The sequence below is a fragment of the Oncorhynchus nerka genome, linkage group LG26 (assembly GCF_034236695.1).
Source record: "Oncorhynchus nerka isolate Pitt River linkage group LG26, Oner_Uvic_2.0, whole genome shotgun sequence".
NCBI classification, from domain to species: Eukaryota; Metazoa; Chordata; class Actinopteri; order Salmoniformes; family Salmonidae; genus Oncorhynchus; species Oncorhynchus nerka.
The window spans coordinates 11,832,834-11,902,894 of record NC_088421.1 but is presented as its reverse complement, the minus strand read 5'-3'; the positions used below and the strand labels follow the sequence as shown (position 1 = coordinate 11,902,894).

Here is a 70,061-nt window from a genome sequence, read left to right as displayed (position 1 = left end):
GATTTTACTGAGGAGTGGCTTCCGTCTGGCCACTCTACCATTAAGGCCTGATTGCTGGAGTGCTGCAGAGATGGTTGTCCTTCTGGAAGGTTATTCCATCTCCACAGAGGAACTCCGGAGCTTTGTCAGCGTGACCATCGGGTTCTTGGTTACCTCCCTGACCAAGCCCTTCTCCCCCGATTGCTCAGTTTGGCCGGGCGGCCAGCTCATTTAACATTACATTTAAGTCATTTAGCAGACGCTCTTATCCAGAGCGACTTACAAATTGGTGCTTTCACCTTATGACATCCAGTGGAACAGCCACTTTACAATAGTGCATCTAAGTCTTTTAAGGGGGGGGTGAGAAGGATTACTTTATCCTATCCTAGGTATTCCTTAAAGAGGTGGGGTTTCAGGTGTCTCCGGAAGGTGGTGATTGACTCCGCTGTCCTGGCTCTAGGAAGAGTCTTGGTAGTTCCAAACTTCTTCCATATAAGAATGATGGAGGCCGCTGTGTTTTGGGGGACCTTTAATGCTGCTGAAATGTTTTGGTACCCTTCCCCAGATCTGTGCCTCGACACAAGGGTCTGAATACTTATGTAAATAAGGTATTCATGGTTTTTTTTGTGTTTTTTTTTTACAAATTTGCGAACATTTCTGAAAATCTGCTTCCGCTTTGTCATTATGGGGTATTGTGTATAGATTGATGAGGGAACATTTTTTCCCAATCAATTTTAATAAGGCTGTAATGTAACAAAATGTGGAAAAAGTCAATGGATCTGAATACATTACAAATTTACTGTATGAATGTGTTATTCAATGCGTTTCTATAGTAGTAAAGGCCAAATTCAATATTTTATCAAATCTTTAAAAATATAGATTTTGATACCTAAAGGGGTCCTAAAATTCTAAATCAAATAGCTTAATGATCCATAGCATGACCATCTTAAAACAATTCCATATGTCAGCTTAGAATCCGCCCCCAGGCATAGACTTTTAAGAATGAATATTTCTCACCTTGGCTTGTTCTCGGATCTGATCCACGATGAGACGGTCCACTCTGGAAGGGTTAGGTGGGATTTTGGGGAGGGCATTGGTGGTCACCACAGAAATCCGCTTTCCAGGATAACTCATGGTAAGGACGTCCTCTGTCTAAAACACATCATATTAAAAAAAACACTTAATGCCAACCAATCGAACTACACATTTTAATCCTAGTTCGGGAGACATTCTTACCAAGTATTGTATTGCAGCATAATCAGATAAATAATAAGGATTTCAAGATGATCACAAGAAGCAAAAATATTCCCACTAAATGAACCACTCATTTTTATTGCTCACCTTCTTTCTCTCCTTCTCCAGGACTCTCCACTGCTCATAGCACTCCTCCAGGTGGAAGTGGAGCTGGCTCATGGGTCCTCCACGGTTCCTCATTATCCTCGGGGAGCGGAGGCCTCCCATCATCCCTGGGTAGGGGTTCTCTCCACTGGAGCCCATCATGTCATTGAGGTAAGGGTTGAAAGCTGCAAACTCCCCGTCTGGCAGCAGGTCACACAGGTCCATGGGGGGGATGGAACCGCCGTAGGGGAAGGAGGATCTGGAGTTGATGCTGGCAGAGTTCAAAGACATGTGGCAGGAGTTCTGTCTGGGGTCATTAACAGCCTGATACATGCAAGGCAGAAAGGTTGGGTTCTTCCCTGCGTTGACTGTGCCGTTTCCTCCACCGAATCTCTGAGAGCCATACATGCTGCCGAGTAGGTCGAGGTAAGGGTTCTGCAGGAGCCCCTGCTTCTTGTCCCCGTCTCCTGTCATGTGAGTGCTGGTCTGGGGCCTTGTCTTCCCATCCAAGCACTGAGTGGGCGAGCAGCCATCAGCCACCAGCCCAGCCATGTGCATCCTGCTCTTGTCCAGCTGCATCTCAAAGTCACTGTCGCTGGCTCCCCTCCTCAGCCCGCCCATGCCCATCCTGACCTGGTTCTGTCCTGCCCTGCTGCTGTGGAGGCTGGGCCCGTCCCCCTGACTGTAGTCCTGGATGCACGGTGGTGGTCCTCTCTGCATCTGGTGGGAGTGCTGAGGTACAAACTCAGACACAGAGTGGGACAGCATCTTGGACGGCCGAGAGGAAAAACAGTTTCCCACTGGCTGCTGATGCTGCTGCTGGAGTTTGTTCTGCAACGGGTTCTGCTGGCTATAATGGTACTGGTTCAGACTCAGGCCCGTAGAGAGGGGATTGCTTCCTTTCTGGACAGCCATCTTGTTTTGGTGAGAAATTGTAGGATTGAAAGACGCTGAGAGTGATTTTGTTTTTTGGAAATACTCAAGGTGTTGTGGACCAAATCCAGATAAGTCTTTGGAATCAAAGTCACTCTGTAGCAGCTCTTTGCTCTTCATTCCTCCATCAGTCTCCCTCTGCATGGCTCCATACTCCCCTCCTAGTTCCTTCTTAAACTGCATGGCTTGAGTGCTTTGCCCAGGCATCCTGGTGTTGGAGAAGTTCCTCTGTTCGGCCATGATGTTGTCATACTGCATCTGCACACTCTGCCGTTTCTGGGGCTCCCTACCACATGCGTTGTCCTGCTCACCCACCATCAGAGTCTGGATGTTGCTGGCCAGCTTGTTGACCTCTTGCATGGTGTACTGCTTGGTCCTTCTGGGCTTGGCGCTGATCTGGCCTGGGAACTCTTCATAGTAGTGGTCAAAGCACTGGCTATTAATCTTGCTCTGGGGGCAGAAGGAGGGTGCAAAAGCATCCATGTGGTCAGAAAGAGCGTTCCCAGACCCACAGAACCCTCCAACCTTCTCAGCTGTGTTGTACTCGTGTTTACTCGGCCTCGTGTTTGAACGGTAGGCGTTCCCCACATTGGGCAGTGGTAGCCCCGGCGGCTTCGGCAGCTCTTGGGTCTGTAGAGAGTATCTAGTGTCCATGCCTCCATTGCAGGAAGAGAGGAGCCACTGCTGGTCACTGGTATCAAAGCCATTGAAACGCTGGTAGAACTCTTCGGAACCTCTGTTCATTGGCTGCCCTTGTGTTTTACTGAAAGACTCAGGGTAAACATGGTTCGGCAGAAAGTTGGACTGCACTTTGGACTCTGATTGGAAGTACTGCTGGCAATCGTCGCTCATTGACTTGGGAGACCAGACAGATTTCAGTTGGGATAATGTCCTGAAAGGAGAATTGAAAAGTTAAAGGTTAAATACGTTTTTTTTTAAAAACACAATTGAAAGTCTCAAAGTCATTACTGGCAAACGTTGCGGTTTCCATTTTCAATTCCCATTCATTTGTCTCCCAATACAAAGAAATGAGCTCATATCACTGAAGACAAAAAAATACCCTCCTAATGAATAACTTACTCTTCAGTATAGTAACTGTCCATTTGATCAGCCTCCTCCAAGATATTTGACACCAGCCCATAGAGATCAGCTTCACTTCCACAGTCATTTCCATCGGGGAGATTCCTTGGAGATTTAAAACATAAGCATTTCAAAACACATGAAAAAGAAGACCATTTACATTTCACATGGAGTGGGACATATATGAAAAAGTCTAGTGGTTATTAGAAGTTCAACTTAATTTCAAATGGACAGTGTATTCATGAACACCTTGTGTCTTCAAATCACATATGAAACGTTCTCTATGATTTCAGTACAATAAAATTATAATAAAAATAATAAACGCAACATGCAACAATTTCAAAGATTTTACTGAGCTACAGTTCATATAAGGAAATCAGTCAATTTAAATAAATTCCTTAGACGCTAAACTATGAATATTCACATGACTGGGATTACAGATATGCATCTGTTAGTCACAGATGGGAGTGGATCAGAAAACCAGTCTGTATATGGTGTGACCACCATTTGCCTCATGCAGCTCGACACATCTCCTTCGCATAGAGTTGATCAGGCTGTTGAGTGTGGCCTGTGGAATGTTGTCCAATTACTCTTCAATGGCTGTGCGAAGTTTCTGGATATTGGCAGGAACTGGAAGACACTGTCATACACATTGATCCAGAGCATCCCAAACATGCTCAATGGGTGACATGTCTGGTGAATATGCAGGCCATGGAAGAACTGGGACATTTCCAGCTTCTAGGAATTGAGTACGGATCCTTGCAATATGGGGCTGTGCATTATCATGCTGAAACCGGAGGTGATGGCGGTGAATGAATGGCACAAAAATGGATTTCGTCATGGTATCTCTTTGCATTCAAATTGCCATTGATAAAATATAATTTAGTTTTTTGTCTGTAGCTAATGCCTGCCCATACCATAACCCAGTGGTGTAAAGTCCTTAAGTAAAAATACTTTAAAGTACTACTTAAGTCGTTTTGGGGGGTATCTGTACTTTAAAATTAATATTTTGACTACTTTTACTACTATTTCTAAAGACAATGTTGTACTTTTTACTCCATACATTTTTCCTGACACCCAAAAGTACTTGTTACATTTTGAATGCTTAGCAGGACAGAGCATGGTCCAATTCACACACTTAAGAGAACATTCCTGGTCATCCCTACTACCTCTCATCTGGCAGACTCACTAAACACAAATACTTTGTTTGTAAATGATGTCTGAGTTTTGGAGTGCGCTCCTGGCTATCTGTAAATAAATAAAAAAACACAAAATTTGTGCCTACTGGTTTGCTTAATATAAGTAATTAGAAATTATTCATACTTTTACTTTTGATGCTTAAATACATTTACTTTTGATACTTAAGTATACTTATAACCAAATACTTTTAGACTTTTACTCAAGTAGTATTTTACTGGGTGACTTTCACTTTTACTTGAGTCATTTTCTTTTAAGGTATCTTTACTTTTACTAAAGTATGACAATTGGGTACTTTTTCCACCACTGCCATAACCCCACTGCCACCATGGGGCACTGTGTTCACAACATTGACATCAGCAAACCGCTCGCCCACACAACGCCATACATGTGGTCTGCGGTTGTGAGGCCGGTTGGAGGTACTGCCAAATTCTCTAAAACGACAGTATGGTAGAGAAATTAACATTAAATTATCTGGCAACAGCTCGGATGGACATTCCTGCAGTCATCATGGCTAATTGCACGCTCCCTCAAAACTTGAGACACCTGTGGCATTGTGTTTCTCCTGGCAAAGGAGAAATGCTCACTAACAGGAATGTAAACAAATTTGTGCCCAAAATTTGGAAGGGATAAGCTTTTTGTGCATATGGAAATTTTCTGGGGTCTTTTATTTCAGCTCATGAAACATGGAACCTACACTTTACTTTATATTTTTGTTCAGTATAAATTAGGACTTGGTCTTCCTTTTCCCAATACATTCTTCAGACTGTCAATGTTAAATACTGGTATGACAAAACACAGTATGGACCAGGTCAGTATACAATTCTGAGAGTTGCATTTGAATAGATTGATGAGGGAACATTTTTTCCCAATCAATTTTAATAAGGCTGTAATGTAACAAAATGTGGAAAAAGTCAAAGGAGAAATGCTCACTAACAGGGATGTAAACAAGTAGTTAGTTTAGTTACCTGCTTTGAACATTGTTCTGGGTGCAATTAATGAGTTGGTATGGATCATCCTGTGCAGACCAGGGTGTGTAGGACATGGGAGGTTCTTCTGACAATGAGAATTCGGGTAAGGGGATGTACGGCTGCAAGAGTCTTTCATTGTCCGCAGTTCCACAGGTCTGTGATACAATAAAAAAAGGAAATTCATGAACCCTAGTGAAAACGTCAGCCAGTCACTGGTGAGATATAGCATTCTGATTCTGTTTTGCCTACAATAGACAATTCATACCTAAAACACCAGCTACTTAATATAAACCATTAATAAACATACCACTTGAATTATTTATCACCTATAGCCTACATTGTAATGAACTGCAATCTAGAAAAGTAAAATACTTTTTTTGAATGTCTCACCTGATGCTTATTTGAGGAAAAGAATGAGTCTGAACCTGATGATGCACTCTGGAATCGATCAAACGCCATTCTCACTCCTCTTGAACTTATTCTATTCTTCACTGCATTATTCAACTAAACATTACAAAGATATTCATACAAACATTCAACAGAACAATAGAGTTTCATTGACTAGCTATCTTGATTATTAGATATACAGCTAGCAGGGTAATAACATATTGTATTGCACAATGCTAACTTGGCCCAAGTAAAATTGTAATTAAGTGTACGTTAGCTAGCAACAGTAAGTTTGCGGACGTTAACTAGCTAAGTTAGTTACAAAGATAGAAAGAAAGATGCTCAGCAGAACTAGCTAAGTTAGTTACAAAGATAGAAAGAAAGATGCTCAGCAGGTGTCTAGCTAGCTAAACCCAAAACACTCAAAACAAACAACTTTTATGAGTTCAATCAACAACGTATTCTGAAAAACACAGTTGTAACAGACGGTTTGACTTTTGTCCTAAGTTAGCTTTCGTGTCCCTTGTCTCCCTCAGTCACACGATTTATGTCTAACTAAATTTAGTTAGCCAACTGGGCTAGCTAGCTAGCTACTTACCTCCATAAATTCACTTGTAAACAACGTTTCTGTAGGGAATTTCCCCAGCTGAAATGTTCACGATTTAAAAGTATAACTTTAAAAAAAAAATGAATTAAATCAAACGGACTTTAAACAATGACAGGAGAAATCGCTAGTACATTGCGGCTAGCTACAGAAGTATTGATCTCGAGCTTGCCAGTTGCTCTTCTCGCTTTTGTAAAGTAGCGTCACGAGCAAGACCTTCATAACAACCCCCGCGAATAAAATGCTCTTCTTTTATCACTAACTGTCTCAAAGGTGATGATTGGTCCATAAAGAAGCCTTTTCACCCAATGGTTTCAAATAGGAATTGTACACATAAAGGGCATAGCAACCAATCATTTTCATCAAATTAAAAGATGGTGGAATCCTATTTTACTATCAATGAGGGACTATATCATGATGCTTTTTCATGCAAAGTAAAGGATTTTTGTTGAACATGTATTGCTTTTCTTGAATCATCTTCATCAAACTTTTTTAAATAAGTAAACATATGGTCGGCTACATCCTAATAAAGTATACAATCATGTGTTACAATTAATACTAATAACTAAGTCATAGCAAAAATAGTGCTTAGTCAAGTCCAGGACCTCAATTTATTCAACTAAAGATGAAGAAACTTCCCTTGTACAAGTAGTTGGAGACTGGACATCTTTGGTTACAAGTGTTGCAAATGCATTGTCCTACAATACCCACAAGATGTCGCTCTGTCTATAGTTTTTTTTTTTGCGTGGGCCTACTAGATAGCTTTGATAGATAGATTAATATTGATGTTTCATTGAACTGGGTGAATGGAATATGAATGACAGTTATCCAATATGCTGTAATAGAAATAAGGCCATGTCTATTAAAAAAAACGCCCTTCCTCCTCTAAAACGCCACCAACCGCCACTGCCTTACATAGAGTGGTGAGGATGGCACAGCACATCACTGGGGGTGAGCTCAGAGCCATCCAGGACGTACATGCCAGGGGGTGTCTGAGAAAGACCCAGCCAACCGAGACATGGACTTCTCCATGCTTCCGTAGATTGCAGTCAGAGTGCAGTATAACTGCACTACACTGTAGTATAACTGTAGTTAGAATGCAGAATAACTGCAGTATGCTGCAAATACTGTGTCCAATATAACACAATTGTTTTACTGCAGTAATTTTGCAGTGTAACTACAGTGCAATCACTGCGTCCAAAATATCACAGTTGACTGCAGTTACTGCACTTTTACTGCAATTTCAAAACCACTATCTGTTTTGGTAAGGGCCTAAGCAGCTTCTATCCCCTGGCCATAAGACTGTTACATGGCTAACTATTACTTGTCTCCCTCTCCCACAGACTATCCACACTGACTCTAGGCCCATCCACAGGTCTCTACCCACTCTGACACACACACACCTTCACTGTCACTTTTACTCACACTCACTCACGCACGCACGCACACACACACACACACACACACACACACACACACTCATTACCGATGCCACCCGCTCACTGCTGCTAAATTATTATTAATTTGATGTATTACTACGATTACGCTGCAGTTCATTGTTCATTCATTTTTGACTGCATCCCCAATAATATCGTCCAATTTATCCTGCTACTGGTCACTATTAATCCTGCTTACATGTTGATATTACCATTAGTATATTAACATAGTATTTAAATATTCCTGCTACCAGTTACTTTTCAGCCCAGTTTACACTGCTATATTGTTTATTGTTATTAACATTATTATCCAGCTACCAATCACTTTTTCCTCATCTATGCCTGCCTACATGTACATCTCTACTACTTCAGCTCCCTGCTCACTGTAAATGTGTTACTGACACTGTTTGTCTTCTTCTTCCTTTCTTATCTCTCATTTCTCGTGACGAATACAACTTGAAACTTGACAGATAGATAGATAGATAGATAGATAGATAGATAGATAGATAGATAGATAGATAGATAGATATCTGCACATCTTGGCGTTGTGAGCGAGGCTACACTACAGTATGGTTCATTCAGGGGCGCATGCTGTACTGAAGTTACTCAAACTCTCCCAAGTTGATACTGCTCTGCAATTCCATTGGCCAGCAACACACTGGGAAGGGGGTGGGAATCTGTTTCCAGAGCCCCCTTATCCCCATCCCTCCTCCTCTCGACATTACTTTGAAACTAACCACAGAAAGTTGCAGGGGGAACTTGAAACTGTCTGATTGGGCCATCCATGCAAGTTGCACAAAGGAAAAGTCAAGCAGCCTCTTGCAGGCGAGCAAACAGCAACAGGTTTTTGCTCACCGGGACAACGGCATACATTTTTATTAATTATTCCGTTATTTATAGCCAAAATTCCGATGCTACGGAATATAAAAAGTATCTGTAAATTGTATTACTTTATCAGGCTAGATAGATGAGATTTTTTATTGATCAGCTCACAATGAAAATGGATTTTCAAACGAGTTATGTGACTTTTTTCGCACTGATCATGTCGTCATTGATGGTATCAGCGCAAGGGGATAATGGCATTGCTTTCCCAGACCACGGATTTTGCCAGCCTATTTCAATCCCACTATGCACGGACATCGCCTACAATCAAACTATCATGCCCAATCTGGTGGGGCATTACAATCAAGAGGACGCAGGACTGGAGGTGCACCAGTTTTACCCCTTGGTGAAGGTACAGTGCTCGCCGGAACTTAAATTCTTCCTATGTTCAATGTATGCGCCTGTTTGTACAGTTTTGGAAAAGGCCATTCCACCCTGTCGCTCAATTTGCGAGAGGGCAAAGCACGGCTGCGAGGCGCTCATGAATAAATTTGGGTTCCAGTGGCCAGAACGCCTCCGTTGCGAGAATTTCCCCGTGCTTGGAGACGGGCACATTTGTGTTGGTCAGAATGAATCTACTGCCACTGCCCCGCCCGTACACATGCCAGTCCCTGGAACCCCTGGCGTCCATGTCTACTCCACATCAGACAGGCCTTTCCGCTGTCCATCTGTGCTCAAAGTCCCCACTTACCTGAATTATTCGTTTCTGGGGGAGCTGGATTGTGGAGCACCATGTGAACACTCCAGGAGCAGTGGGGGCTACATGTTCTTCAATGACAAAGAGATTTATTTTGCACGCATATGGATCCTCATCTGGTCGTCTCTGTGCTGTGCCTCCACCCTATTCACTGTCACCACCTACCTAGTGGACATGCAGCGCTTCAAGTACCCGGAGAGGCCCATCATCTTCCTCTCTGGGTGCTACACCATGGTCTCCATAGCCTATATCGCTGGCTACTTCCTGGGGGACAAGGTGGTGTGCAATGACAGCTTCACCCCAGACGGATATAAGACCATAGTCCAGGGGACCAAGAAGGAGGGCTGCACCATCCTCTTCATGATGCTGTATTTCTTCAGCATGGCCAGCTCCATCTGGTGGGTCATCCTCTCCCTCACCTGGTTCCTGGCGGCTGGGATGAAGTGGGGGCACGAGGCTATTGAGGCCAACTCCCAGTACTTCCACCTGGCAGCCTGGGCTGTGCCCGCCGTGAAGACCATCAGCATCCTGGCCATGGGGCAGATCGAGGGGGACGTGCTCAGTGGGGTGTGCTTTGTGGGCCTCAACAGCCTGAACCCCATACGGGGCTTTGTCCTGGCCCCCCTCTTCATCTACCTCTTCATCGGTACCTCCTTCCTCCTGGCCGGCTTCGTGTCCCTGTTCCGCATCCGCACCATCATGAAGCACGACGGCACCAAGACGGAGAAGCTGGAGCGCCTGATGGTGCGCATCGGGGTGTTCAGCGTGCTCTACACCGTCCCCGCCACCATCGTCATTGCCTGCTTCTTCTACGAGCAGGCCTTCCGCCACCACTGGGAGAGAAGCTGGGTCAGCCGTAACTGTAAAGGCTTAGCCATCCCCTGTCCCATGCAGTACACCCCCCGCATGACCCCCGACTTCACCGTCTACATGATCAAGTACCTGATGACCCTCATAGTGGGCATCACCTCCGGGTTCTGGATCTGGTCTGGCAAGACACTCCACTCCTGGCGCAAGTTCTATACCAGACTCTCAAATCGTAGGCATGGAGAGACCACTGTCTAAGGAGGGAGGTCAAAACATGAAACATGGACATTCGTTTGGATGTTTTATAGTGTGTTTTTCTCCCTCCTATTTGTTTACTCACTGTCAGAGACTCAGTGGTACTTTTATACATTGATCATCAGATACTGTCAGTATTTCTATGGAACATTGACATCATTTTTAAGAAGTCAAATATTGCATGCCAAAATCTAGCTTTAAGAGTCGGGGGGTGGGGGACGGGGGTCTTGACCAAAGAACAAACTGTTGCTCACCTGAAGAATGGCCAAACCTCAGAATGAACAAACAACACAGGTGTTCAGTGGATGCCATGTGCTGAAGTGCTCTCTCTCTCTTCCCCCACTCTGTTCCTACTCCCTTTTTAAGTTATCAGCCATAAAAACTCTCCAGTGTGAGTGAGAATCCAGCTGGGAATACAGTGAGTGGGGGAAGGAAGGAGGCCTGAAAGGACAGGCAGCCATTTTAAGACTTTATTTTCACTCTGTGAATGTGTGAGATGTAAATAGGAATTGTAAAGTATAATATTATATATTTGTATTTAAAGAAAGGACATGTTTTGTCATCCGACAGCCGTAGTGCCTGGTTAATTCTAGCACCCCTTCTGAAAGGAGCCATAGATGCACACACTGTCTGTCTCTTAGTGCTGTTTTCACTGGCAGTATGACACATACACATTTGAAGTTTCTCCTGTCAAACCCAGATCTGTAATCATTTTCCTTCTGATGTATCAGATCAGGGAAGCTGGGTTGTCGTAAAGGCAGTCTTTGGCTGTGCATTTTCCCTACTTAGCCCTTCTCCTTCCTCTCGTCTCCCCCCACCAATTAAATCCCTTGGAGCTGAGCTGGGTGGTAGGGGTGAAGACAAGGCTGCAGGGACACTGTGGTCATGCCTCCAGGGTGGGAAAGCTAGCCCTAATTGTCAGTACTACACTCCATTACCAAAAAGTAACACCAAAAAGATCCACTTCTGGAGACTGTGTTGCTCAAACTGTTCAAATAATAAAAAAGTATTTTGAAAAACGGAATCAAAGAAGAATGTGGTATTTTAATGTTGTCACGTGAAAAGTGGTGTGAATCTGGCAACCACTAATCAACAAATGTATCTCACGTGATTTGCTGGGGGGGTGAGGGGATGGGAAGGTGACGACAAAATAAAAGCCACATGATTTGATTTTTTGTTTTGCTTTGCTGTGTGTGTGTCCTGTGTTATCTTGACTAGCAGGATTATTTTCTTGAACTTGTCTATTTCGTTTGTCTTTGAATTGAAAAGTGATTTAGTTACCACTACATTACAGCTCAGAATGTGCTAACAACATAGCTATAGCATGGAAATGTTAACAATACACATGTGGTCACTGTCTGAAAGTAAGGGTTTGTCGATGAGGGTTAGAAAAGGGGGTCCCTGTTACTATATTGTTCTATACTACAGCACAAACTATGCGGTGTCATTTCAAGAGTTACCGGTATTTCTTATAACTGAGTGGTAACATGTTAATGCACAAAGATATAAGTGACGTTACAAAATGGTGGTCTCTGCCCAACTTCACCAGGTTCATCATAAATTCCCAGTTCCCTAATTAAATGACCATAAAAAGGATTTCTACATCATGTTATAAAGTTATGGTTCAACACAAATGTGATAGGGTTGAAACCTGTATGTCTTGTGGCCTGGCTTTGGTTGGAGTGGGCTTAGCTGTAGCTCGGTGTACGTTCCAGGTTCAAACTAACAATGCCCCCTTTGGGAACAATCCAAATGCTGGGCATTATAAACATCACTGTGCCTCTGTTGAAGAGGGGGATCACATTTGGGCTCTAATGTATGTCTTGAGGCCACGCAGTTTTATGGGCTGGACCCAATACAATGGCCTCCTTCACTCCAAAGTCATTCAATTACGAAGATGAGGTGATGTAAGAAGCCCTACTTTAACGTGCCCTTGTGTCTGGCTGTATGTATGAGAGCCTTGTCTGTCGGTAGACTTGCCCGTCTGTCCACATCTCTCTCTCAGCTATCTCTCTCTTGCTCTCTCATGATGTGTGGCTAAAATAGGCCTCTACTCAGAGAAGTCTCCATCACGCTGCCCTCGCCAATGTGTTGACAGTTGAGTCATACCCTCAACATCTGTTAGCTTTCAGACTGTGTGGCGACTGCCACGAGGATGCATTACCCTGACGCGGCTCTCCAAGGTACAGGGGGTGATGTAACACTGGATACCTGGAATGACATACCCTTAGATGGAATATTAGCTACTATGCCAATAAGAACTTGAGTATGCTACGTTGTGTGTGTGTGTGTATGTATTTCTTTGTGAACATGGCATTTGTCTCTACATGCGAATGAAGCAAAGGAAAATAACAGTGCTTGGCTTCACAGAGTACTTTTATCTTTCAATAAACTTTTTAAAGTAAACACAACATTGATCTGGAATCCCCCGAGTGATGCTTGGCTGAAACTGAACCTCCTCTGTGATGATGTAATGAAATAAATGACGTGCTGGCTGGAGAAAGTGGATACTCCCGGATCCCCAACACCTCCAGCACTGAGGATATGAGGAATACTTCCAAAACATACTGTAAGCATACAGTGCCTTCAGAAAGTATTCAGACCCCTTGACTTTTTCCACATTGTATTGTGTTACAGCCGGAATTTTAAAAATGTAATCAAGATTTTGGGTTACACACAATACCCCATATGTCAAAGTGAAATTATGTTTTTAGAAATGTTTAGAAATAAATAAAAAATGTAAAGCTGAAATGTCTTCAGTGAATAAGTATTCAACCCTTTTGTTATGGCCTAAATAAGTTCAGGAGTAAAAATGTGCTTAACAAGTCACATATTAAGTTGCATGGACTCACTCTGTGCAATGATAGTGATTAACGTGAATTTTAAACGACTACCTCGTCTCTGTACCCCACACAAACAATGATCTGTAAGGTCCCTCAGTCGAGCAGTGAATTTCAAGCACGGATTCAACCACAAAGACCAGGGAGGTTTTCCAATGGTTCACAAACAAGGGCAGCTATTGGTAGATGGCAAAAAAAAGAAGCGTACATAGATTATCTCTTTGTGCATGGTGAAGTTATTAATTACACATTGGATGGGGTATCAATACACACAGTCACTAAAAAAATACAGGTTCCCTTCCTAACTCAGGTGCCGGAGAGGAAGGAAACCGCTCAGGGATTTCACCATGAGGCCAATGGTGATTTTAAAACAGTTACAGAGTTTAATGGCTGTGATAGGAGATAACTGAGGATGGATCAACAACATTGTAGAAGTTACTCTACAATACTAACATAAATGACAGAGTGAAAATAAGGAATCCTGTACAGAATAATCTTGTTTGCAATAAGGTACTAAAGCAATACTTTTTTAAAAATGTGGCAAAGAAATGAACTTTTTGTTCTGAAAACAAAGCTTTATGTTTTGGAAAATACAACACATTACTGAGTACCACTCTTAATATTTTCAAGAATGGTGGTGGCTGCATCATATTATGGGTACGCTTGTCATCGAAAAGGACTAGGGAGTTTTTTTTACGATAAAAATAAATGGAATAGAGCTAAGCACAGGCATAATCCTAGAGGGAAACTTGGTTCAGTCTGATTCCCAACAGACACTGGGAGACAAATTCACCTTTCAGCAGGACAATTACCTGAAACACAAGGCCAAATATACACTGGAGTTGCTTACCAAGACGACATTGAATGTTCCTGAGTGGCATTGTTACAGTTTTGACTTAAATCATCTTGAAAATCTATGGCAATACTTGATAATTGCTGTCTAGCAATGATCAACAACCAACTTGACAGAGCTTAAAGAATTTCTTAAAGAATAATGGGCAAATATTGTACAATCCAGGTGTGCAAAGCCCTTAGAGACTTACCCAGAAAGACTCACAGCTGTAATCGCTGCCAAAGGTGATTCTAACATGTATTGACTGAGAGGGTTAGATACTTATCTAAATCAATACATAGTGTTTTATTTTCCATTGATTAATTCATACATTTTATCATTTTTATTCCACTTTGACATTATAGAGTATTTTGTTAAGATAGTTGACAAAAAAAAGACAACTAAATCCATTTGAATCCCACTTTGTAACAACAAAATGTGGAAAAAGTCACATGGTGTGAATACTTTCTGAACAGCATGTAAGAATGGGATTACCAATTTCTCACCTAATCTACAACAAGAAATCTATAGAGGTAGACTTGACGATATGCAGGGCTTGAACAGTTTGTACTCGCTGAAGACCACTGGATATTTCCCCTTGTCAGATAAGATCTATCGTTTGTCTGTCTTGTACAGAAAGAGGGGGCAGTGTATGGCATGGCACAGTATAAGTACCAGGATGGTAACAACTGACAGGTACAGTATGTGTGATTTAGGACAGCAAAAGAGACCATGCCTTGTTGGGGGAAAAATACATAAATCTACCTGTCCCACTTATGTTCTGCTCCTCCACACCTCTTTGTGCCTCAGCCCTAGCTCCCCCTTTCTTTCTCCTCCCTGCTCCCCTCTTCTCTTCACTCAGATGAATGGGGGGAATGCAGTGAGTCAGTGGAGCAGCGCCGAGGCCTTGGCCCAGTGACAGTCTCCTGTGAGTTGCCTCACCTCACTCGCTGAAACCCGACTAGCTCCGTGTAAACAGGGCTGCCTGGCCTGAAGGCCCGCTTCCTGCGCTTAACTCAACTTAATGGCTGGCTTGTTTGGCTTTTCACTGAAGCAGAGAGAGATGAATGAGGAGAGAGAGAAAAGAGGAGGGGGGGGGGGGTGGAGTGGTGGCAGGTAGAGTCTAAGATTGTTACAAGGGGTGGGCGGGGGAGGGGGTTTGGAAGGTATTTTGGAAAATTCACTTTAATAGGGGCGCTTTTTTCTTCCTCTCAATGTAAGAAAGAAGGGAACAAAAGGAGTATCAGGATAGGGAAAGATGTTGCTGCCATAACCTGAAAACTAAACAGAAACAGATGCCCAGATTCACTTTTCAGAATGTTTGAGTTTCGCCAGCAAAGCCCTGTTCACTTGATATTCTCAGTTAGGAAACCTGAAGTCTGATAGCATGACTCAGCAGGGAGACTGCAGACATTTACATGGTTTATACCTGATAGCTATTGCACATTTGTCCTTTTGTCCTATATGTAGAGGTATGATGACTATCACCCTGTACACAGGTCTCACATTTATTGCATCGAGACACATCAATCAAGCTAAATGTATTACCAGGAAGGAAAGTTGCTGTCTATGTAGACCAGATATTGTCTGCTTTGTGCGTGTTATTGACCAAGTCCCTTCTAGGTGGTCTCAGCTAAGCTTGTCTATGCTGTGGATTAGCTCTCTCTCTTTGTTGGTCTGAGATCTGCCATGCTGCCATATTCTCTCCTCGAGGGCAAGAAGGGACAAGCAGAAGATTGGGCAGAAAGAGAGAAGGAATGCTCTTCCAAAGAATGTTAATAATGTGATCTCATATCCCCCTGATTGAAAGAAGCCCTCAAGAGGCTGTTAACAAAGATGGATCATGTTGTTGGTCTGAAAAAAAGAGACAAATATGGGGAGTGAAAAAAGTTGCTCTCTGTGAAAGTTCGCATGAAAACAGATGAAGGTAAAAATAAATAAAAAAGACCCAGACTTCGGTCTGTTACTAATCAAGTCTTGCTCTGATCTCAGAGAGGAGTATCATGCTCTGAGCGCTTATGCTCAGTTAGTTATAGTCAGACATTAGCCCTGCTAAATCAGGGCAGTTTAGATTTTCCAGGACTCTCCATATCTTTGGATCTCGTTTTCCCCTTGAAATCAAAACAGGAAGTCCAATATGTTCCCTCTCCTCCTATTCCCTGCATGGATTGCTTCCTGAGGCCACCGTATAGATTTGGGGGAGGGGTAATCAGAGAGTTCGCAGGAGAAGGGAGGTTAAAATGTGCATTTTCAGTTTCTATGTTACAGAGGCCCTCTGCTTCAATATAGTGATATCCTGCTCGGTCATAGTGCTTCTCTTCGGGCAGACCCATTGCAAATGGCCATGAAATGCATTTCAACATGAGTGTTTTTAATGTCCTGTCCTGGTTTTATCAGTATGCTGTGAGAGTATTTGTGGACATAGTTGTAGATTTATTAGGCAGCAGTTGAAAAGTTCACAGATTCCTTAACTGGACACTATCAGGGGAAAAGATACACAGAAAGAGAAGGGAATGGATATTTGGAAAGCCTACTCTCAACTCCTCGACTTTGGATGATCTTACCAACTGGCCACTCAGTCAAGATAGTCCATGGTCTGTTCTGGGGCTCAGAGGAGTTGTAAGTTAACTACAGCAGTAGGGAAGGGAACAGAACAGAAGCAGACAACAACTGTGGTGGCAGAGCCTCTGTTACAGCCAGCCTCACTTGCTCCACCCCCTCCTTGGTTCACTCTCACACCCCACACACACCATTTGTCTGGGGTTTTATGACCCACAGAGTACATACAGGCCATTCAGAGGTGGCTTCAGTGAGATAGACGGGTGGGGCCCAGGCTAGGCAGGCACACGCACACACACACAGTGTGTATACAGAGTAATTTAAAGTGGCTAACTATTCCTCTGTGCATGCTTGGAGTAAACCGCTCAGGTCCCAGGCCCTATCGTAGAAATAGTGTGGTAAAGAGAGCGGGAGTCTGGGTGTGTGTGGTAGAGAGAGAGAGTCTGGGGGTGTGTGGTAAAGAGAGGGAGAGGGAGTCTGGGGGTGTGTGGTAAAGAGAGGGAGAGGGAGTCTGGGGGTGTGTGGAGAGAGAGAGTCTGGGGGTGTGTGCTAGAGAGAGCGGGAGTCTGGGTGTGTGTGGAGAGAGAGAGTCTGGGGGTGTGTGGTAAAGAGAGGGAGTCTGGGGGTGTGTGGTAGAGAGGGAGAGGGAGTCTGGGTGTGTGTGGTAAAGAGAGCGGGAGTCTGGGGGTGTGGTAGAGAGAGCGGGAGTCTGGGTGTGTGTGGTAGAGAGAGCGGGAGTCTGGGTGTGTGTGGTAGAGAGAGCGGGAGTCTGTGTGTGTGTGGTAGAGAGAGGGAGAGGGAGTCTGGGGGTGTGTGGTAGAGCGAGAGAGAGTCTGGGGGTGTGTGGTAGAGAGTGGGAGAGGGAGTCTGGGGATGTGTGGTAGAGTGAGGGAGTCTGGGGGTGTGTGGTAGAGAGGGAGAGGGAGTCTGGGGGGGGTGGTAGAGAGAGAGAGAGGGAGTCTGGGTTTGTGTGATAGAGAGAGGGTCGAGAGAGAGAGATTTCACTTTTGTATATTATCTACCTCACTTGCTTTGGCAATGTTAACAAATGTTTCCCATGCCAATAAAGCCCCTTGAATTTTGAGAGAGAGAGAGAGAGTCTGGGTGTGTGTGGTAGAGAGGGTCGAGAGAGAGGGAGCGCCCATGAGCTGCTCCAGCTGCTGCCCAGAGTGGTGCTGACAGCTGCGTTACGGATATTTTGGGAGCCTGGAGTTCGCCTGGGATAATAACGGGCTTGATTTGGAGGAGAGAGGGGGGTTGATACATAGCCAGACACCACACTGTGTACACAACCATGCCACTCCTCGGGCCATGGCGCGAGTATAGGTTAACAATCTGGTGATGAGAATACAAACAGAGCACTGGGGGGAATTCTTCTAGTCAATGTCATCATCTTCTATTGTGTTAGTGCAACTGACTGTGAGTGATCTCCTATAATAAGAAACTCCAGCAACTGTTGTGCTCCAGGCAGTACATGAAACAGTCGATTACAACTCTAATCCAACCTGTATACGACCCAGCCAGTTCTGTTTGAGTAGGTTTCCAGCTATTGTTGTCCTGACTCCCGTGGCACAGAGCCCTTGCTAAGACAAACACAAACACCAGTGGTCAGTTCGGTTGAAGGATTGGGGTGAAAGCACTTACTGTCCCACCTCAGTGCACAGGAAGCCCCCTGTCTGACGTAGCTGTGTTCACTGGTTAGAGCTCGCTGCCTGGCCTTCTGAATCAGCCCCTGTCTGTATAGTAGCTGTGTTCACTGGTTAGAGCTCGCTGCCTGGCCTTCTGAATCAGCCCCTGTCTGTATAGTAGCTGTGTTCACTGGTTAGAGCTCGCTGCCTGGCCTTCTGAATCAGCCCCTGTCTGTATAGTAGCTGTGTTCACTGGTTAGAGCTCGCTGCCTGGCCTTCTGAATCAGCCCCTGTCTGTATAGTAGCTGTGTTCACTGGTTAGAGCTCGCTGCCTGGCCTTCTGAATCCGCCCCTGTCTGTATAGTAGCTGTGTTCACTGGTTAGAGCTCGCTGCCTGGCCTTCTGAATCCGCCCCTGTCTGTATAGTAGCTGTGTTCACTAGTTAGAGCTCGCTGCCTGTCCTTCTGAATCTGCCCCTGTCTGTATAGTAGTTGTGTGGTACAGCACAGAGAGCTCCGATGGCAACTCAACTGACCTACAGACCTGAAGCTGAGAGAGGGCGGGGTTCACGGGCTAGAATAGACCTCCACGACTGATGTTAAGATTTCGTGGCTAGTTAGAACCCTAAGCCTAAACCTACACTCTACAATATAGGAAACTAGCGGCACTAGCCTTAGGGTTCCAAAACATATGAAATGGAGCAAGACAAGACATATATATATTTTTTTTAATATGTCCAAATAATTAAATTAGAAAACATAGAAATGTGACATTGTAGTTAAATATCACAATTATAACGCTCATGTCATCTAATCACAATGCTTCCTTGGCATCTCAACTTAGTTGACGTAAGTTGTATACATCTGAAATGAACGATACCGTATGTTCTATCCGTTCTATTTCTACAGTTCCTCTCCTCTGTGATTCTGCAGGCTCTGGAACCCTTCAGGCTCCAGGTGATGACTCATTTCTTCGGCTCCTTTCTGGCGAGTGTCGATCCCCGTTTTAATGGGAGCCTTCTTAACTGCTCTTTCAGAGGAATTTACAACCCTGGCCCTCATGCCTCGCACACTCACTCGGCCCACGAGAGGGGAGGGAGGGGAGCACACTGGCGCATTGTCCTGACATAGCCAGGAGTGGAAATGTACCACCAGAAGCAAGGTGGTGGGACTGGCGGCAGGGCATGTGCTCCTGTGCATGTGATTGCGTGCCTGTATGTGTAAGTGAGTGAATGAGTGAATGGATAAAGGAGAAGGGCTGTAGCTCTGTAGGTTCTCTCTGTAATTTATCTCTCCCTCTGCAGCGTAATCACTTCCATCTGAGCCCTGCCCAAAGAGAGAGAGAGAGAGAAATGGTGGAGGGGCCTCGTCAAGGAGGTGAGAGTTAAACACACACACCCATATCATATGCACACACTCATAAATAACCCATATTCTAGCAGACACACAACACCCACTAATATACACATCCAGTCTACATATTCTCATTCCAAAAACATACTAACAGTAGAACAGTCAGTCACATTCTACAAAGCTTTCAGACAAGCAAAATCACCCTAACAGTCATGTCCAGTCTCGCACCACTCATCAAATCCTTCTGGGACATTATTACATTTGCTACTACTAGCCCTCTAAACCAGTCATATCAGAAAAATAAAAAAACATTTCATCTCATTGAAAAAATTAGCCCACTCTATCAATAGAAATTGATTGAGCAACTCTTAGCATTGTGTGGTTATGGTAAGGGCATGAGACCGCATTTTCTAATTTCCTTCCTTCAATCCTGAGGTTTTTTCTTCCTCTTTTTGTTGGGGGTGGTTCCATCTGTCCTGCTGCACATGTTGAGCCGTATGTTGGAAGGCGTTGGGGAGAGACAGACAGGCTCTCCAGACCAGACGTTCATGGTCAACGTGCAGCGCAACTAATAATAATCAAATAAAAAAAACAGGCCCTTCGGCACAGCAAACCCTCTGCCAAGTGGACCGCTCAGATAGATCTCCGCTGTACCGCTGACCACAGGGACAACTAAAGTAGGCCAATCCTAATGCCGAATGAGGTCTTAACAGTTCTATGTCGTCCTTCACCATCCGTCAGACCAGAGGCTAAATGAGAAGATGAAAGTAAAAAGAGAAAAATAAAAGGTGAAAGGAGAGATGTCGTGTGATAGAGAGAGAGAGAAAGAGAGAGAAAGAGAGAGAAAGAGAGAGAGAGAGAGAAAGAGAGAGAGAGAGAGAACATTCCTGAAGCGTCTGCAGGCTACATAGAGACAGTGAATAGAGGCCCCGAAGGCTTGGATTTAGTGGTGTCTGCTGCCTGCCAGTGCTGCTGGTTTGAAAATTGCCTCTGAATCACCAGAAAAAGTATCCTAAATTAAACCATGCCCCCTTGGCACACATTACAGTATTAAACATTCTGAGGAGGAGAGGAGGTGCATGACTTTACATAAGAGTTCTTCTATCTCTAGTGAGCAACATCCTCTGCTGCTCTTCCATCCCTAGTCATGCACACTGGGTTAGCTCACTTCTACATGTCCTGTTATCCTGGGTGACACAGGGCAGCCACTCTGTCATGGTTTTAGCACTGTTTGTGTCTGCTTGTGCTAAATATTTGTTTTCTTCTGCTGGGTCAATATGTTTAATAACTAATAAGGGTCCTGAAATCCTACAAATTGGGGTTGCTGGCCTGGGTGTTGGCTAAATTAGGGATTGACAACACAATCCTCAATAACAGAAGACTTGCTGGGAGCCCATCCAATGTCCTGGGGATGTTGAGTACTGACCTAGTTACTGACATTACAGGGGCCGGGAGGGCCAGGTAGAGCAGCAGGCAGGCCCCACAGCAGACAGACAGCAGTCTCCTGTCTCTATCGAAGCCAGCCAGAGGCCCAGTGGGCCTGTTTCACTGTAGGCCAGGGAGACCAACCTTCAGCCCAGCCCGCCGCCATGGGTCCAGCGTCCGGCTGACGGATACACTTGGATCCACTAACAGGCAGGGTGGCATGCAGTAAGAGTGCTCGTAAAACACAGGGCATAAAGTGTGAGTTTATCAATAAGGAATGCTGTTCAGATGGGGGGGGGTGATTGGATGGAGAGCGATGGAGGTGGTGGAGCTGTAGCCTTAGCTGATACCAGCTGTCTGAATAAACTCTAATTAGCACCACCACACCCTTGACACTTGGAGGTGACAGGAGCAAATGTTCCTAGTGAACCACCCAGGAACAACAGCCTAAATAACATGGGAGAATGACTGTGTGACAGGTGACCGCCTCACCTCCTGGACCAAATGGCCTGGTGAAACATGGCAGACACAGAATGCAGACATTCAAAACGACAACAAAAACAAATCAACTCAACAATGTGTGAATTCAAGCTGCACTGTTATTCTTACATCCTTGCCTCCACCACCTTAAAAATGCTGGACATTCCAGAAAAAGAAGAACAACAAAATAACCAATCCCTGATAACAATTCAATATTGGGAAATACAATAGGCTACACAGGATCTAAACTGCATTATGATGAGAGTCACAGCATTCTCCCCCAATTTACGATAGAATAGTGTGGGCATTGTCATGGGTATATGGTTTTAGCATCGGGTTGGATCTTGACCGAAGCCGTCCCCTCCCTCCTTAACCCAAATTCTCATACACCTCTCTCTTCTCCCGAAAGAGCTCAATCCCCATGATGCATCCCACTAACTGATACAATGATAATAACACATTAAGTACAATGATGCAACATGTGACCTAAGTAGAACACCTGATATGTTGTTTTACCTCTATGAGACCCAGTACAATGCAGGCGGCACCCAGCCACACCAGGTTCCTCTTCAGGGACTCTTTGATCACACACACACACACACACACACACACACACACACACACACACACACACACACACACACACTCTAGCACAGAGTGTTGTGAATCCTCTCTTCCTGTGAGTAAATGAGCTGTTAATGAACTGTCTGTCCTCCAGGGGCCACAGTGTGTGCAGTCAGTCACTCAGAGAACCATCTGATATATATTGACCGTGTTTAACTTCATCCTCTCAAGTCCCTGCTTGTCTTACTTGCTGAATTGCTGACCTCCAGGATCTGAGCTAAGCATGACTAAAAGCGTGTGATTATAGGTTTTAGTGAAAAGACTCAGGGCATTTTAGATAAAGCCTCATTACTCTTTAGGGCCCTTAAAACCTCTCATCATTGTCACAGCAATTCCCATGTAGGGAATCATGATCACCTTTTTGTTAACCTCATCTAAGGCCTTTGTAACCCCCTCGCCCTTCCCTGTGCTGGTTAATACTGACCCTCTGGTAGATGTTGTCTGTGGTGACGACTTTCACACAGGCCACATAATCCACATGGCAACAGGAGTGTGGCACAAAACGAATATTCTCATGAGAGCTCTGCAGGAGCCAGTCAGTGTAGTTCTCTGCACCACAACAATGGAACTGAAACACACATATACACTATCAAAGTTTGTTTCTCACAGAGACTATTCCCCTGGTAAGGAGTGAATAGCACGCTGCTTACTGCATGCTATAGGTCAACGATGGCAACCTTATCCCCGGGGCTGTGCTTGTACGATCACCTCGTTGACTTTCAGTGTGATCCTTCTCTCCACCTCCAGAGGGTGCAGAGGACACAAAAAGCATTTTCACCCTTGTCAATCAAGCAATACTAGTTGAATTCCCTGGAAAACATACAGTGATCATCTGCAGTAGGTTGAGACAGCCGAGCAGAGTCATGTTTACCTTGTTTCTGAAGACATAGAAGAGAATCCCAGACACTATCTGCAGGCTGAGGATCAGCATTAGGGAGTGTGTGAACAGAGTACAAACAACTAAGATGTTACTTCTCCAAAAGCTAAATGCAAACGTGGCAGAGCTAGGACAGGTTATGATTTAGTATGTGAAGATGGAACACGGCAGAGCTAGGACAGGTTATGATTTAGTATGTGAAGATGGAACACGGCAGAGCTAGGACAGGTTATGATTTAGTATGTGAAGATGGAACACGGCAGAGCTAGGACAGGTTATGATTTAGTATGTGAAGATGGAACACGGCAGAGCTAGGACAGGTTATGATTTAGTATGTGAAGATTGACTGTTCTCCAAAACATAAAGCCCCAAGTTACCATATCTCACACTGTGCTGCACTACCCACCAATCCAAGGAGCAGACGGCTGTCTGACCACGCCCCAATGCTACCCAGGAAGGCCAGCAGGGAGACGATGATACCCACCACTATGAGGAGGATGGAGGTGTGAGACATGCCCTGGGATATGTGGGTGAAAGAATCCATTTCTGTGTAGGTGGGCTGAGACATAGCCCCGACCAGGTCCAGGGCCAAGCCAGACACCTGGTAGAACATTAACACATGCCATATACATCACAGGTTAGTCAAACAACTGTAGTTTTCTCAATATAACCTTTACACCTTTTTAATGGTTCACTCTAGAGCAATTGCAGTCAGTCAGGCACATATGTGTTCTCTGAAAGTGCCCCTGGAGTGATCAGGACAGGTAGTGGTGTATATTTCAGGACATTGTGCGTGTTAGAGGTGAATGTATGACTTACTCAGAATAGAGCGTTTAGGAGGATAAAGAAGAACTGTCTTCAGAAATATTTTCTTCCAAACTGAAAAGTATACAGGAGTTTTGAAGTCCACATTCCATATTTTTGATTTTATAGTTACTTCTCTATATTTGTTTTACTTGTACAACTTTGCCTACATATTTTTTGAACTAATCGGCTAAAGAAAATATCATTTAGGGTAGGTACACGGAACATTTTGTACTTCATTGAGCGTTTTGACAAATATGCATACCAGTATAGATCTAACACCAAAACCATGAGACTCACCTGAAATGTGTACAAACACCTGGAATTCTTGAATAGGCGGCTCAATTAACACAGCATTTCTATAGCTCCAAATGTCTATATTACTTGTCAGAGAGAGAGAGAGAGAGAGAGAGAGAGAAGCAAAATAAGTTATCAGCGACAGGATTTAGATAAAGCAAGTGGACTGCATCAGCTAGGCCCATCCTTGAAATGATTCAGTTGACATCATCACAACAATGAACTGTAAAACCAACTGGATATGATGGGTGTAGTTTCATGAGTTTACCCAGTTGTTGTGATACTGTAACACTGTTACATAAATTGAAAAGAAATAGAAGCAAACGGGAACTAGGAAGGGTATTCACGATTGTTCCCCGTTTAATCTCGGACTGTTATTTATGACGGACTTGTTTTTGTCAACAGTCCATGATGTCCTATCGAAACAAACACCTTAGGCCAGTTAAAGTTGCCCCTAGACGTTGATCTTGGGCCAGTTTCGCATTTCCCCTACTAATGGTTAATGTTAGGATTGGGGAAGGGGAAGCTGTTGAGCCAACACCAGCGATGTAGCCTGCTGAGCGATGCAAAGAGCTTTTAAACAGTTTCACCAGGCACTCAGTAAGTCGGTCGCAGAACGGCAGAAAATAGCCGTAGGAGATGCGGTGCGTCCGGTGGGCGCGTCATTGTTTCTACTTGGGTCACAGTTGAGTCATTTTCCCCACACACGGAGCAGTACTATTGGTTACATTTTCACTTGGAAATTCCATCCGTTGTCCATTTGGTACAGGGTGGAATTCGGGATCAGATGCCCTGCCACCTCTGGTGCCCGAGGCTTGGTTCTTTTTCCGTCTATGGCCTATTGATGATCATGCTCTTTTAAGAGGTTGGTTAAAGCTATTTATTGTATAACAATAATCCAAATGGTTCCAAAATAACATATTCGTTTACCAATTCCAAACATGTCTTCAAAGTGTTATTTTGGTAAATTCAGGAATTTGTTTGGTAGTGGTATTTGGTTATGTGAGATTTTAAATGAGATCTTCCCCCCCTCTTGTTTTACATCCATTTGGCTGGTTCCACCACCACTGTCTGGGTTACCAACTCAGTTCTTGATGCCTTCTTGCTTCATACCTATTCTCTAAGGGCACCACCTGAAGCCTTTCAGTTTAGTATTGGCCTATCATTTTTTAGTCCAGCCCTCAGAGGCAGGTGCAGCTCACCTTTGAGCTGTTAAATCAAAAAGCTATGTAATAAGGTTACAGTCACCATTATGTTTTCTACGTAATATCTCTTATTCTGGTATGGTTCTTACATTTACCTCTATCACCCTTCCCCCTCGGCTATATTGACATATCAATGAGTGTTGTGTGTTTGGGTACGTTTACCAGTTGTGGAAAAAGTACCCAATTGTCATACTTGAGTAAAAGTCAAGATAAACTCAAGTAAAAGTGAAAGTTACACAGTAAAATACTACTTGAAAAAAAGTATTTGGTTTTAAATATACTTAAGTATCAAAAGTAAATATAATTGCTAAAATATACTTAAGTATCAAAAGTAAATGTATAAGTCATTTCAAATTCCTTATAGTAAGCAAATCAGACGGCACCAATTTACGAATATCAAGGTGCACTCTCCAACACTCAGACATCATTTACAAACGAAGTATGTGTTTAATGAGTCCACCAGATCAGAGGCAGTAGGGATGACCGGCATGTTCTCTTGTGTAAATTAGACCATTTTCCTGTCCTGCTAAGCATTCAAAATGTAACGAGTACTTTTGGGTGTTAGAAAAATGTATGGAGTAAAAAGCACATTATTTTCTTTAGGAATGTAGTGAAGTAAAAGTTGTCAAAAACATACAGTTGAATTCGGAAGTTTACATACACCTTAGCCAAATACATTTAAACTCAGTTTTTCACAATTCCTGACATTGAATCCTCTTAAAAAATTCCCTGTCTTAGGTCAGTTAGGATCACCACTTTATTTTAAGAATACGAAATGTCAGAATAATAGTAGAGAGAATGATTTATTTCAGGTTTTATTTATTTCATCACATTCCCAGTTGGTCAGAAGTTTACATACACTCAATTCGTTTTTGGTAGCATTGCCTTTAAATTGTTTAACTTTGGTCAAACATTTTTGGTAGCCTTCCACAAGCTTCCCACAAAAAGTTGGGTGAATTTTGGCCCATTCCTCCCGACAGAGCTGGTGTAACTGAGTCAGGTTTGTAGGCCTCCTTGCTCGCGCACACTTTTTCAGTTCTGCCCACAAATTTTCTATAGGATTGATGTCAGGGTTTTGTGATGGCCACTCCAATACCTTGACTTTGTTGTCCTTAAGCCATTTTGCCACAACTTTGGAAGTATGCTTGGGGTCATTGTCCATTTGGAAGGCCCATTTGCGACCAAGTTTTAACTTCCTGACTGATATCTTGAGATGTTGCTTCAATATATCCACACATTTTTCCTACCTCATGATGCCATCTATTTTGTGAAGTGCACCAGTCCCTCCTCCAGCAAAGCACCACCACAACATGATGCTGCCACCCTCGTGCTTCACGGTTGGGATGGTATTCTTCGGATTGCAAGCTCCCCCCTTTTTCCTCCAAAAATAACGATGGCCATTATGGCCAAACAGTTCTATTTTTGTTTCATCAGACGAGAGGACATTTCTTCAAAAAGTACGACCTTTGTCCCCATATTCAGTTGCAAACTCTAGTCTGGCTTTTTTATGGCGGTTTTGGAGCAGTGGCTTCTTCCTTGCTGAGCGGCCTTTCAGGTTATGTCGACATTGGACTCGTTTTACTGTGGATATAGATACTTTTGTACCTGTTTCCTCCAACATCTTCACAAGGTCCTTTGCTGTTGTTCTGGGATTGATTTGCACTTTTTGCACCAAAGTACGTTCATCTCTAGGAGGCAGAATGCATCTCCTTAGAGAGCGGTATGACGGCTGCGTGGTCCCATGGTGTTTATACTTGCGTACTATTGTTTGTACAGATGAACGTGGTACCTTCAGGCGTTTGGAAATTGCTCCCAAGGATGAACCAGACTTGTGGAGGTCTACAATTTGTTCTCTGAGGTCTTGGCTGATTTCTTTTGGTTTTCACATGATGTCAAGCAAAGATGCACTGAGTTTGAAGGTAGGCCTTGAAATACATCCACAGGTACGCCTTCAATTGACCCAAATGATGTCAATTAGCAGATCAGATGCTTCTAAAGCCATGACATCATTTTCTGGAATTTTCCAAGCTGTTTAACCTGTTGCGACGAGCAATCCCGTATCCGGGAGCGTAATTATAGCCTCAAGCTCATTACCATAACGCAACGTTAACTATTCATGAAAATCGCAAATGAAATAAAATAAATATATTGGCTCACAAGCTTAGCCTTTTGTTAACAACACTGTCATCTCAGATTTTCAAAAAATGCTTTTCAACCATAGCTACACAAGCATTTGTGTAAGAGTATTGATAGCTAGCATAGCATTAAGCCTAGCATTCAGCAGGCAACATTTTCACAAAAACAAGAAAAGCATTCAAATAAAATCATTTACCTTTGAAGAACTTCGGATGTTTTCAATGAGGAGACTCTCAGTTAGATAGCAAATGTTCAGTTTTTCCAAAAAGATTATTTGTGTAGGAGAAATCGCTCCGTTTTGTTCATCACGTTTGGCTAAGAAAAAAAAACTAAAATTCAGTCATTACAACGCAAACTTTTTTCCAAATTAACTCCATAATATCGACAGAAACATGGCAAACATGGTTTAGAATCAATCCTCAAGGTGTTTTTCACATATCTATTCGATGATAAATCACTCGTTGCAGTTTGGTTTCTCCTCTGTTCAAAATGGAAAAATGCACGCACCTGGAGATTACGCAATAGTTTTGACGGAGGACACCGAGCGGACACCTGGTAAATGTAGTCTCTTATGGTCAATTTTCCAATGAGATGCCTACAAATACGTCACAATGCTGCAAACACCTTGGGGAAACGACAGAAAGTGTAGGCTCATTCCTTGCGCATTCACAGCCATATAAGGAGACATTGGAACACAGCGCCTCCAAAATCTGGCTCACTTCCTGTATGAAATTTCATCTTGGTTTCGCCTGTAGCATTAGTTCTGTGGCACTCACAGACAATATCTTTGCAGTTTTGGAAACGTCAGAGTGTTTTCTTTCCAAAGCTGTCAATTATATGCATAGTCGAGCATCTTTTCGTGACAAAATATCTCATCCAAAAATGAAATACTGCTCCCAGAGGTTCAAGAGGTTAAAGGCACAGTCAACTTAGTGTATGTAAACTTCTGACACACTGGAATTGTGATACAGTGAATTATAAGTGAAATAATCTGTCTGTAAACAATTGTTGGAAAAATGACTTGTGTCATGCACAAAGTAGATGTCCTAACCGACTTGCCAAAACTATAGTTTGTTAACAAGACATTTGTGGAGTGGTTGACAAACAAGTTTTAATGACTCCACCCTAAGTGTATGTAAACTTCCGACTTCAACTGTGAAGTACAGCTACCCCAAAAAACGACTTATATTGAGGTTTACTTTGCTAGTGACATTTATTGGAGGGTTTTGTTCTCTCAGGAGGCCCAGAAGAAGGTGTCAAGGTTCCTAGTGAAGCTGAGGCTGAAGAGTCCTTCTTGGAGCTCTGATGACAGGTCCAGTTCGGAGTCAGAGCAAGCTAACGCTGAAGTCCGCCAGGGGAAGTCCGCTACATCCCCAGATAACATTGACAGCGGCAGGAAGAAGATCAAGTTCCCTCTCCTCTTCACCAAGACAGCCGTGGCTGTGACCACCACCAACCCACTTCTCACTCAGAATGACCGGCCCAGCGTGAAGCTTTCTGCCAAGGTAGAAAAGGCCCATAAGACTGTGATGGTGGCCAGTATCCCAGAGGAGATTGGTGTTGGAGCTAAGATCATGCAGAAAAACTTACCGGCCAAACCGAAGTACAGCTGGTCACGGCCCAGTCGAAGTGGAGAAGATGACAAAGTCCAGGGCAAAGTCAAAGACTTCTACAAGACCAAACTAGGTAAACAGAAAGAGAAAGAGCCAATAGCCAAAGAACCCCGGATAAAAGGGTCCTTCCATGGAGCAGAGCAAGGCAGAGGCAGGGACTATAGCAGGAGGAGGGCGCCCCTCTCCTACGACATCCAGTGTAGACTCAACCAAGCCATGACAGATTCAGACAGACTCAAAGCTAGAGAGATCACCAAGAGAAGCGGAACCATCCGCTGTGAGAATCTCCAACAAAGTCCCAACCGACAGATGTCAGATTTGGAGCGATTCAAACCCAGGGATATCACCAAGAGGATAATTCCCTGTGATGAGCTGCAGCAAAGGCCCAACCAGCCAATGCCAAAGCCAGATAAAGCTGCCCTGGTTAAACTCCCGGCGATTCCACGGCAGAGATGCCAGACAGCACCATCAACACAGAGGACCTGGAGGAGTTCCTAAACTCACTGTCAGTACCTACCCTCTGCTCCATACTTACCATTCATACCTATTCTGTTCCCCACAACTGTCACTGTTATTCCCTGACACCTCTATGTGCTTGTGCCTGTTTGCCTGTAGGGGCATGACTCGTATTGAAGACCTGGCAACTACGGTGCCTGACGATCCACAGATCGATGCTCAGTCTGATGGTAAGTAGCATGCATACTGTTAGCCTGTCTTCTATTGTCAACTAATACTAGCTACCAATACAAAACCCCTTTTTTAAATTAATTAATTAATGATGACCTTCTATGTATTTTGAAGTGATGTTCCTATGTTATGGGCAACAATCAAACAATCATATCTATTGTCTATTCTACCACATGTAGCCTTCAAAGAAGTCTTTGAGCAGTTTGCAAAGAACAGCGATGGCTCTCTCAATGAGGAGGGCCTGGCGTCCACACTGGACAGAGTGGGGATCAGTATCAGCCCAGAGGAGGTGAAGAAAGCCCTGCAGAAGGCTGACTACGACAGTATGTTTCTGCCTCAGTATCTGGAATTACCCCAAAATATAATAACGTGCTTTCCATTATAAACATGTTAGAACAGAATACATAAAAGTAGTTTGTGTCCCAAATGGCCCCCTGTTCCCTATTTTATTTATTTTATTTTACCTTTATTTAACCAGGCAAGTCAGTTAAGAACAAATTCTTATTTTCAATGACGGCCTAGGTACAGTGGGTTAACTGCCTGTTCAGGGGCAGAACGACAGATTTTTACCTTGTCAGCTCGGGGATTTGAACTTGCAACTTGCAACCTTCCGGTTACTAGCCCAACGCCCTAACCACTAGGCTACCCTATATAGTGTGGGACATTTGTACCCATATAGGGCTCTGGTCAAAAGTAGTGCACTATAGGTTGCCTTTTGGGGTGCAGTCATACACATTCCCTTAGTTGACATGAGTTGACTGTCTGTTTTTGTTTCTTGGCTTCAGAGGACGGAGAGGTGGGGTTTCAAGATTTCCTGCATGTGATGGCGGACAGCCAGCGCTTCTCCAAGTGTGTGAAAGGTGAAGATCCCCGACTAAGATGTTGCCTTCACTAAACACATCTGGATTCACATGTAAATATGAACATACGACTCACAGAGCTGCCATAGCGTTTGTGAGACTGTATTAAGATGGTGCTTACTGTCCTCTCTCTCACTCCTTTCTGAGCTGAAGGAGCGGACCCATCCCAGTCTGTTGAGGCGTGTGAGACAGTGTTTTACAAGGCCCTGACCAGGATGCTGGCTGCTGGTATCCTGTCCAGTGGTACTACAGAGATAGTACAGTAAGCCATTCTAAGTCATGCTACTTTCTTTTGTATATGAATAGCCGACCGACATCATGTGAAGCTATACATGAGTGTGTACTAACTGTATGTCGTCAAAGATTATGTAAGGTTAACAAGACATTTTCAGGGAAAAACAAAAAGAAACAACTTTTCATTGCAGTATCTTATGAATTTTCAATAAACGGTATCTGTTTACACAGAAATAATACATTCTGGTGGTCAGCTGTGTCAGCCATATTTGACTGTCCCCTACCTCTGACCAGGTACTACCATAAAAAGACTCTGAGGCTGATCCGGCGGGCCGTGCGACCAGACAGGGAGGACGGGGACCATGTTCTCACCTACTACACCAAGGGAGCTCATCGCATACATTTACATTTACATTTAAGTCATTTAGCAGACGGCATAGGCCTGAAGAGCAACCAGCTCCTCAAGTACATCCAGCCAGTGGGTGAGCTAACACATGATAACACCCAGCACATACAGTACTCCTTTCTCCCTCATCCCTATATTCATATTGAACTGCTTCAGCTTTCATACTCTCCTAGTCCAATTTATATTGATTGGCAGAGGAGTGATGAGGGACTGTTGTTGTTTTGATGTGCAGAGACAATTGCCCAGAGCCAGAAGGAGAAGGACAGCCCGTACTTGAGGCGTCCCAGCCTTAACGTGGCCTACACCTCCTGGGACCCCCGACGCATGTGCCCGAACCCTGCACAGAGGGCCAAAATGATCTGCCTGAAGTCTGTCAAGACCTGGAAGACCGCTGAGATTGAGGATCGCATCAGACAAGTAATTTTTTGAAAACATTTTCACAAATTGAAATTTGTGAGAAATATAGAAAGGCAGCGAAAATATGTTGCTACTCTTCTTGTATTTGTACCAGCAGTCAATCAAGCACCATGGGATGGAGAAAATGGAGACAATCACGCCTGTGAAGATGAAGGTGAACATGTCCATGAAGGAGAGGGACCACCTCACTTACAATGAAATCAACCAGATAAGGCAGAAGGTAAGACGGATTTGAACTGAATGTATGACAATATTGATGCATTCAGTCCCACATTGAAGTTCTTTCTGTGTCTGTCTCTGTCTCTGTCAGTCCAGTCTGACCCAGCTGAAGCGTAGGGACATGTGGAACTCATGGGGCTCCCTTCAGTGTTACTGTGCCCTCCACAGCCAGGACTTCCTCAAAACCTTCACCACCAACTCCTGGTCCTGGAGCGGCTGATGGAGACTGGAGACCTGGACGCTCCCTGTAGGTCCACCCTACGCCCGCATATAGCCAACCACTGGAGCCCATCACTAGGAAGCAGCGTGCCTCGTCCAATCAGGGAGGCTAAAAAGAGATGACCCCGGCAGCAACCCCCACTGACAGGTAGAGCAGTACACTGTAGAAAAGAGGGATAACACCAATAGCAATCATAACCATACTGATACGATCAATTACTTTAACCACAAAGATCCCACCCTGCACTTCCTCTCACTACAGTCTCCACTCCCCCACCCCTCCTGATTCCAGTCCCTATGATGACTTCGACCAGAGCGGCTGTAGTTATGAGTGCAAAAACCTCCAATGCTATGTGTACAAACAGGACCGGCCCCCTAGCTGATCTGTTGCCATGGGCCTAACTTACATTAGCCCGCCCCTGAGGCCCATGAGAGGGGGAGGAATGGAGGAGAGGTGTGTGTTGCCTGGATGTTGTGTCCAAACAGTCATTTCCAATAACTCCCACGTCAAGAGCCACTCCTCCACTCCAGACATCCCACATTAACCTCAGTCTATGTCTAAATCTAAGGGTCCTACAAGGCCAGCCAAGAAATGGAGCCTAGGAGGAGAGCCAGAACTACTCATCCCCTTGGCCTGCTCCAACTGGCTGGGTTACACTATAGTCTGCTGATTAAGTCCCTGACAGGTCCAGGTCCTGATAGGGTTGAGGACCCTGATATCAGGCCCAATTGAGGAAAGGATCAGTGCTGGTCTGATCCATTCATTATGAACAGTCTCAGTCTGATGTTAACCAGACATGCCTGAGACACACACACACAGACACAGAGTACGTTAGCCCTCCGCCTGGCTCCCATTAAGAAGATGACAGGTAATAAAATAAACCACAGTGAAACAGGGAGCTCTGTTGTTAAAGCTGTTGTGCTTGAATGTGTCTGTGCACTTGGCGATATCATAAATTAGCAGTGACACTGTTTACTCAAACTAAGCATACTTGGCCTGAAGGCCCCTGTCATCCTGTAAACCAGATGCTTTAGCCTCAGCAGTTTCCTTTTCCTCTCTTCTGACTACTGTATGCTGAGACCAGATAAGCGCTATTGTGGCAAATACAACAGTTTGGGCTCGATATTTTCTCAGCTAATTGGATAGTTGGGCATTGGTCCTGCCTGGGATATCTCATCATCTTTTTCTCCAAACAAATCTATCATTGTTTGGAAATGTTAAACTAGGTAAGGCTGGCCTGTGTCTGTTTCTCTGGATGTCATGGAAAGAGAGAGGGCCCCCTAGTGCCTTTGACTGGTTCCTAAAGGATCATTGTTGTTTGACTGAGACCGCCTCTTCAGATGGTTTACCACAAGGGGGTGCCAGTGTACCAGCCCTTATTGTCTGGTTCAGTCGCTTCACTTCCTCAGATAGGCTCGTTGACTTGATAATGACTTACATTTTTCTGTCTTGTTATGAAGAAGATATACATTTTAGGTATAATGAATCTACACTTTAGTATAGTAGTTTATTACTGTTGATATGAAGTAATAATATACTGTAGTACTGTAGTACTAAAATGTTACGCTTCATCAAACTCCTGATGTCAGATCTGTCAATATCATTTTTTATTTATTTCACCTTTATTTAACCAGGTAGGCAAGTTGAGAACAAGTTCTAATTTACAACTGCGACCTGGCCAAGATAAAGCAAAGCAGTTTGATAAAAACAACAACACAGAGTTACACATAAACAAACATACAGTCAACAACACAAAATAAAATAAAAATAGAAAAGAATCTATGTGCAAATGTAGAAGAGTAGTGAGGTAGGCAATAAATAGGCCCTAGAGGCGAAAATAATTACATTTAGCATTAATACTGGAGTGATAGATGTGCAGATGATGATGTGCAAGTAGAGATACTGGGGTGCAAAAGAGCAACAGGGTAAGTAATAATATGGGGATGAGGTAGTCGGGTGTGCTATTTACAGATTGGCTGTGTACAGGTACAGTGATTGGTAAGCTGCTCAGACAGCTGATGCTTCAAGTTAGAGAGGGAGATGTAAGACTCCAGCTTCAAAGATTTTTGCAATTCGTTCCAGTCATTGGCAGCAGAGAACTAGAAGGAAAGGCGGCCAAAGTAAGTGTTGGCTTTGGGGATGACCAGTGCAATATACCTGCTGGAGCGTGTGCTACGGGTGGGTGTTGCTATGGTGACCAGTGAGCTGAGATAAGGCGGGGCTTTACCTAGCAAAGACTTATAGATGACCTGGAGCCAGTGGGTTTGGCGACGGATATGTAGTGATGGCCAGCCAACGAGAGCATACAGGTCGCAGTGGTGGGTAGTATATGGGGCTTTGGTGATAAAACGGATGGCACTGTGATGGCACTACATCCAGTTTGCCGAGTAGAGTGTTGGGGGTTGTTTTGTAAATGACATTTCCGAAGTCAAGACTCGGTAGGATAGTCAGTTCTACAAGGGTATGTTTGACGGCATGAATGAAGGAGACGTTTTTGCGAAATAGGAAGCCGATTCTAGATTTAATTTTGGATTGGAGATGCTTAATGTGAGTCTGGAAGGAGAGTTTACCATCTAACCAGACATCTAGGTATTTGTAGTTGTCCACATATTCTAGGTCAGAAGCATCCAGAGTAGTGATGCTAGTCGGGCGAGAGGGTGCGGGCAGCAATCGGTTGAAGAGCATGCACTTAGTTTTACTAGCATGTAAAAGCAGTTGGAGGCCACGGAAGGAGTGTTGTATACTGTTGAAGCTCATTTGGAGGTTTGTTAACACAGTGTCCAAAGAAGAGCCAGATGTATAAAGAATGGTGTCGTCGGCTTTGAGGTGGATCAGAGAATCACCAGCAGCAAGAGCGACATCATTGATATATACAGAGACAAGAGTCAGCACGAGAATTGAACCCTGTGGCAACCCCATAGAGACGGCCAGAGGTCCGGACAACAGGCCCTCCGCTTTGACACACTGAACTCAATTTGAGAAGTAGTTGGTGAACCAGGCGAGGCAGTCATTTGAGAAGCCAAGGCTATTGGGTGTGCCGATAAGAATGCGGTGATTGACAGAGTCGAAAGCCTTGGCCAGGTCGATGAAGACGGCTGCACAGTACTGTCTTTTATCGATGGCGGTTGTGATATCGTTTAGGACCTTGAGCGTGGCTGAGGTGCACCCATGACCAGCTCGGGAACCAGATTGCATAGTGGAGATGGTACGGTGGGATTCGAAATGGTCGGTGATCTGTTTATTAACTTGGCTTTCAAATATTTTAGAATATTTGAAGAGGGGGTGACCGTGGCAGCTTTCCATTCTTTGGGGATCTCAGACGATATGAAAGAGAGGTTCAATAGGCTAGTAATGGAGGTTGCAACAATTTCGCTTTTAATTTTAGAAACAGAGGGCCCAGATTGTCTAGCCCAGCTGATTTGTAGGGATCCAGATTTTGCAGTTCTCTCAGAACACCAGCTGTCTGGATTTGGGTGAAGGAGAAGCAGGGGGAGCAAGTTGCTTCAGGGGGTGCTGAGATGTTGTCCCTAAGGTAGGAAATTGAAATGATCGATTATCGTAGATTTATCGGTGGTGACAGTGTTTCCTATCCTCAGTGCAGTGGGCATCTGGGAGGAGATCCTCTTATTCTCCATGGACTTTACAGTGTCCCACAACTTTTTTGTAATTAGTGCTACATGTAGCAATTTTCTGTTTGAAAAAGCTAGCCTTAGCTTTCCTAACTGATTGAGTATATTGGTTCCTGACTTCCCTGAAAAGTTGCATATCGCGCAGGGTATTCGATGCTAATGCAGAACGGCACAGGATGTTTTTGTGCTGTTCAAGGGCAGTCAAGTCTGGGGTGAACCAAGGGCTATATTTATTCTTAGTTCTACATTTTTTGAATGGGGCATGCTTATTTAAGATGGAGAGGAAAGCACTTTTGAAGAGCAACCAGGCATCCTCTACTGATGGGATGAGGTCAATATCCTTTCAGGATACCTGGGCCAGGTCGATTAGAAAGGCCTGCTCGCTGAAGTGTTTTAGGGCGTGTTTGACAGTGATGAGGGGTGGTCGACTGACCGCGGACCCAGTATACACGCAGGCAATGAGGCAATGATCGCTGAGATCCTGGTTGAAGACAGCAGAGGTGTACTTAGAGGGCAGGTTGGTCAGGATGATATCTAAGAAGGTGCCCATGGTTACAGATTTAGGGCTGTACCTGGTAGGTTCCTTGATGATTTGTGTGAGATTGAGGGCATCTAGCTTAAATTGTAGGATGTTTGTAACAGGATCTTAATGTTGTCAATGATGTTCACACCAGGCTGTTAGCTTCTGAAACCACTTCCTTATTCTCACCAGATGTTATTTCCACAGAGGAAACTTATATTGATGTGTTGTTCAGTAATCAGAGGAGAAGTCCAAGCAACAGCAGCATTGTGTCAGGCTTCCAGCTATTCATCGGTCCTCTCCCAGCATTCATTATTACATTCTGTAGGAAGGAAGGTTTCAGATCTTTAGGATTATTCTGTTTCTCTCATTTTCAGTTATCAGTTCTCTCTCTGTACCTATTTAGTTAGCTCATTTTCTTTTAGTGGGTGTTCCATGACTTAGTAAATGGCGACGACTTATATCAGGTACACATTTCCAAAAATGTGAAAATGACATGTAGGCTTTTACCAGATTCTTAACCTCAGCTGCATATCTGGCATCTCTCTTTAGAGAGACACCTTTCAAAGTGACTGAAAGCAGCTCCAGGTGCATGTTTATCTCCAGACACATCTAGAGGATGTTTAGACTGAGGAGTCACACTCAGCCACCCCAGGAGAGATATAAAGGCCATTTGGACGTATCACTGGAACTGAACATTTAGATAGAGTGAACGTTGAGACCCCACATGCCAGGTGGGTGAGAGAGAGGAGGCCTCACTAAGGACAGACACAACAAATGTAAACCATTTAAGTCATTCAGTCAATTGGTGTCATTGGTGCTGTAAAGTTTATATTGTCTGTATGGATGTGGCTCCTCCCATGAATCACCCAGGAGCCTCTCTGTCCTGCCTGTCGTTAGAGGCTCCCGCTGATGAATGAAGCATTATCACCGTCTTTCCTCGGAACGAGCTGCTTCCAGCATGACTTGCCAAATGTTTCTCCAACTCTGTACTGTATGCTGCCCGTCTGTCAACACCGCTCTGATTCAAACTCCTGTGTAGGCTTTTGTTAGGGGGTACAAATAGTTTTTTTGTTTGGATTCTGTCCTGCATAATAGGGCCTATATGAATGGTCCTGTGTTAGCAAAATGTAGCACTTCTCGCTCTAGCGTCTATTTCGGATGCCAAATTAGACGTGTGGATGTGTGCACGGTCTACTCTGTTTGTGTGTGTGTGTGTGTGTGTGTGTGTGTGTGTGTGTGTGTGTGTGTGTGTGTGTGTGTGTGCCTCGTACTGAGTGTGTTGTAGCTGTGTTGTTGTTGGACGAGGTAATAGGTTTAGGCATGAGGTTATCTTATGGATTTATCAAAGAGCCCCTATTACCTGGTTGAATAACACTCTGGAATCTGCCTGCAATCTGGACTCAGAGGTAGACGTAACATAGTAAATGAAAATCTGGGACACTCAAATTAATATGACATGTTACATTTGGTGTGGTAAGTATTCATTTGTAGATGTTCATCATCCATTTCATATTATATGTTACAAATTACATTTCATATTATATGTTACGAATTACAATTCAAATGACATGTTCCGAATTGCAATTCATATTTGTATGATATGTTCAGAATTTGCAATACGTATATGTTACGAATTCCAATTTGTTGTGGCTAACGTTATCTAGGTGGGTAGGTGGCTTACACTAATGTTAGCTAGGCTAGGGTTTAGGGTTAAGGTTAGGAGTTAGGTTAAAAGTTAGGGTTAGGGGAAGGGTTAACTAACATTCTAAGTAGTTGCAAAGTAGCTATAAACTAGTAAGTAGTTGCAAAGTTGCTAAATAGCTAAAATGCTAATGTCCGTGATGAGATTCAAACACGCAACTTTTGAGTTACTAGACGTTAGCGTTATATGCCAAACCATCCACCCTCCATTTGTTTTTGCCTTAAGTAACCTTCTGTCGTATGTAGCCACACCAACGTAACAAATCATACTAATTTTAGTGTCCCAGATTTTCATTTACTATGTTACATCTAGTCTATTAGACCAGCCTGGGAATCTTTAGTGTCCTTCTAGTAAAGCGTCTCAGCTTCATCCTCAAGTTGGCTTGTGAAATAAAATGACAGACTGCCTTATCTATGAGGACTGAGGACACAGTGTTGAGTAATGCCTTTCACATTAATCTTGTAAGTCTTAAGTCTAAATCCTAGTGGATCCCACTAGAAGGAATTCTAGGGAATCCACCTGCCTGTACACATGGTGGGTTTTTATTACATCACTGTCATTCTAGTAGAAATGTGATGGTTAACAGAGCATGCACCTCCTAGTAGTGCACCTTGAAACATGCAGACCATCCATAGTCTCTGCTTTATTTCAGTTACTGAACCAATGAGTTGTTGCAATATGACATGCATTGCAAGTGGTGTAATTCCAATTTGTCTTAAGTTGTCAAAGTGTAATCTAGCAAGAATGTACTTATGTCACGAACCGGCTCGAAGTTCATAACAAAAAGGGAGACAAAGTGGAGATAAGGAATGACAAAACGTATTTATTAACTGTAGTAAACTAAATACAGTTAACAATGGTGTGTGTAGTCAGTAATCAGTAGTGTAAGTGAGTGTTTGCGTGCATAAATGTGATCATGAGGGGTGTTGAAAGGTGCTAAAGCAAACAAACAAAACATCCACAAAAATGCCACAACCAAAATCTGTAAGAGTCTGCACAGAGAGAGTCTCCTCAATGAATGGGGAAGAGGTGTATTTATACTGGGACACACCTGGGCCCAGGTGTGTCCCATGTCACTGACGAACCTCCAGGCTCCGCCCACCGGCATCCTAATAAGGAAAACAAGAGCAAAGAGAAAGAATACGGCAGACAGAGTGAGAGGGTCATCACAATCACAACATGGTAGCTAAACAACACCTCCTCACAATGTTTATCTCTCTCTCTAATGTATTTGCTTTGATAATTCTTATCCCAGATTCTACAGGAACCCAAACAGCCCAACTCATCACTGACCTTGAACATGGCAGTTGTTCTGTGTGGTTAATGATGTGGAATATGGGAGGGCTGGATCAGGGATGGAAAGTGAGGGGAGCAGAGTGATAGTGAGTGAATGATCTACTACAGCAGTACTTGAAATCAGGGCAGTGAAACACAAATGCTCTGTGTGTGAGAGGGATGCAGAGGCATTAAGCTAGGTATTAATAAGTAACTATCAGTAAAGGTATCAACAGTTCAGTGAACAGTTTCAATAACTATGATAGACAAACATCTAGTGTATTTGTTGGTGCCAGTGCAGCACACTGATTCACAAGACTGGAACACAAGACTTACTGTCGTCAGGTTGACATACTGTGCTGTAGTTTACTGGCTTGCTGTGCTGTGTGAGAGAACTGACTAGACCTAGATCTACATAGGTCATTCTACTATTACCAGGGATGCTCATAGTAACAGTGTCTGTACAGTAAAGCCTCCTCTCTACTGAGCCTGAGGGAAGGGAACGCACCCACAGAGCTGCTGGTTGCTGCAGTAGCAGCCACTCGTTCTACGGTCTGTGTTACCATGGACACGGCTCACTGTGGAAAGGTTTCTTGTGGCTGTCTCTCTCTGGGATTTATGTTAACTGTTATGGGGGCGTGGCTGTTGTGTTCAATACTCTCACCTACCGGTGTGAAACTATACATACAGTACGTAACAGAGATGTCACACACATCCAAAGTCTCTACACTGATAAGTGAGCACTCAAACAGTAAGACAGGTGAATGTGAACAAATCAAACACTTGACAAAGCAACCTTTGGCTGGGTTTGTATATGGATAATCTCTCTCTTTCTGTATAAGTGTGTGTGTGTGTGTGTTTCTATTAGCTGTGGGGTTAGTGAGCATAGGGGGTGGGTGGGTGTGAGAAGGGGACAGAGATACACAGACACACTGATAGGGACAAAGTGAAAGGTAGAAAGAGAGTCTCCTCCCTCATGCCCTTCTCTCTAACTATGACTGATCTATGAGATGGCTGTGAGTGTGAGAGAGCAACAGTGACCGAGAGAGGGAGAGGATGTTTGATAAGCGGCTTGGGAAATGACTGTTTAAGTTTGTGCGTTGAATGCAGAGACATGGTGGAGCCGGACATGAGCAGTGACAGCAGCTCCAAGAAGCGCTATGTATCAACCCTCAGGATGTACATCGGACCCACCAACACTTCCCTTGGGCAGGGAAAAAACATCCTGGCAGCCAGTATCACTTCTGCTACTGCCACTAGGACTGGGGTAGACACAGTCTCTAGTACAGGTAAGAGTGTGTGTGTGTGTGTGTGTGTGTGGCCAGTGCGTACTGTCTGTCAGCGCGCAATGGTATAGTGCGTGGTGGTGATGGGGGGGGGGGGGGGGGGGGTAGGAGATTAACTATTGCCATTGCTTTCTAGTTGTTCAGGTCAACATTGTAATAGACAAGTTAGAACAGACATTTATCCCAGAGGCTGCATAGCTGAATGAACCCTAACCACACACCATGACAAAGCATTTCGCTTTCATTTTCAGACAGTATATTTGCTTGTTTTACATGGCAATGATATTTATTAGTTTTGTTTCTGCTTACCAGTTTGATATAGTAGATGTTAATATCTTGTATTGGTGTTTGGACTCTGTACTTCTTGATTACTGGCTTTTGTTTTGTTGTTGCTTATAGTTAGTGCAAAACGTCCACTGCCATCCACCTAACAAAATATTTGAACATTTATGGCGTGTACTTCCTTGTACGCCATGTTTCATGTATTTTCAGGTTTTCCCTAAATTTAACTAGGCAATTCTTAGTTTCAATAACTGCCTTGTTCAGTGATAGAACGACAGATTTGTACCTTGGGGCTTTGAACTTGCAACCTTTCGGTTACTAGTCCAACACTCTAACCACTAGGCTACCCTGCCACCCCAACCATTACCTGAGAAGTGAAGGGTGCAGGAATCTACATGCCCAGTTGTTGATTGTGAGTGCATTTAAAAGGCCGTGTGGTTCTTGTTTTGAACAACCCGAGGAAGGGGTTTGGAGAAAAAACATTAGTTCCGCCGCCCTCAGCCTCCTTTGTACATGTCTTGTGACTGTGTTTCTCTCAGAGTGCAGTATCCTAAACACCTGTAGTGTAGGATGACATTACTGTGACAGTTCCATCCGCACTGGAAAGTAAAAGAGGCGTGTAAGCAGCGTGTGAATTATATCGTGACATTAGGGGGATAACATTTTTTTACATTCATGAATGATGTGACAATCACAGCTAAGTCAGTTCTAGAAGGCAGATGGATTTTGGAGGATCTGGAAGAGCTCACCAAATGGTCCAGGATGGAGTTCAAGCCTGAAAAGGGTAAGTGTCCAGGAACGGTACCGATTCAAGATTGGAGAGGAGACCATCCCCATTGTCAGGATGGTTATGGTCCTGGGGAAGTGCGAAAGTTCTCTGGTCTAGAGGCACCAAGGTAGTCCACCTCGAGCATGGGGAAGTGTGAAGAGCCTGGGGAAGGAAGTGTGAAGAGCCTGGGGAAGTGTGAAGAGCCTGGGGAAGGAAGTGTGAAGGGCCTGGGGAAGGAAGTGTGAAGAGCCTGGGGAAGGAAGTGTGAAGAGCCCGGGGAAGGAAGTGTGAAGAGCCTGGGGAAGGAAGTGTGAAGAGCCCGGGGAAGGAAGTGTGAAGAGCCTGGGGAAGGAAGTGGGAAGAGCCCGGGGAAGGAAGTGTGAAGAGCCCGGGGAAGGAAGTGTGAAGAGCCCGGGGAAGGAAGTGTGAAGAGCCCGGGGAAGGAAGTGTGAAGAGCCCGGGGAAGGAAGTGTGAAGAGCCAGGGGAAGGAAGTGTGAAGAGCCTGGGGAAGGAAGTGTGAAAAGCCTGGGGAAGGAAGTGTGAAGAGCCTGGGGAAGTGTGAAAAGCCCGGGGAAGGAAGTGTGAAGAGCCCGGGGAAGTGTGAAGAGCCCGGGGAAGGAAGTGTGAAAAGCCTGGGGAAGTGTGAAGAGCCTGGGGAAGGAAGTGGGAAGAGCCCGGGGAAGGAAGTGTGAAGAGCCCGGGGAAGGAAGTGTGAAGAGCCCGGGGAAGGAAGTGTGAAGAGCCCGGGGAAGGAAGTGGGAAGAGCCTGGGGAAGGAAGTGTGAAGAGCCCGGGGAAGTGTGAAGAGCCCGGGGAAGTGTGAAGAACCCGGGGAAGGAAGTGTGAAGAGCCCGGGGAAGTGTGAAGAGCCCGGGGAAGTAAGTGTGAAGAGCCCGGGGAAGGAAGTGTGAAAAGCCTGGGGAAGGAAGTGTGAAGAGCCTGGCGAAGTAAGTGTGAAGAGCCTGGGGAAGTAAGTGTGAAGTGCCTGGGGAAGGAAGTGTGAAGTGCCTGGGGAAGGAAGTGTGAAGAGCCCGGGGAAGTGTGAAGAGCCCGGGGAAGGAAGTGTGAAGAGCCCGGGGAAGGAAGTGTGAAGAGCCCGGGGAAGTGTGAAGAGCCTGGGGAAGGAAGTGTGAAGAGCCCGGGGAAGGAAGTGTGAAAAGCCTGGGGAAGGAAGTGTGAAGAGCCTGGGGAAGGAAGTGTGAAGAGCCTGGGGAAGGAAGTGTGAAGAGCCCGGGGAAGTGTGAAGAGCCTGGGGAAGGAAGTGTGAAGAGCCTGGGGAAGGAAGTGTGAAGAGCCTGGGGAAGTGTGAAGAGCCCGGGGAAGGAAGTGTGAAGAGCCCGGGGAAGTGTGAAGTGCCCGGGGAAGTGTGAAGAGCCCGGGGAAGGAAGTGTGAAAAGCCTGGGGAAGTGTGAAGAGCCTGGGGAAGGAAGTGGGAAGAGCCTGGGGAAGGAAGTGTGAAGAGCCCGGGGAAGGAAGTGTGAAGAGCCCGGGGAAGGAAGTGTGAAGAGCCCGGGGAAGGAAGTGTGAAGAGCCCGGGGAAGGAAGTGGGAAGAGCCCGGGGAAGGAAGTGGGAAGAGCCCGGGGAAGGAAGTGTGAAGAGCCCGGGGAAGTGTGAAGAGCCCGGGGAAGTGTGAAGAGCCTGGGGAAGGAAGTGGGAAGAGCCTGGGGAAGGAAGTGTGAAGAGCCTGGGGAAGGAAGTGTGAAGAGCCCGGGGAAGTGTGAAAAACCCGGGGAAGGAAGTGTGAAGAGCCCGGGGAAGTGTGAAGGGCCCGGGGAAGTAAGTGTGAAGAGCCCGGGGAAGGAAGTGTGAAAAGCCCGGGGAAGGAAGTGTGAAGAGCCTGGCGAAGTAAGTGTGAAGAGCCTGGGGAAGGAAGTGTGAAGAGCCCGGGGAAGTGTGAAGAGCCCGGGGAAGGAAGTGTGAAGAGCCCGGGGAAGTGTGAAGAGCCCCGGGAAGTGTGAAGAGCCCGGGGAAGTGTGAAGAGCCTGGGGAAGGAAGTGTGAAGAGCCTGGGGAAGGAAGTGTGAAGAGCCTGGGGAAGGAAGTGTGAAGAGCCTGGGGAAGGAAGTGTGAAGAGCCTGGGGAAGGAAGTGTGAAGAGCCTGAGGAAGTGTGAAGAGCCCGGGGAAGGAAGTGTGAAGAGCCCGAGGAAGTGTGAAGAGCCCGGGGAAGTGTGAAGAGCCCGGGGAAGGAAGTGTGAAAAGCCTGGGGAAGTGTGAAGAGCCTGGGGAAGGAAGTGGGAAGAGCCTGGGGAAGGAAGTGTGAAGAGCCCGGGGAAGTGTGAAGAGCCCGGGGAAGGAAGTGTGAAGAGCCCGGGGAAGGAAGTGTGAAGAGCCCAGGGAAGGAAGTGGGAAGAGCCCGGGGAAGGAAGTGTGAAGAGCCCGGGGAAGGAAGTGGGAAGAGCCCGGGGAAGGAAGTGGGAAGAGCCCGGGGAAGTAAGTGTGAAGAGCCAGGGGAAGTGTGAAGAGCCCGGGGAAGTGTGAAGAGCCCGGGGAAGTGTGAAGAGCCTGGGGAAGTGTGAAGAGCCTGGGGAAGGAAGTGGGAAGAGCCTGGGGAAGGAAGTGTGAAAAGCCCGGGGAAGTGTGAAAAGCCTGGGGAAGGAAGTGTGAAGAGCCTGGGGAAGGAAGTGTGAAGAGCCTGGGGAAGGAAGTGTGAAGAGCCTGGGGAAGGAAGTGTGAAGAGCCCGGGGAAGTGTGAAGAGCCCGGGGAAGGAAGTGTGAAAAGCCCGGGGAAGGAAGTGTGAAGAGCCCGGGGAAGTGTGAAGAGCCCGGGGAAGTGTGAAGAGCCCGGGGAAGTGTGAAGAGCCCGGGGAAGTGTGAAGAGCCTGGGGAAGGAAGTGGGAAGAGCCTGGGGAAGGAAGTGTGAAGAGCCCGGGGAAGTGTGAAGAGCCTGGGGAAGGAAGTGTGAAGAGCCTGGGGAAGGAAGTGTGAAGAGCCCGGAGAAGGAAGTGTGAAGAGCCTGGGGAAGGAAGTGTGAAGAGCCTGGGGAAGGAAGTGTGAAGAGCCCGGGGAAGTGGTACAGTCCCAAGCTCAATGACAAAGAGAGTGTGAAGGAGATGCTCTTGCAAGCTGACACGTGGATGGCATCTCTGGAGAAGAGCGGCCTGCCAGGCAAGTTTAAGGCATGTGGCTACCAACACAGGGTACTTCCCAGACTCCTCTGGCCACTGCTTGCCTATGAGGTACCTCTTTCAACAGTGGAGGCACTAGAGAGGAAAATGAACAACTTCCTCAGGAGATGGCTGGCGGTCTCATGAAGCTACTCCTTCATCTGCCTGTACAGCACAGACAGCAAGCTGCAGCTGCCAATACATTTTTTTTGTAAATGAGTACAAGGCAACAAAAGCACGTCAGGCTATGATGCTGCGGGACAGCAAGGATGAGAGCGTTTGCCAGGCAGCGATCGAAGACAGGAAAAAACAGGGCAGCTGGACATGATGGAAGAGCGTGCAAGAGAGGGCACTCACCTGGCAAGACATCTGGAACATGGAAGGGCAGCGGATTACGTTTCTGCTTTTCTCTGTGTATGATGTGTTGCCCACACCAACAAACCTCCACACATGGGGGTTGACAGGGAGCCCCAGCTGCACACTATGTGGATGACCAGCCAACCTGGAGCGCGTGTCCTCTTGACAAGCAGCTCTGACCAATGGAAAGTTCAGGTGTCAGAATGACCAAATACTGACTCGGGACTGGCCGCGGGACTGGCCACGGGACTGGCTGCGGGAATGGAGCAGGAAAGGAGAAAGACCAAACAACTCAACCAGGGCCCCTGTTTCATCCACTTCCTCAGGCCAGGAGACATCGCAGCAAAGGGAACAAGGACCAAAGGGATCCTTGACACAGCAGGTGACTGGGAGATGTGGGCCAACTTCAAGAAGCAGCTCCAGTTGCCAGAGAAGATAGCCAGCACAATCCTCAGACCAGATATCGTTCTCTGGTCTAGAGGACCAAGCAGGTGGTCCTCATCGAGCTCACAGTGCCCTGGGTGGAGAGGATAGAGGAGGCACATGAGTGGAAGCTTGAGAAATACCAGTCCCTCATCCTTAAGTCAGAAGAATGGATGGAGAGCCTGGAATCTACCAATTGAGGTCGGCTGCAGCAGCGTCGCAGGCCAATCACTCTAGAGAACCCAGGGGGTGCTCAGCATTGAAGGAGTGGCAAGGAAGAAGCTAGTGGCTGACGTCAGCAAGCAGACAGTGTCATCCCGTTGCATCTGGCTGAAGATTAAAGCCAGGGATCAATGTTAAGATGAAAATAAAGATATGTATTGTTGCATAACAAACAGATTTACAATTTAGATACTGTGAGATGTTTTAGTGCCAAGATGTTGGCTGTGTGCTACTGCTGTGTTTATACTAATTTGGTGGTCTGGTGGAGAAACACAGAGGAAGGGTCTCAGTGTTTCTGTTGCATGTGTTTTGGTTCAGGCTTATTTTCCTAATATACATGTGTGGGTTTGGGCTATTTGTGTCTGCGTTGTAGACAATATAGTAGATGTCACGGTATGCTGGAGTCTTTCCTGTAACAGGGAGAGCTGATAAATACTCTGCTAGATGAGAGATGTGGTTAACACAATAGAGCAGAGGAAGACCAGAAACACAAAAGCAGCGATAAGGAAACGTTGTCAGAAAGATGACAGGCCAGGCTGAACACCCCGCTGTTAGTGCCGGCAGGCTGACCAAAAGTGTTTTAGCAGTTGTTTTCCCCCAGGGTGAGAAAACAGAGTGGCCAAATTCCACCCAAATTAGTAGGTCTACTGGTATCAAAGTGCTATAGTACATGTACAAATGACCTGTACCGGTACCCCCTGTATATAGCCTCATTATTGTCATTTTAGTGTGTTAATTTTTATTATTTTTTACTTTAGTTTATTTGGTAAATATTTTTCTTAACTCTTCTTGAACTACACAGTTGGTTAATGGTTTGTAAAGTATTTCACGGTAAGGTCTACACTTGTTGTATGTGACAACGTGTGATTTGAGTGTTGATTGATTCATTTCAGAGCACATACACAAAGATGTTACATGTACGTGTGGTTGTTTCGCGTGCCAAACAGAGAGACAGGAGCCTGCTTATCAGGCTGTCATAGAACAGATGGCCCGCTGTATGAATTTCAAATGTGCTTATGTTACTCTCTGTCCCCTGACCCCTGACCCCCGTCCCATTCACCCCCTGTTACCCTGTCTCTCACCCCACCTGCACCATTTCATCCAGGGGACAGCTGCCACACACCAACCCCCTTCAGAAGTCTGGATCCACCCCTGTTCACAGAGCCTTTGGAGGACTGCTCGGCAGATGAAGGAAGTGACATCACACTCCGAGGGGTTATCACAGGAAATCAGCCAATCAGTGTGTCCTGGCTGCACAATGGTGAGCTGAGGACAAGCCTTATTCTCCATGTCCTGCACAATTTGGCTCTGTGCCATTAGAATTCAACTTTATGAATTTGACTTCATGTCTTCATTAAAATCAATGTCCACTGTGACATTTTATATCCATTGCCAAATGTACTTGAACGCCCAAACAACAAGGTAAATAAAAAGCACATTTGCGTCACTCTGCTGCCCATGTTGCGAATTAGTACTACCTTGTGATGTTTTGTAGTTCTTTATATATCACCACTTTAGAAGGATAAGAAACTACTTCCAAGTGATACTGCTCACGCTCCTCCGTTAACACCTTAATTAAATGTTAAGACAGTGGGTGTTCTCCCTCACACATACTCAGTTTCCTTTTCTATGCCGGTCTCTCTCGTTCACATTCACACTCTCTGAGACGAACAGACACACACCCTGAAGCTGAGGACTAGTGTCAGTGGCCTGAGCTCTGAGAGAGTTTCATGTTGCCGTATATGGGTGTTCCCGTGGGTAGGTGAGGCAGTGTTTTTTGGGAAGCCCCTCTTTGATGGCAGTGAGGCTAGGCTGGTGGTGAGGGAATGCCTACCTGAGGACGCGGGCGCCTACACCTGTGTGGCAGAGAACCGAGCGGGCAAGACCTCCAGCAGCTCAGCTGTGTGTGTGAGAGGTGAGAAAACACACACACACAATGCTGAAGTGTGCTCAGATCACTGGCGTACCACACGCAGATCAGTGAAACTGCAGTATGCCACTGGCTTTTTGCATGAACACCAAAAACACAAAGGGTTAACTGCACTGCAGTAAGAGTTTAGATTCTGATGTTGTGTTCCCCCCCCCCCCCCCCCCCTTTTGTCCCTTCTGTTACGGGATACGAAACTGAAATTGTCCCCTGATGGAAACAACGCAGACTTTAAGCCTATCTGTGGAGCCCTGAACGCAACTTCACACACTTCCCCTCCCCTCAACATTATGGAGAACAGAGGCTCAAAGTTACTACTGTCATCCAACAATGACAGTGTCTTCACACAGTCCAGCTCCCCAATAAGCTCTAACACCCCGAGCCCAGGTGGACCCCGAAAAGGTGAAACATGCACTCATTATAGACTATCTCTTATTCCCTGAGTGGACAAAACATTAGGAACACCTTCCTAAAATTGAGTTGCACCCCTTTTGCTCTCAGAACTGCCTCAATTTGTTGGGTCATGGACTCTACAAGGTTTTGAAAGCATTCCACAGGGATGCTGGCCCATGTTGACTCCAATGTTTCCCACAGTTGTCAAGTTAACTGGATGTCCTTTGGGTGGTGGACCATTCTTGATACACACAGGAAACTGTTGAGCGTGAAAAACCCAGCAGTGTTGCAGTTCTTGACACATTCAAACCGGTGCGCCTGGCACCTACTACCGTACCCCGTTCAAAGGCACTCAAATATTTTGTCTTGCCCATTCACCCTCTGAATGGCACATATACACAAACCATCTCTCAATTGTCTCAAGGCTTAAAAATCCTCTTTACCTGTCTCCTCCCCTTCATCTACACGGATTGAAGTGGATTTAACATGTGACATCAATAAGGGATCATAGCTTTCACCTGGATTCACCTGGTCAGTCTATGTTATGAAAAGAGCAGGTGTTCTTCATGTTTTGGACACTCAGTGTATATCTATTTCATGTTGTATACAACTCTTTAAAGCAGGCAAAGTTATTTCTGCAAAAATGCTACATTTACTTTTGGCTCATTTCTAAAGACATTAATATGCTTTCTGTCCAACACACTGTGGTTTATTATGGATACCTGGTTATTCTCTCTTCATTCAGATGAACCAAATCAGTCATATTTGGCATGAATCACTTCAACCAATCAATGCTTAGTTCAACAACAGTGTCTGCATGGAAGTCTCAACCAGTCTTTGTACTGTTTCCCTTGTCCTGTATTACAGCGCTGCTTTGGTCTGCTCTCTCACTGCTCTCTCACTGCTCTCTGTCCAGCACCACGTTGGGGAAGACACAGTCTACTGTAGCATAGTTAAACCTAGAGACAGTGGGTGTGTTCAAATACCCATGCCAGCGTACTACAAACTAAAACCGCATACTCATTTTGGCGTTTCAACGAGTAGAATTAACTCGTTGAATACATACATTGATCTGCTGTACCAAAATGAAAGATGGACAAGAGTCAACGCATTCGCGCATTAGATGACGAAATTTCACATACTATAAAACATTATTTTTTTCGCATACTATTTAGTATGCTGGTATTCAGACAATTTTGTGAACAAAAACTGTAATGGTTAATTTACTACGTGAGGCATATATGATCGAATATATCGGAGTTGTTCCTGTTGTCATAGAGATAAAGGCCTCATCATGGATATAACCCATTTTAGCATGGACGTTGCCATTGAGGGCTTCCACCATTTTAAATTAGTCAACTGGGTGGAGATTCCTATGAGTTGGGAGCAATCAGCCAATGATGAAGGTAATGGACTACTTTAAAATGGAGAAGCCCATGCTGTCACAGACACTATAATGGCACAGATAAAAAATATGAGCCCTCTATTTATCTCTATGGCCTGGTGTTCACACGTGTATCTGCCCTCTCATTGGCTAGAATGGTCCGACCTGATCTTGCTTCCTCCTGCCTGCCTTCCATATTTGAGGACATGTATTTCCAGTGTTAGAGCTTTCGCTCGAATATCTTGTCAATATAATAGACAATCTTTGGTTATGGTCCAGAGAGAGCTTAGCCACGCCCTCCCACACCCCTATCACTAACTACCTGCACCTGTGATCTCATCTCACATCACCTCGGTTCCACCAGTCTCCACAGAAGTCACGCCAAAGAAGAGAGCCAGCTCGGGGACAGGTAAGATACACACTAGTCTCTCCCTTCATCTGTGAACAAGCCAAGAGCTGCACCTGTCTCTCTTTCAATGCATTTATTCTGTATAACATTTCCAGTTGTTGTCCTTGCTTTCATCTTTTGTGTTTTTATCAACCCACAGCGTTTGAATCATATTGTCGTCCAGCCTCAGATACTAGAGCTACACATTTAGTTTTCCCCTTTGTACTCCTCTGTATTGCCAGTGTGTATTGTGCTGCTGTAGTGAGGGACTTTGCTCTGGTCTGGGTAAGGCTAGAGTGTTATTGTGTATGAACTGGGTAAGGCTAGAGTGTTATTTTGTATGAACTGGGTAAGGCTAGAGTGTTATTTTGTATGAACTGGGTAAGGCTAGAGTGTTATTGTGTATGAACTGGGTAAGGCTAGAGTGTTATTGTGTATGAACTGGGTAAGGCTAGAGTGTTATTGTGTATGAACTGGGTAAGGCTAGAGTGTTATTGTGTATGAACTGGGTAAGGCTAGAGTGTTATTGTGTATGAACTGGGTAAGGCTAGAGTGTTATTGTGTATGAACTGGGTAAGGGTGTTACCAGGTAGAACCATAAAAGGATGTATAGTTCATGTGTGCCACCAGTTGCCCATCTCTGACTTAATTGCATCCTTTTGTGTAGATAACTTGTAACTTTGTCAATAGATGGTGTAGGTTTACATCGTTCAGTGGATTGCCCAGAAGCTGATTTGTCATAACTTAATGTATGCTGGCTGTCCAGTCTTATCAGGTGCCTCTAATCTGTGTGTAAGAAAGAGGAAAGTTGTTTAGAAGTAGGCCGGTAAATAAATGTATTTAATATTTTAAAATAGACGGGCATCAGTTGAATGCATTCCATGGGAGGTTTTGTGACATCAGTCCTTCTTGTCTCAAAGAAAAAGTGCTTTATACACTCGCACCAATTTAGAACAGAAGTGCAGCTTTATCACAGTGGTTTTAGTCAAATGTACCATACTGCCATACTGATTTGACTACTGACCAGAAAGAGGCTGTATCCACAAAGCCCTTTGGGGCTTTGCACTTAAATGGATTTCTCCAATGTAATGTCAGGGTTATAAGGAAGTCATCTGTACGTGGTTATAAATGATATCTAACCATTTCTATCTTCAGCATCCTTGATAACAGTATAGGCAATTCATTTTCAATGTAAATGATGTTTGGTCTGAATGCTTTACCATGTTATGTACTGGTGTGTGTGTGTGTGTGTGTGTGTGTGTAGGTGTTTGTAGTTGTTGGATACTGTTGGTTTCATAAGGACTGCTGCTACTTGTGTGTATGTCATCTGTGTTTGGTCATAAAATCCTGCCTGCAGACCCGCACACACAAACACAACAGTCGTACAAGCACATACACACAAACGCAACAGTCGTACAAGCAAACAGACCCACCATACACACACAATGACACTTACATGTACAAAAACAAACGCAGTTCTCACACATAGTTAATAATGTTTTGTAAACAAATAATTATTGTGGCCCCTTGAGGCCTCTAGTGGACACTAGTCAAAACTCAGAAGTTTGTTTTACCCTGTCTTTCACAGTCTCGTTGCAGTTTAAGGATCCCCCATCCCACATTGAGGCACGGCTAGGAGAGACAGCCCGTCTGACGTGTGTGTTCTGTGGAAGTCCCCCTGTGGTGTCCTGCTGGATACGAAATAAAGAACCGGTACCAATATTATTGTATTTTGTTTTAAATAATCTTTTCTAACGAGTAAACAAATATCACCAGCCTTCTTTTCATAGCGTTCTGAGCGTGTGAGTGTATAGTTTGTCTATCTTTGTCTATCTCACTCTGTAGGTTGTAGATGGGTCTGAGTTGTGGGTAGAGAGCAGTGATCAGAGCAGTACGTTGGTGATAGCAGAGCCAGGACCTGAGCATTCAGGACGCTACACCGTTGTAGTACGAGACCGCAAGAGCTCGGCGCATCACACCCTCACTCTTTCTGTCATAGGTAAATTACCCTTGCAAAACATTTCTGTGCTTTGTGTGTTTTTGTGCAGAACCTGTTTGTAACCTGTACCGTGTCTTCCTGGTCCTAGAGCGGCCCCAGTCCCCAGCTTCCAGCCCTGTGGTGTCTCTCCTCTCTGTCTCTCCTCTCTGTTTGGTCCTGTCCTGGTCTGGGCCCTGCTATGACGGAGGCAGTGCTGTCCTGGGCTACGTGGTGGAGGTGAGGAGAAAAGGCCCCGCTGAGTCTGGGGACTGGAGTGCGCTCACAGCCCATTGCAAGAGTACTTCTTACAAGGTGCGCTCCGGGCTTGAGCCTCAGGGAGAGTACTGCTTCCGGGTGAGGGCCTACAACGTGGTGGGGGTGAGCGAGCCCAGTGAGGAGTCTCAGCTTATCAAGATGGAGCAGATAGGTGAGCCATGTTGGTGTCTAGTTGATTGGTTCCAGCAGGAGTCGTATACTGTGAACTTCATGTGTGGCTGTATACCGTGTGGCTCAGTTGGTAGAGCATGGTGCTTGCAATGCCAGGGTTGTGGGTTTGATTCCCACTGGGGACCAGTACAGGAAAACGTATCCACTCACTACTGTAAGTCGCTCTGGTTAAAAGCGTTTGCTAAATAATTAAAATGTAAAATCTTAATCTATCTTATTTATCACATGGACTTCATGCCATCAGCTGCAGAGAGGAACACATTTCAACAAGATTTTTCAACTCAATCTGTTTCCAGTAGATTTGTATCAATAGCGTGCATTGTTTGATGCGGCCTATCTGATGACTGACAGCTCGCATGTCCGTCTCTGTGTGTAATCTGTAGCTGAGCCAAAAGAGGAGTCTCCTCGGACATATGAGGACGTCACCATCGACTCCACCCACAAGGTCACCGATCACTACAATATACTGGAGAAACTGGGAGTGTAAGTATCTCCCATGAAACAATACACACAAAAACACACACGGGTAGATTCATTGACATGAACAAAGATGTCTGTTCATCTACAGGTAAGGGACACTCACTAACTGGTTTCATGCCAGCTCTTGGTTCATGCCAGCTCTTGGTTCATGCCAGCTCTTGTTTTTCAAGCAAAAAAAATGGTTCACTCCCCTCTGAAATGTCAAAGACATGGCTGATCTAGCCTTGACAAAAACACTTGTAGATTCAGTGTTTAGTCAACAGAGAGGGGAATATTGAGTCACAGAGCATGGAGGAGAGAAGTGTTCAGACACAGCGCATAGAGGAGAGAAGTGTTCAGACAGACAGAGCATAGAGGAGAGAAGTGTTCAGACAGACAGCATAGAGGAGAGAAGTGTTCAGACACAGCGCAGAGAAGATTTCAGACAGACAGCGCATAGAGGAGAGAAGTGTTCATACAGACAGCATAGAGGAGAGAAGTGTTCAGACACAGAGCATGGAGGAGAGAAGTGTTCAGACACAGCGCATAGAGGAGAGAAGATTTCAGACAGACAGCGCATAGAGGAGAGAAGTGTTCAGACAGACAGAGCATAGAGGAGAGAAGTGTTCAGACAGACAGCATAGAGGAGAGAAGTGTTCAGACACAGCGCAGAGAAGATTTCAGACAGACAGCGCATAGAGGAGAGAAGTGTTCATACAGACAGCATAGAGGAGAGAAGTGTTCAGACAGAGCATAGAAGAGAGAAGTGTTCAGACATAGAGGAGAGAAGTGTTCAGACACAGCGCATGGAGGAGAGAAGTGTTCAGACACAGCGCATGGAGGAGAGAAGTGTTCAGACATAGAGGAGAGAAGTGTTCAGACACAGCGCATGGAGGAGAGAAGTGTTCAGACAGAGCATAGAAGAGAGAAGTGTTCAGACCGAGCATAGAGGAGAGAAGTGTTCAGACATAGAGGAGAGAAGTGTTCAGACACAGCGCATAGAGGAGAGAAGATTTCAGACAGACAGCGCATAGAGGAGAGAAGTGTTCAGACAGACAGAGCATAGAGGAGAGAAGTGTTCAGACAGACAGCATAGAGGAGAGAAGTGTTCAGACAGACAGCATAGAGGAGAGAAGTGTTCAGACACAGCGCATAGAGGAGAGAAGTGTTCAGACACAGCGCATAGAGGAGAGAAGTGTTCAGACACAGCGCATAGAGGAGAGAAGTGTTCAGACACAGCGCATAGAGGAGAGAAGTGTTCAGACACAGAGGAGAGAAGTGTTCAGACACAGAGGAAGAAGTGTTCAGACACAGAGAAGAGAAGTGTTCAGACAGAGGAGAGAAGTGTTCAGACACAGCGCATGGGGGAGAGAAGTGTTCAGACACAGCGCATAGAAGAGAGAAGTGTTCAGACACAGCGCATAGAAGAGAGAAGTGTTCAGACATAGAGGAGAGAAGTGTTCAGACAGAGCATGTAGCAACCCTGATCCTCTCCATTTAGTCAGAATAAGGGACGTGCTTTAATTTTCTGACCCACTCACTCTACCATATCTTTTACATGTGTATGTATCTCTACTAACACCTCTCCCTCCTCTGAACTTGTACAGTATGAAGGCAGAGAGTTGTCTCAGTGATTTAGTGGTTAGGACCATAGAATAGAATCTCTAAATTCTAGTACTGTAGTTAGGACACTGAGATTTCCCTGACCATGACCTGACCAGGAAATCTCTGGTGAAAACACCAGAGTTTTTCCTGGTCAGGTCACATGGTCAGGGATAACAGAGACAGCAACCCTTCCTTTACATTCCTGGTCAGATCTAGGTCAAATCTCTATCTCAGCTCTCCAGATGGAGAAAGCTGTTCTGGAGCCATGATTATACAGACGGTTTGGCACCGATTACCGTTGCATTATGGTTCACAGGTCTGTGTGTCTATGTATGTCTAGAGCAGGGGTGGGCAAAATACAGATCTGGCCTGCGGGAGGTTTGAGTATTTATACATTTTTGGGGGAAATTATTATTGTAGATAAAAACACTTCAGGCTACTGTTGAACGTCTAAAACTAGATCAAGTTGTAGAAATTAGAATGGACCCATATATTTTGAAGTAACTGTCCTTTTTTTTGGCCCTGCAAATGTATTTTGACAAACAAATCGGTTCCACACAAAATCTGTGCGGCCCTCTGTTGAATATTTAAATCCAGATGTGGCCCTCGAGACAATGTTTCCCCACATACACAATCATGTGATCATAGACTGAATCTGATTTGTATGGACAAAGGTGTCTCATCAATCCATTGCGTGGATGGCAATATTAATGCAAACTTGACTTGCTCTGTGTATGTGTAAAGCAGTTAAACTACTCTGTTGGCCATACTTAGTCTTCCGCTGCCACCTGTAGGGACAAAACCGTAAAAGCTACCGACACCAAAACGACTTTCAAATGTGCAGGCGGACCCTCCGCAGTGTGCTTAGTAAACTTTTTGATACCACTTCTACTTTTCAACTCCATAGGCTTGAATTGGAAGTATTTGGCTACGCTACTGCGTGGTTAGAGCGTTGGACTAGTAACCGAAAGGTTGCAAGTTCAAATCCCCGAGCTGACAAGGTACAAATCTGTCGTTCTGCCACTGAACAGGCAGTTAACCCACTGTTCCTAGGCCGTCATTGAACATAAGAATTTGTTCTTAACTGACTTGCCTAGTTAAATAAAGCTAATTTTTTTTTTTAACCATTAAAACTTCCAACACCAAAACAACTAACATTTGCAGTGGTACTGTTGGTAAAAAAACAAGTTGACTACTTATACGTTTCACACTACCATAATATTGGCATGAATCCCAATGGATTTCAAGGGTAATAGACTTGAATGGGAACGATTACTACTAGTCCTCCACCGTTTAAGATAGAAACACCATTCAAAGTTTAAAATGTGCAGACCGGTCTGGAATAGGTTGCTTGTATACTGACCACAACCACGCAACTACTGTCCACCGCTACAAACGCCACCCTGATGTTGACATGTGCAGACTGACTCAATTTAGATCCCTTCAACACAACATTTTGCTATCATTCCTACGTCATACACTATAAAGCTGGTTGTATCCCCGTTCATTTCAATGGCGGAATGCAGGCTTCAACATTAAAAACTGAAATCAGTGACACAACTTTTAGACAAAAAATACTTTATATGCTCCCTCTACCCTACTATACCAGCCCACTATAACCCATTATAGTAACTCCACACCTACAGTCAATCCAAAATGGGTCACTATCACTAACCTGTAGCCTATGGAATAACCTATTACAACCATTATTACTGCAGCTGCCACTACCACTTCTTTCAATACCATGAAAAACACCTAAAGAGGAGCAAGAGAACCACATTTTCTTCATTTGTGCCATGAAGAGGAGCAAGCAAACCTCACTCTTGATTTGTGCTATGGGACAATACGACATGTCTTCTCTGCCACCACCAGACCTCCCCTGGGGACATCGGACCACAATGTTGTCTACCTCAGGCCAGCCTACTGCCGGCTCCTGGAGAGGGAGAAACCCACAGTTAAAACTGTCCAGATCTGGAATGACAACAGTATCACTTGTCTCCAGGGGTGTTTTGACTGTACAATGTGGGAGGAATTTGGTCTCCAGGGGTGTTTTGACTGTACTATGTGGGAGGTATTTGGTCTCTAGGGGTGTTTTGACTGTACTATGTGGGAGGTATTTGGTCTCCAGGGGTGTTTGGACTGTACTATGTGGGAGGTATTTGGTCTCTAGGGGTGTTTTGACTGTACTATGTGGGAGGTATTTGAGGACAGCAGCTCTGATCTGGATGAACTCACAGAGGTTATTTCAGAGGTTATTTCAGAGGTTATTTCAGACTATGTAAACAGGCCTACTAAGACCTGTAAAATCTTCCCTAACAACAAGCCTTGGGTATCAAAACATCTAAAATCACTACTTGATAGGAAGAAGGCAGTTTATGATGAGGGTGATAGACAGGCTTCAAGAGATGTACAACGTGAGATCAAAAGACAGATACTGGTGGACAAGGAGGCAAACAAGCAAAGGGTGGAGAGGAGCCTCTCCTCAGGAAACTCAAGGGTGGCCTGGCAAGGGATTAATCAGGCTGATGTTTTGAAGTTGTTCAGGGAATGTAACACACACAAAAGCCCAGGCCCAGACAAAATAAGTGAACATGTGTAAAGTACTGTGCTGAAGAATTGGCTGGTGTTTTTAGACATTTTCCAATCCTCACTCGACCAGCAACACCAGTATTGTGGAAAAACTCAATAATTATACCAATTCCTCAAGCATCTAATCCCTCTGTGCTGAATGACTACCGCCCTGTTGCCTTCACATCTTTAGAAATGAAATGCCTTGAGAAACTTTTGAAAAGTCATATTCTCAGCGTCACCCTGTGCTGAATGACTACCGCCCTGTTGCCTTCACATCTTTAGAAATGAAATGCCTTGAGAAACTTTTGAAAAGTCATATTCTCAGCGTCACCGAGAAGTTCATTGATCCATTTCAGTTTGCCTATCAGCCTAGCAGAGGAATTTATGATGCCGTTCTTACCCTCCTTAACATGGTCTATAGACATCTAGAGCCAAATCCCATGTAAGGGTTTTGTTTGTTGACTTTTCTTCTGCCTTCAACACAATCCAGCCCTACATTCTGGCATAGAGACTCATTCGGGACGTCTCCTTATATGGGGGCCTGGTTTTGTGGCTGTTGGACTTCCTGAGCCAACGCTCACAGCGGGTCAAAATAGGTCCCCCATGTGTAGGATATACGCAACACCAACACAGGCTCTCCTGTACATCTTGTACACTAATAGTTGTACTAGTTCCCATCCTGACAGACACCTCGATAAGTTCGCTGGTGACCCTGCCTTGATCAGCCTGTTGCATGATGACGTGGAACACCATGGCCCGGTCCTAGATGGCTTTGTAGAGTGGTGTGAGGAATCACACTTGGTAAGACCAAAGAGATGTACATAGACTTCAGGAAGTGTACAACACCTCCCTCTGCAACATCTATCAGAGGTCTGAATATAGAGATTGTAGAGGAATACTAATATCTGGGTGTCGTCTTGGACAATAAGCTTCAGTGGAGTAAATGTACAGACCTGATCTACAGAAAGAGCCAACAGAGACTGTACTTTCTCAAAGACCTGGGATCGTTTAATGTAGACTGTACTATACTGACTCTGTTTAACAAATCTTTCATTGAGAGTATTTTAACTATTTGTATTGTTTGTTGGTTTGGCAATGCCATGGTCAGCCAGAGAAATATGCTGAGAAGGATTATCACCGTGCCCCAGGACTATCTGACATGATGACTCCTTGCTGTCCCCAGTCCACCTGACTGTGCTGCTGCTCCAGTTTCAACTGTTCTGCCTTATTATTATTCGACCATGCTGGTCATTTATGAACATTTGAACATCTTGGCCATGTTCTGTTATAATCTCCACCCGGCACAGCCAGAAGAGGACTGGCCACCCCACAAAGCCTGGTTCCTCTCTAGGTTTCTTCCTAGGTTTTGGCCTTTCTAGGGAGTTTTTCCTAGCCACCGTGCTTCTACACCTGCATTGCTTGCTGTTTGGGGTTTTAGGCTGGGTTTCTGTACAGCACTTTGAGATATCAGCTGATGTACGAAGGGCTATATAAATAAATTTGATTTGATTTGGAGTCACACAGACAGGCCTGGATGAGATCTTTAAGGTCAGGGCCCTCCGCAAGGCTCACAAAATAATTTTAGACCCATGCCACCCCCTGTACCCAGACTTTGAACTACTCCCCTCTGATTGCAGGTATAGGGCACCCCTCGGCAGGAAAAACAGAACTAGACAATCATTTGTAACAGGTGTGATATCCCTCTTAAATAGCTTGGGCTAATGTTCCTATCATCCCAGTAAGGCCAGCAGGCTTGTCTCTTTTTATTGGTACAGTTGAAGTTGGAAGTTTACATACACCTTAGCCAAATACATTTAAACTCAGTTTTTCACAATTCCTGACATTTAATCCTAGTAAAAATTCCCTGTTTTAGGTCAGTTAGGATTAGGACCACTACTTTATTTTAAGAATGTGAAATGTCAGAATAATAGTAGAGAGAATTATTTATTTCAGCTTTTAATTCTTTCATCACATTCCCAGTGGGTCAGAAGTTTGCATACACTCAATTAGTATTTGGTAGCATTGCCTTTTAAATTGTTTAACTTGGATCAAATGTTTCAGGTAGCCTTCCACAAGCTTCCCACAATAAGTTGGGTGAATTTTGGTCCATTCCTCCTGACAGAGCTGGTGTAACTGAGTTAGGTTTGTAGGCCTCCTTGCTCGCACACACTTTTTCAGTTCTGCCCACAAAATGTCTATAGGATTGAGGTCAGGGCTTTGTGATGGCCACTCCAATACATTGACTTTGTTGTCCTGAAGCCATTTTGCCACAACTTTGGAAGTATGCTTGGGGTCATTGTTCATTTGGAAGGCCTATTTGCGACCAATTTTTAACTTCCTGACTGATGTCTTGAGCTGTTTTTTCAATATATCCACATAATTTTCCTACCTCATGATTCCATCTATTTTGTGAAGTGCACCAGTCCCTCCTGCAGCAAAGCACCACCACAACATGATGCTGCCACCCTCGTGCTTCACGGTAGGGACGGTGTTCTTCGGTTTGCAAGCGTCCCCCTTTTTCCTCCAAACATAACTATGGTCATTATGGCCAAACGGTTCTATTTTTGTTTCATCAGACCAGAGGACATTTCTTCAAAAAGTACGATCTTTGTCCCCATATGCAGTTGCAAACCGCAGTCTGGCTTTTTTATGGCGGTTTTGGAGCAGTGGCTTCTTCCTTGCTGAGTGGCCTTTCAGGTTATGTCGATATAGGACTCGTTTTACTGTGGATATAGATACTTTTGTACCTGTTTCCTCCAGCATCTTCACAAGGTCCTTTGCTGCTGTTCTGGGACTGATTTGCACTTTTTGCACCAAAGTACGTTCCTCTCTAGGAGGCAGAACGCATCTCCTTCCTGAGCGGTATGATGGCTGCGTGGTCCCATGGTGTTTATACTTGCGTACTATTGTTTGCAAAGATGAACGTGGTACCTTCAGGCGTTTGGAAATTGCTCCCAAGGTTGAACCAGACTTGTGAAGGTCTACAATTTTGTTCTGAGGTCTTGGCTGATTTCTTTAGATTTTCCCATGATGTCAAGCAAAGAGGCACAGAGTTTGAAGGTAGGCCTTGAAATACATCCACAGGTACACCTCCAATTGACTCAAATGATGTCAATTAGCCAATCAGATGCTTCTAAAGCCATGACATCATTTTCTGGAATTTTCCAAGCTGTTTAAAGGCACAGTCAATTTAGTGTATGTAAACTTCTGACCCACTGGAATTGTGATACAGTGAGATAATCTGTCTGTAAACAATTGTTGGAAAAATGCACTAAGTAGATGTCCTAACCGACTTGCCAAGACTATAGTTTGTTAATTAACCAGACATTTGTGGAGTGGTTGAAAAATCAGATTTAATGACTCCAGCCTAAGTTTATGTGAGCCTCTGACTTTAACGGTATGTAACTGTTATCAAAGTTGGTTTTGTTATTTAAACGCCACTTTAAACATGTACATGACACTGCAACAAAATTCCCCCACGGGGACAATAGAGTCAGTAAAGTTAATAATCTATCTCCTGTGACACTCCACAGGGGGAAGTTTGGCCAGGTGTTCAAACTCACTCACAAGCAGACGGGCCGTGTGTGTGCCGGAAAGTTCTACAAGGGCCGGCGGGTCAAGGAGAGGGAGGCGGCCCGTAAAGAGATGGAGCTGATGAACTTCCTGCACCACCCCAAACTGGTCCAGTGTCTGGGGGCCTATGATCTCAAGCCAGAGATGGTCATGGTCATGGAGTTGTAAGTATAGAATCTAGACAACAATCATTGACCACAATACATGGCAGTGGAAGCCATGGAGCCCTGTAGAAGTAAATGCATGAGGTCCGCTGTCACTAATGTGAATTGAGTTGAATTGAATCCAATTGAAAATACAACCATTATTGACCCTGTGATTGTTTGTGTGCAGCATTGCCGGAGGTGAGCTGTTTGAGCGTATAGTGGACGACAGCTTTGTGCACACAGAGCCGGCCAGTGTGCACTACATGCAGCAGATCGTGGAGGGGATGGGCTACATGCACCAGCAGAACATCATCCACCTGGACCTGAAGCCTGAAAACATAGTGTGTGTTGACCACACTGGCACGCGCATTAAGATCATTGACTTTGGCCTGGCCAGCAAGCTGGGTGAGTGTGGGGCTGGCTGAGGGACAGAGCCAAGGGTGTTGAATGGTGCTGCAGGTTTTGGAAGAATTGTTGGTTTGCATTGCGACACCTGGAAAATGAATGATGTCTGCCTCTGTGTTCACTGTGATATATGGTTGTGCCTTAAATGGTACCCTATTACCTATATGGGGAGTAACTTTTGATCAGGGCCCATAGGGCTGTGTTTAAAAAGGCCCTGGTCCAAATTAGTGCACTATGTTGGGAATAGGGTGTCGTTCATTACCCTGAGGTGTTGTCTGTCCTCCAGACCCCTCCACTCCCCTGAAGGTGATGCACGGGACACCAGAATTTGTGGCTCCAGAGGTGATTGGCTATGAGCCTGTTAGCTTAGCCACAGACATGTGGAGCATTGGAGTCATCTGCTACATATTGTGAGTACTAATGCATTATTCTGTTTCATTCATTCTCAATTAGAGACATTCCTCTCTGCCTACAACAGGGCTTGACAAAATTTAGCTTTTCTACCACCTAGTGGCCATACATTGCTATTGCTCATATATATATATTGTGTGTGTGTGTGTGTGTGTGTTCAGACTGAGTGGTGAGTCTCCCTTCCAGGGTAACAGTGAGGCAGAGACCCTGGCCTTGGTGACTAGTGCTAAGTGGGAGTTTGATGAGGAGAGCTTCGAAGAGATCACTGACCAGGCCAAAGACTTCATCAGCTCCCTGCTCAACAAGGAACCAAGGTCTGGGACAACACCATATTCCATATACCTGTACATGTATATATGTGACTGTCTATGGATGAGCCTTGTCCATCCTCTAACCCTCTCTGTCTGTCCCTACCCAGGTGCAGGATATCCTGTGAGGAGGCTCTGGTCCACTCCTGGATAGCTGAGCCCATCTCAGCAGACCCCAGCACCACCAAGTGTCTCTCCAAGGAGAAGATGAAGAGGTACCTCGCCAAGCAGAAGTGGAAGGTAGGTAGTGGGTTCCCCACCAAGGTGACACGTTGTATTTTACTACATTGCAGTTATTTAATTATTTCATCATCCCCCAGTTGGTGTGAACTGACTGAATTCTCTCTATGTATCTCCTGTAGAAAACAGGGAAAGCCCTGCTGGCGCTGAAAAGGATGGCTCTGCTGTCTAAAGCCGATGGGCCTGGCTCTCCCACCACCCCTGCAGAAGGTGAGACCTCCCTCCAGACTTCCAAAACCTGCCATATTCAATACAAACCATATCAGTTTCTCATAACCCTACCATTTCTCATGTGATACACAGGGGTGCAACTTTTCATTCTGAAATTGTATTTTTGTCGTCCCCCCCACCCCCACCACAGTTTTATAATTGGAATGTGATACAAAATCAGGCAGCGGTGTGCTTTAGGACCACGCGGACCCACTTCTAAAACCAAAGTTGCGCCCCTAGTGATATGACCCTGTTCGACCTGTCAACCAGATGAGCGCTACGCATACCATTGGTTGACTTGTCCTCAGTCTGGCTGACCAGGCTATGACTCTGATGTGATCCTTGACCCTGTGTCTGACCCCTGACAGACAGCCCCCTGAGTCCTGAGGCAGAGCAGGCCCTGCAGTCTCTAGAGGTCAAACTCCAGGGGGGGCCCCAGTTCTCCCTGACCCTAACGGACCAGACTGCCTCCCAGGGCTCCACCGCCCGCCTCTCCTGTCACCTCACAGGTACCTACCTATACACTGCATTACACTACAAACAGCTTCCATCTCAATCGCTTTATTAGACATGTTTGGTTGACCGAATTACACCTTTTCACTGAGTTTCAGCTGGTGCTTGAAAAGATTTGAAATGCTTTGTTTTAAAGTTGGGCATTGATTAAGAGCTATCGTGCCTAACGAAGTCCCTTGCTCAAGGCCACACAGCTGCATCCTGCTGTGTGATACATGTTAAGCTTTTCAAGTGTGTAACTGTTACATTCTATTTTCCTGAGCTCTTGTCATTGGATGTTTCCTCCCTCTCACCCCTCTGACCTTTCCTTTCAGGGTATCCTGACCCGGAGGTGGTGTGGTTGAGGGGGGAGGAGCCTCTGGAGGAGTCATCCCGGGTGCAGATAGAGTATGAAGAGGATGGGCTCTGCACCCTGGTCCTGGCCCAAGTTGGGCCAGAGGACTCGGATGTTTACACCTGTAGGGCCACCAACGACCAGGGGAAGGCATTGTGTTCAGCCAAACTCATAGTAAAGGAATAGGTTTGTTCAGAACTGTGAATACGTATTGAAACACAAACAAGCAGATGTGCAGATATTCAGACGCCCATGTTTGTGAAATGTCTTTCAAACGTTCCAGAAAATGTTGCATACCGCTTAAACCACTAAACTCTGTACATTACTGCGCTTGTGAAACAACTCTTTGATTTCCAATGGAAAACCTCCAAAGTCCTACTGGTTATTTTGGACATGCGGGTTTGAAAAGAATAATCCTGTGAATTAAGACTACTGTGAATAGTGTCTTAATAATAAAGGAGTCTTTTGTATGGTTGTTAAACATTTGCCAGATGTAAGTTTAATGTGCATGTATTGTAACTGCTATGAATTTGGAATGATTTTTAATTTTTCTCAGTGAACCGTTACTGTACAAACATTTTATAGTTGCCTCTAAGACCAATGGCTTTTAATTTTTACAGTTATGTCCACCAGATGACACACATTCTTTTGAAAAATAGTTTGTCTTGTGGTGGAACAGCAGCCTTGTGGAAAGTGTGACAATAAAAGACCGAAAGCATCTCATTTCACAGCATGCTACAGATTATTATTTTATGTCTACTAATTTAAGGGCAGGATTCAATCCATATCGCTGAAAATCTGCGTTGCGCGTGCTTGAAATTTAAACGTAATTTCCAATCGAGCTGGTTTGCAGTAAATGCAGTTGCCACTGACATTTAAAGACAACGCGGAACTTCTGCGATACGATTGAATACAACCCTTGTATAAAAAAATTAAGTAATTTCAACCATTTTAGCTGTTGAAATGTGTTCAATGTTTACATGGGGAAGAGCAGGAAGCCACTGAAGGTGTTGTAGTTCATGATGTCATCATGGACCAGCCTGTTAGCCTGTAACTCCACATAGACATTATCTCCCACCTCCAGAGAAATGACCACTGCGTTGCTGCCACTGTCGTTGGCATCGGTTCCTACAGTGTCCCAGACAGACACCAGCCTCTGGCCATTCTTGGTCAAACACACCACAGAACTGGGAGGGATGTTCAAGTTGTTCATCATCGTGAAATGGAAGTAGTACATTCCTTTGACCGTGGCAGTGAAGATACCTGTAGGGACATAGCTTTTAGTTTCTAAACACAGCACCACACAACATGATGCAACACACAAACAGACAATATCTAGTACCTGTGGCAGGGTTGTAGGAGCTGCCGGTGTTTGAGAAGACCTTCTTGTACTGCAGGGGAATGGGAGTGGTGAAAGGTCCTGTGTTCCCAGGGACATCGCCTGTCTGCCTGAGAGTTGCGGAGAAGGCCACCTGAGGCCGACCTGAGAGAGATACAAGATGGATGAGATGAGATTATATTGAACTGTCAGTTGTCATAATGTATTCAAAGATCAGAGTCTGTTAGAAAGTTGAATATAGGATAATCCCTATAATAGACAGAGAAGCAATGGGTGGATAGGAGGTTGGTGACACGTGAAAAGCGCTATATTACCTCCAGTTAGTCTCTTCAGCTCCTCCACTTCATTCTCACTGGTTTGTAACCGGGTCTCCATGAGTCTCAGGTTATCCCCCATAGTTCCCAGTTTCTCCCCAATGGCTCCTAGTTTCTCTCCTATAGAGATCGGTTCTTTCATCAGAGAACCAGTGTCAGATGAGCAGCATGCTTTCTGGTCCTCATGGTCTCCTTGTGTCCCAGACAGACAGCAGCATAGTGCCATCAAAAAGACTGCAAAACCCTTCATTCTCAAAGCCTTCTGAAACCTTTCCTGCAGCATCATTCTGTATTGATTCTCAGCCCAGTCTTCCTCTTTATATTGTGCACTTGTCAAATATTGCACAAGATGCTGGAAAGTTTTGGGTGGTTAACAGAGAGGGAAAATACAGACTTGCGCAAAACAACAAATTCATGGACCTGCTTTGAAAAAAGAAATAGAGTAAAGAGAGGCAATGAAGTTAAAAACAGAAGCTTAAAGACAGCAGGGCATTTATTAAAGGTCACTTACAAAATGTAAATGTGTTTAGCTTATAACAATCATAAACCATGCAGACCTCTATGCTTTATGTTCCCCCATGACCTCTGCCCTTCCCTGAATTACTGTTCTTCCATAATGATGCATGGGAAACACTTAATTCAGATCTAAAACCCCTGTCCACAACTAACTTTTATGTTGAATGTGTGAATTAAATGAAGACCCTGTCAATTGCAGTGGTGTAAAGTACTTAAGTAAAAATCCTTGAATGTACTAAAGTAGTTTTTTTGGGGGTATCTGTACTTAACTATTTCAATTTTTTACTACTTTTACTTTTACTTCACTACATTCCTAAAGAAAATAATGTACTTTTTACTCCATACATTTTCCCTGACACTCAAAAGTACTTGTTACATTTTGACAGGAAGATGGTCGAATTCGTTGACTTATCAAGAGAAAATCCCTAGTCATCCCTATGGCCTCTGATCTGGCAGACTCACTAAACACAAATGTTTGTTTTGTAAATTATGTCTGAGTGTTGGAGTGTGACCCTGGCTATCCGTAAATTAAATATATATTTTTTAAATAGTGCCGTCTGGTTTGCTTAATATAAGGAATTTGAAATTATTTATGACTTTTACTTTTGATACTTAAGTATATTTCTAACCAAATACTTTAGACTTTTACTCAAGTGGTATTTTACTGGGTTACTTTCTCTTTTACTTGAGTCATTTTCTATTAAGGTATCTTTACTTTTACTCAAGTATGACAATCGAGTACTTTTTCCACCACTGGTCAATTGAAACTCATATGATTACAGGACATTATTTGATTTATATGTGTCACTTATTTACATACACATTAAATGTGTCTGACGGGGTCTTTCTAAATGGAGTTTACTTTGTCAGTATCTTGGAAAATACATTTTGAAATGCATGCATCTTCCTTTCAAATGTACCTCACCATGATCAATATAATAGCTAGTTCACTTACGGGGAATTCAGACTTGAGTTATGGCACTTAGGAGTAGGACTACTCTGCATATATCTGAGTAGTAAAGGAATGTTTTTTTCAAGAATGGTTAAAAGTTTATTGACAGATGTAAGTTCATGTACATATAGTAAAAGTTATTACATTTTTTCACTTCAGTGAAGCATTACCATACAAAACTGTTCAGTTACATCTAGGATGTATTTTGTATTTATTTATACAGTTACATGTCCAGCTGATGACAACCTACTCTTATACATTATTGCACTGCATTATAACCCCACAGTGTGCTATGAAGCACAGATTACTATTTTATGTCTACTAAAGAAAATAATGTAATTTCAACCATTTAGCTGTTGAAATGTGTTCCATGTTTACATGGTGAAGAGCAGGAAGCCGCTGAAGGTGTTGTAGTTCATGCTGTCATCATAAACCAGCCTGTTAGCCTGTAACTCAACATAGACGTTATCTCCCACCTCCAGAGGAATGACCACTGCATTGCTGCCACTGTCGTTGGCATCAGATCCTGTAGTGTCCCAGACAGACACCAGCCTCTGGCCATTCTTGGTCAAACACACCACAGAATTAGGAGGGGTGTTCAGGTTGTTCATCATTGAGAAACGGAAGTAGTACATTCCTTTGACCGTGGCAGTGAAGATACCTGTAGGGACATAGCTTTTAGTTTCTAAACACACACACACACACACACACACATGCACACACACAACACACACACACACACACAGCTTTTACACACACACACACACACACACACACACACACACACACACACACACACACACACACACACACACACACACACACACACACACACACACACACACACACACACATCTAGTACACACACACACACACACACACACACACACACACACACACACACACACACACACACACACACAGGGACACACACACACACACACACACACACCACACACACACACAGGGGCATCGCCTGTCTGCCAGACACACACACACAGACACACCACCTGACACACACACACACACACACACACAGGATGGATGACACACACCTATATTAAAACACACACACTGACACACACAAACACACACAACAACACACACACACACACAATGAGTTACACCCCACACACATTGGAGGAAGACACACAATGTGGGCTTTTACACACACTTGATATGACATATTGGTTAACACACACACACAACAGTACATTACTGTACTTGATGCTGTAGAACTACATAAAGTTCTTGACTGGGTAAGGCTATCACTACATTTATTTTGGTCATGCACACCTGTTGGGAGGAGACAAGGCATCTAGGTTGGGAGGGGGGGGGGGGGTAAGAATGATTATTTTTATCCATTTTGAATTCAGGGTGTAACAACAAAATGTGGAATAAGTCAAGGGGTATGAAGGCACTCTAAATAGGGCATAATTTTCACACACACAATACAGGATGTCAAAAAACACACACACACACCAGTCGGTTTAACACACACACACACACACACACACACAACACACACACATGACCACACCTTGCCTCATTGGCAACTTCACAGCTTTTAAAATGTGTGGCTGGGCCATGTCTCATCTTTTGTCTATGTTCTTTTACGTGGAGTATCCTGCCAGTCGGGTGTGTTAAATGAATACCTTGATAATTATATAAAGACACTGGGGTAGGGAGGGTGTGATGCTTGTGATAAATCTGATCTAGGAGCAGCTGATGGTGACTGAGGCACTGGTCTGGCTCACTACCAGCCTGGGTGTCCATGTCTCTGCCAGCTGACATGGAAGGTAGACCCAGTAGCCCAGGGGCATCGGTCTGCCAGAGAGTTCTTAAATCACAAGCCGACCTGAGAGAGATACAGGATGGATCAAGATTACCTTTTCCAAGGACAAAAAAAAACACAACTTAGAGTATAACCTTCAGTTACCCCTCACAACTTTCTCAACTTGAAAAATAACCCAACTGCCAAGGAATGCTGGCCCATGTTGACTCCAATGCTTCCCACAGTTGTGTCAAGTTGGCTCGAAAGCCTTTTGGTGGAAATCTTCCTAAATCTTGATTGGCAGTTTAACAGTGAGGAAGCAGGAGGGAGGAGTTGACCCTGCCTTCAGGTCTTTTGTGTTTTGTGTTCCTTCCTCTGAATGCACTTACACAAAACCATCTCTCAATTGTCATGTTAAAATCCTTCCTAGAACTGTCCTGATGGAACAGAACATTGGATTGTAAAAGATCACAGTTGAATATAGGATAATCCCTAGAACAGGTCTACTACAGGACAACTTTCTGTTACTGGAGCCGATATGTTCTCTTGGCTGTTCGAACAATGCTTTCAGCACATCTGTGATCCTACCAACTTTCACCTAGCTCCATCTTGACGATGACAGTAATCAACAATGAACAGAAGACACAGTTGACAACACATACAAAAATAAATTTCTCCCCCATGGGTACAAAGGATCAGTATCAGAGAACCAAAATGAGCTTTGTTTAATTTTCCATTCAGAGCAAAACAAAACCCTTTTCTCAAACTCATGTTCTTAAACTTTTCCTGGAGAAAAAGGTTCTGATGTTTTCCTCTCAGATGTTTTTATAAATATGCCATCAAAGGAGTCACTTGATTTTCTGTAAGTTTAAAACTTTCCTTTGCCTTTCAAACATGAACATTTGACAACAAAAGATCCATCCCAAATAAAAATAGTAATGTACATTTTTTTCCTGTATTTATGTCATTCTTAAAGTTTCTTTTAGGACAAAATAAATAGGTGCTTTTGCTGTGATAAACAAAATCTTGCCTTTTAGGTGACCCAGTCTCCTGCATCAAGACATGCAAATACAAATGGAGTGGTTGGGGTTTCAGGTTGGGAGTTAGTATTTATTGGGTCTTATTTCAGTCCGTGTCAACTTTCATTAGATAAGTTGTGTTTTGAGTGTAGTTGATTTTGGGTATTTAATGTTTTGATTCTTAATGCATTTAATGCACCATGATCATTATGTCCACTAGAGAACGCCTCCATTGGAAGGGGTCAATGTGGGGCTTTTTAATTGGCTTGATATGACATATTGGTTGTGGACTAACAGTACATTACTGTACCATCTGCTTCACCACTACATAAAGTTCTTGACAGGGAGGGCTGGGAGTGCAGCAAAGACATGAACTCGAGGAGACAAGGCATCTAGGTTGGGAGGGGGTAAAATGAAGTATTTTTATCCATTTTAACAGGGGTAACAACAAAATGTGGAATAAGTCCATCTGAGGAATGAAGGCACTCTAAATAGGGCATAGTCCTCATATTAATACAGGATGTCAAAAAAAAAGTGTCCAGTCATCTTATTCCAGATTTAATGGAGACAAACAGACACTATGACCTTCCTTGCCTCATTCCATTCCACACTATTCAAATATTCCTGCCAAGTCATCCTAAGGCCTTAATGAGCCTATCCTCCATCTCCAAAATACCTTGATAATTATATAAAGACACTGGGGTAGGGAGGGTCATCCCATTTCCACTGGCTCACAGGCAAGCTGACATGGAAGGTCCCAACTATTGGGTCATTCAAATCACAAGTCCCTGGACAAAAAAACACAACTTAGAGTATAACCTTCAGTTACCCCCGGAGCACTTTCTCAACTGAAAAATAACCCAACTGCCAAGGCAAGCCAGTATCCACATTCACAACAGCAGAAAGCCTTTTCTGAAAATCTTCCTAAATCTTGATTGGCTATGGTTTAACAGTGAGGAAGCAGGAGGGAGGAGTTGACCCTGCCTTCAGGTCTTTTGTGT

General features: G+C 44.5%; 5 protein-coding genes and 1 long non-coding RNA gene across 9 annotated transcripts in view; 3 read left to right on the top strand and 3 right to left on the bottom strand.

Annotated features, from left to right (window-relative positions):
* Window positions 1-6,757, bottom strand: part of LOC115104142 (meiosis-specific coiled-coil domain-containing protein MEIOC-like) — a 12,565-nt gene extending 5,808 nt beyond the window's left edge. Inside the window, exons 1-6 of the mRNA XM_029625379.2 lie at window positions 6,484-6,757; window positions 5,889-6,002; window positions 5,496-5,653; window positions 3,331-3,435; window positions 1,321-3,142; window positions 997-1,131 (exon numbers count right to left, since the gene is read on the bottom strand). Coding sequence (XP_029481239.1) covers window positions 997-1,131; window positions 1,321-3,142; window positions 3,331-3,435; window positions 5,496-5,653; window positions 5,889-6,002; window positions 6,484-6,489 — 2,340 coding nt within the window. The 5' untranslated portion in view covers window positions 6,490-6,757. The remainder of the gene's footprint in view (window positions 1-996; window positions 1,132-1,320; window positions 3,143-3,330; window positions 3,436-5,495; window positions 5,654-5,888; window positions 6,003-6,483) is intronic.
* A 1,915-nt stretch (window positions 6,758-8,672) lies between these two features.
* LOC115104141 (frizzled-2-like) lies at window positions 8,673-13,317 on the top strand. The gene has a single exon (XM_029625378.2). The coding sequence runs from the start codon at window positions 8,893-8,895 to the stop codon at window positions 10,567-10,569; it is 1,677 nt and encodes a 558-aa protein (XP_029481238.1). The 5' UTR covers window positions 8,673-8,892; the 3' UTR covers window positions 10,570-13,317.
* A 5,821-nt stretch (window positions 13,318-19,138) lies between these two features.
* Window positions 19,139-24,464, bottom strand: LOC115104139 (uncharacterized). Of its 2 annotated transcripts, XR_003859697.2 has the most exons (5): window positions 24,288-24,464; window positions 24,003-24,062; window positions 22,957-23,784; window positions 22,731-22,874; window positions 19,139-19,750 (listed from the first exon to the last, which is right to left on the bottom strand). It is a non-coding gene; the product is annotated as an uncharacterized LOC115104139 (long non-coding RNA). The 2 variants fall into 2 exon arrangements; XR_003859696.2 differs by having other exon boundaries at window positions 22,731-23,784.
* Window positions 24,465-29,655: 5,191 nt separating this feature from the next.
* Window positions 29,656-31,854, top strand: LOC115103497 (EF-hand calcium-binding domain-containing protein 3-like). The gene is made up of 7 exons (XM_065011058.1): window positions 29,656-29,743; window positions 29,854-29,924; window positions 30,105-30,248; window positions 30,711-30,785; window positions 30,933-31,047; window positions 31,314-31,501; window positions 31,658-31,854. Exons 1-7 carry the CDS (start codon window positions 29,691-29,693, stop codon window positions 31,852-31,854), a joined length of 843 nt encoding a protein of 280 aa, XP_064867130.1. The 5' UTR covers window positions 29,656-29,690.
* A 434-nt stretch (window positions 31,855-32,288) lies between these two features.
* On the top strand, window positions 32,289-63,869 carry LOC115103496 (myosin light chain kinase, smooth muscle-like). Of its 3 annotated transcripts, XM_065010087.1 has the most exons (18): window positions 32,289-32,428; window positions 40,521-40,699; window positions 46,960-47,115; window positions 47,617-47,769; window positions 48,010-48,183; window positions 49,923-49,967; window positions 51,535-51,659; window positions 51,792-51,945; window positions 52,034-52,351; window positions 52,755-52,854; window positions 60,540-60,743; window positions 60,913-61,130; window positions 61,417-61,540; window positions 61,703-61,855; window positions 61,960-62,089; window positions 62,212-62,299; window positions 62,668-62,808; window positions 63,127-63,869. In XM_065010087.1, exons 1-18 carry the CDS (start codon window positions 32,400-32,402, stop codon window positions 63,330-63,332), a joined length of 2,697 nt encoding a protein of 898 aa, XP_064866159.1. In that variant the 5' UTR covers window positions 32,289-32,399; the 3' UTR covers window positions 63,333-63,869. The 3 variants fall into 3 exon arrangements, with proteins under 3 accessions (XP_064866159.1, XP_064866160.1, XP_064866161.1); XM_065010088.1 differs by lacking the exon at window positions 48,010-48,183 and having other exon boundaries at window positions 32,294-32,428; XM_065010089.1 differs by lacking the exons at window positions 47,617-47,769; window positions 48,010-48,183 and having other exon boundaries at window positions 32,301-32,428.
* LOC115110288 (complement C1q-like protein 2) lies at window positions 63,672-66,968 on the bottom strand. Its single transcript, XM_029635807.2, has 3 exons — window positions 64,800-66,968; window positions 64,489-64,629; window positions 63,672-64,409 (listed from the first exon to the last, which is right to left on the bottom strand). The coding sequence occupies exons 1-3, from the start codon at window positions 65,083-65,085 to the stop codon at window positions 64,123-64,125; spliced, it is 714 nt and encodes a 237-aa protein (XP_029491667.2). The 5' UTR covers window positions 65,086-66,968; the 3' UTR covers window positions 63,672-64,122.
* Between the last annotated feature and the right edge of the window lie 3,093 nt (window positions 66,969-70,061).

Coding starts and splice junctions, on each gene's coding strand:
- LOC115110288 (XM_029635807.2), bottom strand. CDS start 65,085: ATGATGCTGCAGGAAAGGTTTCAGAAGGCTTTGAGAATGAAGGGTTTT. Junction 64,630..64,799: donor GCTGAAGAGACTAACTGGAG/GTAATATAGCGC, acceptor TATCTCTCTCAG/GTCGGCCTCAGGTGGCCTTC. Junction 64,410..64,488: donor CTCCTACAACCCTGCCACAG/GTACTAGATATT, acceptor ATGTCCCTACAG/GTATCTTCACTGCCACGGTC.
- LOC115104141 (XM_029625378.2), top strand. CDS start 8,893: ATGAGATTTTTTATTGATCAGCTCACAATGAAAATGGATTTTCAAACG.
- LOC115103497 (XM_065011058.1), top strand. CDS start 29,691: ATGCCAGACAGCACCATCAACACAGAGGACCTGGAGGAGTTCCTAAAC. Junction 30,249..30,710: donor GCAGAAGGCTGACTACGACA/GTATGTTTCTGC, acceptor TCTTGGCTTCAG/AGGACGGAGAGGTGGGGTTT. Junction 31,048..31,313: donor GGTACTACAGAGATAGTACA/GTAAGCCATTCT, acceptor ACCTCTGACCAG/GTACTACCATAAAAAGACTC.
- LOC115103496 (XM_065010087.1), top strand. CDS start 32,400: ATGACCCCGGCAGCAACCCCCACTGACAG. Junction 32,429..40,520: donor GCAGCAACCCCCACTGACAG/GTAGAGCAGTAC, acceptor CGTTGAATGCAG/AGACATGGTGGAGCCGGACA. Junction 40,700..46,959: donor AGACACAGTCTCTAGTACAG/GTAAGAGTGTGT, acceptor CATTTCATCCAG/GGGACAGCTGCCACACACCA.